At 43.3% G+C, this 71096-nt stretch overlaps 1 protein-coding gene across 1 annotated transcript; it reads right to left on the bottom strand.

Moving 5' to 3' along the window:
- Positions 1–14740: 14740 nt before the first annotated feature.
- LOC144488139 (neuronal migration protein doublecortin-like) lies at positions 14741–61895 on the bottom strand. Its single transcript, XM_078206166.1, has 6 exons — positions 61866–61895; positions 51252–51354; positions 39111–39149; positions 33717–33827; positions 18411–18517; positions 14741–14930 (listed from the first exon to the last, which is right to left on the bottom strand). Exons 1-6 carry the CDS (start codon positions 61893–61895, stop codon positions 14874–14876), a joined length of 447 nt encoding a protein of 148 aa, XP_078062292.1. The 3' UTR covers positions 14741–14873.
- Between the last annotated feature and the right edge of the window lie 9201 nt (positions 61896–71096).

Genomic DNA, 71096 nt, shown 5'->3' with positions numbered 1-71096 from the left:
GATGGATTGAATGGCCTCCTTCTGCAGTATAGAGAAGCGGTGATTCTATGAGCCCCCAAAGCTGCTCAGTGTTTCTCAGTGACAACTTGGCTGATGGACCATTCTTCCATGGTTGAATAGTTTGTCAGCACTCTGTCTAGATTCATGCATCATGAGGAGTAACTATTTTGAATGAAATCCATAGAACCATATCCTAGCATAAGTCAGTACTTTCAGAGAATATTTTTTTTAAAATAGGACAAGAATCCTTCCACATAAGTATTTTACAACAGCTAGAATCACAAAAAGCTCATTCAGTTCTCCCTATTGTATAGAACCTCAGAATATTACAGCATAAAATCAAGCCAATTGCCCTCTCAAATCTGCACTGTGTTGGTATGTCAGCAGTTATTAATATACTTAACTGCCCTCAGCTTTGGCTCATTCTGAGTCAGAAGATTGTTCAAGTCCCATTCCAGCAACTTGAGTACCAAAATCAAGGCTGACGCTCCAGCGCAGTACTGAAGGAGTTATTGTCAGAGGTGCTGCCTTTAGGATGTGATGTTAAGCTGAGGCTGCCCTCTCAGATGGATATAAAATATCCTGTGGCACTATTTTGAGAAAGAGAGGGATGGTATTGACTGTCCTGGCCGTCCCTTAATCAACCCACAGATTATCTGGTCATTCTCACATTGCTGAGTGTGAGAGCTTGTTTTGTGCAAATTGGCTGTCCCGTTTCATATACTAAAACGTCTAAAGTATCGTATCGGCTGTAAAGCACTTTGGGACATCCTAGGGTCATAAAAGAAGTTAAATAACTGCGACTCTTTCTTTATCAGGATTTGCCCAGACCATTATCATTTTATTCCTGCTGATATGGCAAGTGTGTAATTGTAATCTCACTTTTAAGAAGCTGCATTGTTCCTTCTGTCTCATGCTCAAATTCATAAATAAATGTAATAAAAGTGGTATACGCGCCATAATGCTTGGCTGTAACTTGTGTTTTACAAGTGCGTTTATGGAATAAATTTGTAGCTATTTCATGCTTCTTAAGCAAGAAGAGGAGATAGTGAATTATTGATTACAAACTAATTCCACGTGGAAAAGGGAGCATTTGCAGTTCAGATCTACTGCTAACAACGTCACACAAGGGTCATAAACTGTTGCCACCAATTTCAGCTGTAAAAACGTACCTTTGTTTCTTTATTACGTGTGAGGGTTTGGGTCGTACCTAAAGATAAATCAGCTTGAGATGGGGAGTCATGTCTTTCTAACCGCTTCATTCAGGCTTGCTCCTGACATTAGTCATGCTCTTTGCAAAAGGCCCCATCGACAACAAGCCTCATGAGGAATTGAACACTATACATGTGGTGGATGGAATGCAGTGCACCTCAGGGTTAACTATCGCCCTTTTTATCACTGGTTGATAATGGGTATAGGGCTCATTGCTTATTCCCTATCCCTACTGTCTCTTTGGGAGACAAACACAACACTGAGAGACACATAACTATTTCAACTGAGACTACAAATTGCTTATTATAAGAAAGAAATCTGTTGGAAAAGTAGAAATCTATTAAAACAAGAGATTAAAAATCTCAATGCAGGAATCCAGACTTGTTCTAAGTGGTTTTTTTCCCCATGGTGTCAGACTAGGTAAAAATATGAAGCTCTGGCTAGTAGAGTGTTTGGTTGTCATAGTGACTTGAATGTGTAGTTTTCAAGTGAACCAAAGGTCAAGGTATTCTTAACACCTTGCTGCCAAAACAAAGCTTTTATATAATGAGTGAATTTTAACACAATACCCGTTCCCTATTAACATAACCTGACGGGAGAGTCATTAAACAGAATGACTCTTGTTCCTTTCCTGATAAGGTAGACCTGCAATTCATTGTGTAAAATTAGTTAAATTCTCTGCATTGCCTGCAAAGGGGAGCTTGACCGGGGCATATATCTCATTGTTTAAGACCGTAAGACCATTAGATGTAGGAGCAGAATTAGGCCATTCTGCCCATTGAATTTGTTATGGTGAGAAGGCGGGTAAGTGGAGCTGAGTCCACGAAAAGATCAGCCATGATCTTATTGAATAGCGGAGCAGGCTCGAGGGGCCAGATGGCCAATTTCTGCTCCTAGTTCTTATGTTCTTATGTCTGCTCTGCCATTCAATCATGGCTGATAAGTTTGTCAACCCTATTCTGCCACCTTTTCTCTGTAACTTTTGATCCCCTTACCAATAAAGAACTTATCTATCTCTGTCTTAAAAACATTCAATGACCTGGCCTCCACAGCCTTCTGTGGCAATGAGTCCCATAGATTCACCACCCTCTGGCTGAAGAAATTCCTCCTCCACTCAGTTCTAAAGGGTCGTCCCTTTACTCTGAGGCTGTGCCCTCGGATCCTAGTTTCTCCCACTAATGGAAACATCTTCCCCAAGTCAGCTCTATCCAGGCCTTTCAGTATTCTGTACATTTCAGTGAAATCCCACCCTCATCCTTCTCAACTCCATCAAGTACAGACCCAGAGTCCTCAAATGCTCCTCATATATCTAGAAGGTAAGTCACTTAATAGGTAAGAAATACATGGTCCATGCAATCTCTTGAACATGATTTGAACAACTGATGGGGTCTGAGAAAAATTTCCAGAGTGTTTCTCCCGCTAATCCTGGTTTTCTCATCTCTCCTGAGAGGATACATAACTACAATGGGATGGGTCCAGCCATCATGAACATGGGGATGGACCAACTGGTCTTTTCCGTTATTTTCGTATGTTTGTTATTTTCAATTTTGCAATTAAGAGAAGCCTGTGTCTCACTGCACCATCAGTGTAACCCTATTGTAGACAAATATTCCGGGACATTTTTTAATTAACTGCCTTTTGTTTGCCAGTTTTCAGTATTTTACCAGGTTGCAGTGCATAACGTCATATCCACACAATTATCATGGATTTAGGGAAAATTGGTCCTTCTCATTTAAAAACAAAATGGAGGATGATGGGATGGTGGCAAGTGGCTAGCTCTGCTTCCTCACAGCACCAGGGACCTGGGTTTGATTCCAGCCCTAGGTGACTGTCTGTCTGGAGTTTTATGCATTATCCCTGTGTCTGTGTAGGTTTCCTCTGGGTCCTGATGTGATCATAATATGGTAGAATTCTTTGTCAAGGTGGATAATGATGCAGTTAATTCTGAGGTGGAGATGCCGGCGTTGGACTGGGGTAAACACAGTGAGAGTTTTAACAACACCAGGTTAAAGTCCAACAGGTTTATTTGGTGGCAAATGCCATTAGCTTTCGGAGCGCTGCTCCTTCATCAGATGGAGTGGATATCTGCTCTCAAACAGGGCATACAGAGACACAAAATCAAGTTACAGAATACTGATTAGAATGCGAATCTCTACAGCCAACCAGGTCTTAAAGATACAGACAATGTGAGTGGAGGGATCTTGGATTTATACCGGGATCTTGGATTTATGTCACACTATCAGCAACCCCCACAGCTTGCCTCCTGGACTTGCAGAATCTCACTGGCTGTCCTGTCTGGAGACAATACACATCTCTTTAACCTGTGCTTAATGCTCCCTCCACTCACATTGTCTGTATCTTTAAGACCTGGTTGGCTGTAGAGGTTCGCATTCTAATCAGTATTCTGTAACTTGATTTTGTGTCTCTGTATGCCCTATTTGAGAGCAGATATCCACTCCATCTGACGAAGGAGCAGCGCTCCGAAAGCTAATGGCATTTGCTACCAAATAAACCTGTTGGACTTTAACCTGGTGTTGTTAAAACTCTTACTGTGTTAATTCTGAGACCAGGATCCTGCATCTCAATAAAGGTAACTATGATGGTATGAGGCATGCATTGGCATTGATGGACTGGGAAACATTCCTGAAAGGAAAGACAGTGGACTGGCAATGGCAGGCATTTAAAGAATGAATAGGTGAACTCCAGAAATTGTTTATTCCTGTTTGGTGCAAGAGATAGTATCAGATTCAAGGAAGAAGCATACACATTGGCAAGAAAAAGCAATAGACCTGAGGATTGGGAGCAGTTTAAAATTCAACAAAGGAGGACCAAAAGGATTGATTAAGAAGGGAAAAATAGAGTATGAAAGTAAACTAGTGGCAAAAATAAAACTGACTGTAAAAGTTTCTTTAGATATGTAGAAAAAGATTGACAAAAACGAATGTAGGCCCCTTACAGTCATAAATGGGAGAATTCATAATGAGGAATAAATAAATAGCTGAGGAATTAAATTTGTACTTTGCTTCAGTCTTCACAAAGGAAGACATGAATAATGTACGAGAAGGGCCGAGAGAAACATGTTTTAGTGAGGAGTTGAAGGAAATCAGCATTAGTAGAGAAATGGTTTTGTGGAAATTGATGTGATTTAAAATGGATAAATCTCCAGGTCCTGATAATCTTCATCCAGAGTACATGAGGAAGTGGCCCTGGAATTAGCAGATCCATTGGTGGTTATTTTCCTAAATTCTTTGGACTCTGGAATAGTTCCTACAGATTGGAGGGTAGTTAATGTAAGCCCACTATTCAAAAAGGGAGGTAGAGAGAAAACAGGGAACTATATGGACCAGTGAGCCTAACTTCAGTACTGGGGAAGTTGCTGGAGTCTATTATCAAGGATTTCATAACTCAGTATTTGGAAGGCAGTGGTATAATTAAATAAAATCAGCATGGATTTACAAAAGGGAAATCATGCTTGATGAATCTATTGGAATTTTTTGAGGATGTAACTAGTAGAGTTGACCAGGGAGAACCAGTGGATGTGGCTTATTTAGACTTTCAGACGGCTTTCGACAAGGTCTCACATACCAGACTACTATGTAAAGTTAAAGCACATGGGATTGGAGGTAATGTCTTGAGATGGATAGAAAGCTGGTTAGCAGATAGAAAGCAAAGAGTTGGCATAAGAGTGTCTTTTTCTGATTGGCAGTCAGTGATTAGTGGGGTTCCACAGGGATCTGTACTAAGACCCCAACTGTTCACATTATATATTAATGATTTGGAAGAGGGAACTGAATGTATTATCTCCAAATTTGCAAATGATACAAAGTTGGGTGGGAGGGTGAGCTGTGAGGAGGATGCAGAGATGCTTCAGCATGATTTGGACAGGCTGAGTGTGTGGGTATCGGCAGGGCAGATGCAGTATAATGTGGATAAATGTGAGATTATCCACTTTGGTAACAATACTAGGAAGACAGATTATTTACTTGAATGGGTGTAAATCGAGAGAGATGGACACTCAATGAGACCTTAGAGACCTTGTGCATCAGTCGCTGAAAGTAAGCGTGCAGGTACAGCAGGCAGTAAAGAAGGCAAAATGGTATGATGGCCTTCATAGCGAGAGGATTTGAGTATAGGGATGTTTTGCTGCAATTGTATAGGGCATTGGTGAAGCCGCATCTGGTGTATTGTGTGCTGTTTTGGTGTCCTTTTCTGAGGAATGATGTCCTTGCTATAGAGGGAGTACAGCGAAGGTTTAGCAGGCTGATTCCTGGCATGGTAGGTGTGTCATATGAGGAGAGACTCAGTCGGTTAGGATTATATTCACTGGAGTTTAAAAGACTGAAAGGGGATCTCAGAAACTTATCAAATTCTACTCTAGATTCAGAAAGAATGTTCCCAATGGTGGAGGGGGGGAGTGGGGGTGCGGGGGGGGGGTCCAGAACTGGACATAGTTTGAGGATAAGAAGTAAACCTTTCAGAACTGAGGTGAGGAAAATTTTCTTCACCCAAAGAGAGTTAATGTGTGGAATTCACTACCACAGAATGTAGTTGAGGCCAAGACGTGTGATTTCAAGAAGAAATTAGATATTGCTCTTGAGGCTAAAGGGATCAAGGGTTGTGGAGGGAAGGGGGGGGGATCAGGATATTGAATTTGATGATCAGCCATGATCAAAATGATTGGTGGAGCAGGCTCGAAGGGCCGAATGGCCGACTCAGAAATATTGTGGTAGCTCATTAATCCGAAGAAATATCATAATTGATGGCAATATTCTTTTCTTTCTTCAGTTGAAGTGCTAAAATGTTTCTTTTATCATTTGTACAGCCATGATTTTGTTGAAACTAATTAACTGAATGATGAGCTGCGCTAAGTTGAGGCTTCACACACACTCACTGAGCAGGAAAAAGCTTTGTTTATGAAAGCTACTGTCATGATAGCATGCTGTAATTTATGGTACATGCTGAAATTTCTGTACAAGAAGGCCTCATTGTTGTCCCGGTTGTATTCTTCACCATCTGTGCTGGAGTTCCATCTTCGCATTTTCAATCCTGTCACATTTTAATTGTCAGTAATCTCATTCATTTACTCCAAATGTTGCCTAGGCTGTTTACGGATCATTACTATCTTCTTCAGGTTTAGGCAAAGCATTCAAATGTCATCCAGGTTTTACTAACAGCATCTTCACCAACTCGATGAAGTTCTTATGTTTATTTTATTTATTAGTGTCACAAGTAGGCTTATATTAACACTGCAATGAAGTTACTGAGCCATGGCATCATGATGGTGGGGGTTGAGGGGGGGTGGTGTGGTGGTGGTGGTGCATGCAGTACGGTGGCACAGTGGTCAGCACTGCTGCCTCACAGTGCCAGGGACTCGGGTTCGATTCCCGGCTTGGGTCACTGTCTGTGTGGAGTCTGCACGTTCTCCCCGTGTCTGCGTGGGTTTCCTCTGACTGCTCGTTTCCTCCCACAGTCCGAAAGACGTGCTGGTTAGGTGCACTGGCAATGCTAAATTCTCCCTCAGTGTACCCGAACAGTGCCAGAGTGTGGCAACTGGGGGATTTTCATAGTAACTTCATTGCAGTGTTAATGTAAGTCCACTTGTGACACTAATAAATAAACTTAAAGACCCTCCAGTCAGTTCTAACTTTTCTCATTTATATCTAGGGATGTTTGAAATTCCTATAAAACCTGGGCACAGGTCTCTCCCATTTAAAGCATGCCACACAAATAAAGGGGGAAAAGAATGGTTGTGTCATGCTCGAATATTATACTTTAGCCGTACTACATTAAAGAGTAAATAAGACACACACACAGCAAGAAGATTTCCATCAAATGTATTTTTTTTAAATTACACACATCTTGCAAATGTACATTGAAATGAATACAAATTCAAACTACAAGTGTTAGAAAGGAAGTTACGAAGCAAACTGATAGTTTCTCTTTCACAGTAATCTGACAGAAATGGAACGATCTGGCCTGGCGTTCAAGAATCCATAATCTCCAACGGCAAGATATCGATGCATTTTGTAATAAAAAAAACTGAACAACATTCTGGATGTGACTTCCAACAGCTGCAGCTTGCCATCCAGAAACAGTACTGAAGAAAACAAGAACAAATTCTCTCACACTAGCTCACAATACCAACTTTTAAGTTCTATTTTTGCGGGATGCGTAGAAGCAAATTCGAGGAACAGAGGCCAGTGAGGGAAAGTCAGATGTGCCACAAGAGAGAAACTGAAATCACTGCGCTGTAACCTCAAAGCCAAATGGAAATGGATCCTGCAATCCTCACCTAAACCTAACAAGCAAACACTTCTATCATTAAAACTTGACTGGTGTGCACTTTTGCAAAACTACATTACAGAGTTCCCACTACACCTACTCACTAGAAGTTTAAAAAGTCAATAATAATAAACATTTTATGTACATTTAGAATTTCACAAAAAAAGGCAGCAAAAATAGCAAACCCACTTTTCACCACAGACAGTAAAAATGGCTGAAAACATGCACATGGTTACAGCATGATAGCACGGATGTAATAGAAAATACAAGCAAGCAAACTATCCAGAAATTAATGTTTTAAAAAGAAACATCTCTTTCGCTTAGCTCCATTATATATTCAACTTGATGGCAGGCATTTTTTTTCCCCAAAAGCAAATTTTGGCGCCTTTAAGTTTTTGGAAATCCTATGGATTGCATTGACGTTCTGGTTAATTTTCTGACAATAGATGTGTGGAGAAGTGTATTACCGTGTTACGTGCCACTGCTCACTACCCTTTGAGTGGATTCCAGCACTATTGGGTCATTAACCGCCAAAAGGTACTTCACAGTCCTTAGAGCAGGAGTAATTTTATTGACAATGGGTGGAACTTTTAAACGATTGCATATAGAATACCGTGTACCTGGTAGTAATTAAACAGTACAGTAGGTACCTGGGAACTCCTTAGAATGATTCCATAGAGAAAGGTAAGTGTTCAAATAACTGCAAAGATAATGGCTGATAGTTGGGAATGATTATATAGAAACCAGACACATATTGGGTCTCAATGAGTTCAGAAAAACAACATAAACTGTTGCTGTTTGAATATCGTACTGTAGTTTTAACCTTTGTTTCTGATCCCTTTTTGTGCCATCAGTTCACTCCCTGCCATTCCCGAACAAGATAAACTGTTTCTGACGTTATGGCATATTTATTGGATAATTATCTACAGTTGAGTGCCAGAAAATTCCTGTTCGGAGCCCAAGATTTTCAGGCATGCTTGTAAATCCAACTATTTCCATTTATGGGATAAATGAGTGTTATTGAAGCATGAGGCAGCGAGACCCCTAATTAATAGGTGGATGGGCAAGCAATCTGCTGCCAAGTTTCCAACGTTGCCACTTTCGGACCTGCTTACCAGCAACAGCACCCAAATTGAGGAAACCTTCAGGATTTTCCTGGCTTCTCTTCGCCAGCTTCATCCGGGTTAAGATTAGGAAGCTTTATAAATGAGCCTACTCTTGACTGTGTAAGTGGTTCATTCTGAATAAAATCTCACCCTTAGTAGGGACAATTCCAAAAAGATAATCTTGCTCCAATGATCAAATTTTTAAAAAATTCATAGAATAATAGAATCCTTACAGGGCGGAAAGAGACCATTCGGCCCATCGAGCTGCCCCAACTACAATCCCACTCAGGCCATATCCCCGTAACCCCACTAATCTCCCTGACACTAAGGGACAATTTAGCATGGCCAGTCCACCTAACTCGCACATCTTTGGACTGTGGGAGGAAACTAGAGCACCAGAGGAACTCCACATAGACACAGGGAGAATGTGCAAACCCCACACAGGCAGTTACCCGAGGCTGGAATTGAACCTGGGTCCCTGGCGCTGTGAGGCAGCAATGCTAACCACTGTGCCACTCCTATTCTCAGGGGAAACAACATGCTCAAATTAATAGTGTTTCTGCCAACGTGCAGTGACGAAGGGCCAGTTTTTTTTAGAGGTTCCATATTGTCAAAAACTACTATGTAACATGTCTCTTAAAGGGACTTGCTGAGTTACTGTGTGTACTCACATATTACAGTCATTTTGTATGTGTGCTATCCAAGGTGAAGTTAGTGCTGAGAAACGGATTTTCACTTCGGGCATGCAGTGTCGGAATCAGCCAGGACAGATTCAGTGCTGTCAGATGCCAAGTAAAGCTCAATCCCATTGCCCGAACAAGCTGCATCAATGAAAACCCCTGAAGGACACCTATGGCTATACTAATGAGAATTTGGCACCGTGGCCAACCTTGTTGATCTTCTGAATAAAATTGACAATTTAGTATCAATTTGGGACAATTTCATCTTACCTAGAACTGGATTCAAAATCATTTTGTGTGAGATAATTTATAGTATGCACAGAGGAGAGAGGCTTTTGTCACATCAACTTGGGTTGGATTAGAATTCAGCAGTATACTCGGTACATCCAGAATGTTACATTTTTACTCATGGGGATGGAATATAAATACACTAACAGCAAAGCCAGAATTGCCATGTAGGCTGATAAGGTAATGACAGAGGACAGTGGTGTTGTTCAGCAATACATTTCTCTAGATTCAAAATTGTAATCCTATAATCAGTCTTAACCAGACTCAATGCTGATCCAATGTATGTTTGCAATTGTCAGCAGTCCTAACCAATTTCAGTCTTGCCAATTTATTTCCAGCCTCAAGTTCTGCTGATGACTCATATCCAGAACTAACTTTGCTTTCTGCTCCTTTACATTCACCTCAGCTGTCTCGTACACTAGCAGCCAATTATGGGAATAGTGCCACTTATTCCTGGCCGACTCCTGTTGCACGGCGACGAAAACAGTCCATCTGTTTCCATGGAAATGCTAACAGTCCCAGGTTGCACTGCCCATGACGTGCACGGATAAAAGAAAAATGAATGCAGCGCATAGCAGGCAGTGCGTCAGTCCATTATCATGGCCTTTTTAAACAATCCTTTGTGATATGGTCTCAATTTGTAACATTTTGAGCGTTTGTGCCAGTTTTCCTATTGGGCTGGCCTTTTACCAGATATGCAAATCTGAGGCTGGCTTCAGCATTTCTGTGAGCCTTTGTTGCATTTCAAAAGAAGCTCACAAATCAACTGCCACCATTGTTAAAATATTCAATGAAAAATAAAAGATACCAATGTAATACACTCACGGTCTTAGGTAATGGTATTTTTAGAGGGTTCGGTGTTAAATAAATACTGCTGATTAGCATTACTATCAATCTAGCCATTTACCAACGGTGCAGTTCATAGAGGCTGTGCACTGCCTCGTGAAGTTATTGAATTCGTTGCTCCAAGTAGAGAGGCATCACCTCATGAAGTGGTTTCACTCATCATCCCCCCTGGGGCAGAGAACACTGCCTCCTGATGAGCTCTCACTTTCTCCCTCTGAAGGACAAGGACCACCAGTGGCAGCCACTTATTGCTAGTGAAGCTTTCTGCAATGGCCTGCCAATACTGGCCAGCAATATGCCCTTCAGATTGCTGGCCTGTATCTTCAGGGGAAAGCCCCAATGCAGCAGAGACTTGTGAAGAACTGCTCGTGCTCAACTTCTCACACACTCATTTATTTCCAAGGTGCTCTCGGTTCACCCTGCAACGTGCACAGGATCAACCCAGAGAACCTGTGGTCCCACTTCCAGTGGAAGCAGCTCCACAAAATAATATTGTTAAAATACACAGGTTAATGTTAGATTTAGCTTTATGCAAGCACTCAGGCAGAGTTTGTTCAATTAAAGGCACATAGCCTCTTTATTATCAACATGTACCTTGAGCACTGAAATTAAATCAATTCCAAGTGGGCCATCTGCACCAAGTACCATTGTTATGCCTTACAGGTTGCCAGTGCATGAGAGACCATTGTTTGAATGACTTTAATCAAATCTTAATCTTGCAATATGTTTACTTTTTATGGAGTGGCTTTAGCTTGTCGGACTGAGAATTAATCCGATGTGACTTCAGCTCATCTTGACTAAACTTCTTTTTATTGTAATCCTACCACCTCTTTCTCTCCCTTCCCCCGCCCTCACCCCATCACTTCCTCACAACTTTATTTTGCAGGCATCCTTTGTCTTTATGCTTCCTTCCTGGTAGGAGAGTAGAATGATCTGAGTTCCAGGTTTCTCCGTCATTGATACAGATGCTATTCTGTACAGGTGTAGGAGGGTTCGGGAATAGCCTCCTTATTGACTTTTCTTCCCTTTATTAATGGAACAGATTGCCACATTTCAAACTGCAGTTACCCAACATAGAGTTCATATGATTACATGAGTAAGATGGCTATCGAGGGATATGGGCCAAGCACGGGCAATTGGGACTAGCTTAGTCGTTAAAAAAAAGGCAGCATGGACAAGTTGGGCTGAAGGGCCTGTTTCCATGCTGTAAACCTCTATGACTCTATGATACCAAAGGATTAGACAGACCGGTCCAAGGAGTAGAAACTGAGAACTTAACACCTCATTTGGAATAACACAGATTAGTTTGCACCATCTACTCTGTGACTGCATCTGTATCGATGTTTTAAAAAATTAACCCTTTGAGGATTGCAGAAAAGCTATCACCCTGTTCACAAAATTAAAACATGTGAACTTGCCATCTTCAGTTTATTGGAAAGAAAATCCACGGATAATGGAAGTCCAATTCTGGGAGATGTTGAAAGAAGGAACTTGTACCAGGAATGCCAGTCAGTTACTGAGCAAGAAAATGCATATGTTGATTGGATTTGCTGGGAAACTGAAAACTAAGGAGATTTAAATCAGAGATTTTCCTTTAAATAGGGGTGACATTTTTAAAACTCCTTTTTGTTTGGTTCTCTGGGTTCCCACTACTACGTTTCTGCAGAGTATGATAATCGGTAGTTCACCTGCCTCCCAAAACAATGCAAATTTAACACCAATAGGTCTACTGGTTTCTGCAAGCAGCAGGGGCCAGTTTAACTGGTTGGCTTTGTCCTCCTGGCTGCAAGACCATGCGACCACCAATCCAGTCCAAAAACCCGCAAGGAAAATCCTGTCCAATGTGTTGGCCTAGCATATTGTAGCATTGAGGCAAAAGCTCATCGAGCAGAACAGCCAAGGTTTGATCCTCAGACTCCACTGAATTTCTCCCTTTGGCTTCCCTGCTGGGGAAAGGTTAGTTGCCTTATACCTATTCCCACCCCTCAGGAAAGCAAATGCAGAGAAAGTTTAGATGGGGCATTGACAACTCTAGCTAACTGAAGAAAGCCATTGCTAAAATTCTGAAATTTTTGAGTCCATATGTCACTCTGCGGGACATTTGCAATTCAGAAAGAATCATGCTTGAGGGGGTGGAATGACTGCTTAGGGACAAAAAAAACCCTCAAAATCCTTTGTCCCTGTGGGGTTAACTAAAACTGCAACACAAGTCTTAAGGAATATAATTTTTTAATTATGTCGCAATGTAGACTTTTTCAGACACCATGTGAATGAGGAATTACTGTCTCAAAGCTTTTCTTTTATTAGTGTCACAAGTAGACTTACATTAACACTGCAATTAAGTTAATGTGAAAATCCTCTAGTTGCCACACTCCGGCACCTGTTCAGGTACACTGAGGGAGAATTTAGCATGGCCAATGTACCTAACCAGCACATCTTTCGGACTGTGGGAGGAAACCGGGGCACCCGGAGGAAACCCATGCAGACACAGGGAGAACGTGCAGACTCCGCACAGCCAGTGACCTGAGCCGGGAATCGAACCCAGGTCCCTGGTGCTGTGAGGCAGCAGTGCTAACCACTGTGTCTTCGTGCCACCCTGCTGCCCATGGCGATTGCCTCCATACTGTTCTCAAAATATCATTTAACATGAATGGAAACTTGCTGAATTACTACACAGGGTTTGGTGATTTAAACCGGCATTAAAACAGGACAAAGGATGTTGACTGATTAAGGAATGGTCCGAATATTAACCAAGTTCCAAGTGTTTAAGGTACATGGAGAGGGCAGAATTCACAATTATGAACCCAACTGCATTATACCAGTCCCTACCATCCCACCCCTCCACCCCATCCACCACCACCACCCATTAATCGAATTGACAATATTTTTTGTAATACTACTACTTTATTTTGGAGGGGTATTAAATGATAGATGCTTTGACATGCCAACTGGCAGTAGTTTTTGTATTGCGGCATGTGGATATCTCCGGTAAAAGATTGTCAGGCAAGTATGCTGACCTGCAACACCAGGGCTTCCATCGAGCAATCACTACCGCTTCTGGCCTGAAAGTGGGCCGGAGCCACAATATTCAAATAACTGCCAAGCACATGACTGCTTAACTGACGCTATAGGATCCAACCTGTAATGTTAACCGGGGTGGAATTCACAGCACTGGGAGTCAAAGGTAGCACAGATTATGTTGACTGGGAAGGAGTCACAATGTTCGATGGGCTGAATGGCTTCCTTCTGCACTGTACGGTTCTATGACTCTATGAACAATGCAGGTGGCATCCTAAGAGACCCAGCACCAGGACAAGAGTGTGGAAGAAATACTTGTTATGAAGCTTCTAAGCTTGGCTAGTGCAATCAAAGAAGTGACAGAGTTTTGAGAGTTGAATTCCATATCAGAATAACGTCAGGCTGCAAGCTAAATGCCACTCCAAATCAAACGAGGCTGCAATTATTCCCTTATAAATCAAGAGCAAACGATGGGTCTCATGCATGGCAAAGTTTATTCCATGCTAATCCTAGTCCAGTGGCAAATCAATGTTCCCTTTTCCCCATCAAATCTGTCTTCACTACCAGGTTTTACAAGTAATCTATTAATGCTACTCAGTACTTATAAACTGGTTTGGATAATTGCACAGTGAACACATTCACAAATAAAAAAGCGCAAGAACACCTTGTTCTTCTTAGTAAATTTGCTGTCTCACTCTAATCCTAAATAGTTCTATCCATTCAAAATGTCATATAAAGCAAGAATCGGAATCATTTTGTTACTAAAAAAAGTATTAAACAAGAATGATCAAATTTAGTTTTTAGAAAATTAATGTCTTTGTCTTATGAAGATGCTTTTTCCTTTTCTCAAATTATGTTCCCATTCTCAAATCAATGTCATTTTCATTTTCAAATAAACGGTTTGAGTCTTGTTTCGTGATTTTTTTTGGAGTTTTTTTTTTCTATCTCTCCTTTTTTAAACAAATCAGATGTTAAACATGTCTGCGCAGCAGAGGGTTTTCTTAAAAAAGAAAAAACTGGCAGAGGTCTTTAATAACTAAGAACAGATTTATAAATGAAGCATAGAATAACTGCACATCAAATATCAAAGTGAAACGGAAAAAAAATCACACAGCACCATTAAAAAGAAACAAAACCAGGGACCATAAGTTTCAAAGAACAAATGATGTACAAGAGACCTGCTTGTGTTATTATGAAATATTCTCACAGTGCTTTATATCTGATGTTTAGAAAAAGGCAGTGATATTCCAAGATACTAGGTTTCTCATGAGAAGGACAAACTGTTAAAAACAGGGCAATTTCTTTTTTATTTCCTCTTTTGGTGCCACTTTGGCAATTTGTGGACACCAAGATTAAAGAACCTCTGCACACTGGGCAGAATTTCTTTCCCAAGTCTCACTGGTTCAGGTGGAGAATCCCAGCCTTCCGTCACGCTGCCGGCTTACATCGAGTCACCGAGTGAGTCCGAGTCATCCAGGGAAAGTGGCAGATACAGGTCCTGCAGTGGGGAAGGAGGGTGAAGAAATATGGTTTATACAAAAACTATTTGTGCAAACCCCACCGGGGGTGACTTTGAATTTGTGTGATAAAGAGTTCAGTGCTGGATTTGCATCTCCCCTGATTTTTATTTCCGTGATCTGTGTCTTTCTCTCCACAGATGTTGCCTGACCTGCTGAGTACTTGCAAAATATATTTGCCCGCTCTTAATCTGGGTGCATTAAGTTAATTGCACATTGGCCCTATACTAATCCATAAATAGCTCCGTTGGATTTAATTCTTCAAATCTATTTGTAAAACGTGCAAGCAATTAATTACATCAGTTTGGCCCCTAATGGTATATGTATAAATCTCACTGGCAACTTCCTTCTTATATTTTCTTTGTTCCCAGTCCCTACTCATTTTCTTTCCAGCTCAGTGACTTTTACACATAGATTTCATGTTTTCAGCATTGAAACATTTCAAAGTACGCAGCATTTCTCTTCAAAGGAAATATTCAGTCTCCAGTATTCCACAAATAGTAAGAAAGCTAATCTCACAGTGGGAGCGGTGTACAGAGGTGTATACTTGAAATTATAATATATATGTGCCCTGCTGTGTTAATGGTTGTATTTCTGCTGATGTCAATCTAACACCCTCCAGCTGTTAGATTTCTACTGGAGAAAATACTGCTTCTCCACAGTTGATATGTCCTCAAAATCAAATTCCCCAATCTCATCAGTACTGATTTTTATTTAAAATTAATCCATACATTAGAAAGGGCGAAAAAGATTTTTAAGTTTATTTTAGTAGCATTATTCAGGGGCTGGATTATATGGTGGGGGTGGGATCTCGTATCCCTGCCATAGATGCACCATAGAAAGCATTCTTTCTGGTTGTATCACAGCTTGGTATGGCTCCTGCTCTGCCCAAGACCGCAAGAAACTGCAAACAGTTGTGAATGTAGCCCAATCCATCATGCAAACCAGCCTCCCATCCATTGACTCTGTCTGCACTTCCCGCTGCCTCAGAAAAGCAGCCAGCAAAATCAAGCACCCCATGCAACCCGGACGTACTTTCTTCCATCTTCTTCCATCGGGAAAAGGATACAAAAGTCTGAGGTCACCAACTCAAGAACAGCTTCTTCCCTGCTGCCATCAGACTTATGAATGGACCTACCATATATTAAGTTGATCTTTCTCTACACCCTAGCTATGACAATAACATTATATTCTACACCCTCTCCTTTCCTTCTCCCCATGTATTCTATGTACGGTATGCTTTGTCTGCATCATGTACAAGAAACAATATTTTTCACTGCTTCCCAATACATGTGACAATAATAAATCAAATCAAAATGTCAGAGACTAAGCCCACTGTAGTTGGCCAGCTCACTTTGCTTTAATTTTACAGCCAATGGGTCTTTCATTATTATGAGGTTAAGACTTCCACCATTATCCAGCTGGTCATCCTGCCTCATAGAACCACCAGCCAATTGGAGGCTATCAGTTCTGCAGTACTAGCAGTGCCACTCACAGCAGTGGCCAATGCTGGTACTGCAGGGGGCTCTGGGGGACGAGCAACCATGGATGCTGCGGAACCCAGAGAAGTCCGGGAGCACGCCAAGCCCAGGCTGACAAGGCCTGGGGAGGGGTTGGATGGGGTATGCTAGGCAGAGCAGGAGGGAAAGGATACTGTGGAAGGGGAATCTAATTGGTACTGAGGTCCTGGACAGAAGGTATCGGCCACCCCACTTCCCATTCACTGGCCACCAGTCTGCAGGTACAAACCTGTCAGGTACACGTTGGCTGCAGGATTCCCCAGCCCACATAAGGACTTCAATTGAGGCATGGGTGAGAGCCCACCCAACACCTTCTCTGCCACCCATAGAATCATAATGGCTGAATCATAGAATCCCTACAGTTCAGAAGACCATTCAGCCCCTTAAGTCTGCACCAACGCTCCGACAGAGCATCTTACACAGGCACACCCCACCTCGCCCGATCACTGTAACCCCACCCATTTACTCCGCTAATCTCCCTAACATCTTGAGACACTAAGGGACAAATTAGCATGGCCAATCCATCCAACCTGCACATCTTTGGACTGTCGGAAGAAACTGGAGCATCTGGAGGAAACCCACCCAGTCACAGGGAGAGCGTCTGTCCCCACAGACAGTCACCAAGGCTGGAATCTACCCCGGGTCCATGGCGCTGTGAGGCAGCAGTGCTAACCGCTATGGTCGATTGCCATTATGCCACCAATGGGATGGCATAATATTTTACAGGTCAACTCATCTGCAGTTACTTATAAATTCCTGCATCCTCTTTAACATCTGAAAAACCAGTGGCAAATAATAGCCTTCGAGAATTTTGAACAGCAACTTAGTCCCTAGATTCTGTGAACACCACTATGTAACCAGCCTTTGGACACTTGAGGGAGAATCGATTGTATTGGTTTGAACACCAAGTCCCCTTTCTTCCATTGGCAGGTAGATATCTAACTTCTCTGCGACGATACAACTTCCGCACACTGGCAATGGGCAGAATTTTTCTTTTCTTTTTTCATCAAACAGCACAAAAATTGATTAACCAGTTAGTTAGGTTATTATTATTTGTGGCATTTGCTACATTCAGAATGACTGCCAATGATTGCCTAGATAAGACCAATTGCTCTTCACAAACAAATGTATCATAGAAGCCCTACAAGTGCAGGGGAGGCCATTTGGCCCAATGCAGCTGCACCAACAACAATCCCACCCAGGCCCTATCCCTGTAACCCCATGTATTTACCCTGTGGTCTCCCTGACACTAAGGGGCAATTCAGTATGGCCAATCAACCCAACCCGCACATCTTTGGAGTGCGGGAGAAAACCGGAGCTCCAGGAGGAAACCCTCACAGACACGGGGCGAATGTACAAACTCCACACAGACAGTCATCCAAGGCCAGAATTGAACCTGGGTCCCTGGTACTGTGAGGCAGCAGTGCTAACCACTGTGCCACCGTGCCACCCACAGATGTTTGAGGAAGGGGTTATGGAGATGTATTTATGCCCAAGTTATTTTCTATTGATTGATTCTAATTAATTCACAGATTTTACTTTTAAACAATTCCATTTTTTAATCCATACATGGGGCTTTTGGTGCCCTTTGGAAACTAATCAGTTCCCTTTGAAAACTCCAGTAGTTTCTCTCTGGCATTATGGTAACTGAGCTGATTCAACTGTTTTGGGAGTGGGGTAAAGTATTTGAAAAATGGTTAACAGGGTACTAATAAGTTTTCTCTTCTCATCAAGTGCAATTTTCAGGCTGAACATTGGTAAGTGCTTGCTGTGATTAATAACCAAATCTACATTAAATTTCTATTTGCCAAAAGTCTCATATCTAAAGAATAAAATTGGAAACACCCTTACTCTAGAGGATCATAGTTTTGGATTCTTCAATGGAGTTAAATAATTCATTTCATTCTAGCAGAGTAAAAGAGGGCTATAATAATGGCTTACCTTGTGCTTGCGAAGGCAGCCTGGACTGGTTGGTGTAGATATGGGTGTTGAGACTGGAGACTTGTTGGACCTGGGAGTGGAGAGCTGGCTGCTGGAGGTTCCATTAGCTGAAAGCACATACAAAAGGCAACATGTAGAAGGTGGATAATATGATCTTAGAATAGGCCACACTAGCTCATTGAATGAGTTTTCTTAACAACAGAATGCAATGCCTTGATTTCTCCATTATTTAAACCTCTGCTGCTTTTGAGATTCTGAGGTGTCCTCTCGGAATGGAGGCTGGAGTGGTCGAGGTGATGCATTTTTCAACAGGACACATTGAGTTGAACTGTAATCCAAGAGGGGGAAAGCGGCAAATCTCCCAGAAAGGGCCTGCAAATGTGGGATTTTCATTCTGGGGAGTGGGAGCACGCTGCAGTGGGGCCCACCATTCCCGGAAAGAATTTGGAAGCAGACAAAAGAGCTACTGGGTGCTGAGGAGGGCTGTTTAAAAGGCCTTTGTTCCAGTTAAAATACCTCTATAAAACAAAAAAAAACAGACCTCTACCCCTTATACCTAACACTCCCTCAACCCCCACCCTCCCCCACACCTTCCCATGCTCCACCCAGGCTAACCCATGCCACCTCATTCCCCCCCAATTCCAATGGCCCCTCAAATTCTCCCAGCCAACTTATGTCCATCCACCCATCCCCATGGATCTCATAGCCTCGATGCTAATCTATGACCCTTCATCCACCTGACATGGCCCGTCATACTATCCAGGACAACTATGATACTTCCATGTCCATTCACCTAATATGCACTCTGTACAGAACTGCTGAATCTTGTAGAAAATAGTACTCTGAAAGGGATTTTAAAAAATAATCATTTGTTCATGACTTTCGACTTTCTTTTAAAAGATATTGCTTTTACTCCATTCCTATAAAATGTCAATCATCCAGACCCTTTAAAGTATCAATAGCTGAAATTAGGAGCATTTAACACTTCTTTACCTTGTGTAAATAATCATTGTGCAGACAGACAGAACAGATCTGAGAGAAAGAGCTGTCAATCAAGAAATGTTGTCCCTGGGATACAGCTGTTTCAACAGACTAATGGGTGACTGGGCTCTTAGCCAAAAAATCAGAATGAGAATTGGCTGAGACCCCAGATATCCATTACTCTATTGAAACAGCTGCATCCAGGGAAAAGCTTGCTTGATTGACAATTCTTCATCTGTAATCGATTGTTTTTTTAAAGAAAATTATGAAGAAATTACTGTTTTTTAAAATCTTCACACATGCTTTTGTTACTCTCAGATTCAGTGGATTTGTACAACACGTATATTGGTTGAATGGACTTAGAAGTGCCATAGGTTGGCATGGACGGTATGCAGAGCCATGGGGTGTTGATGGAGGGGCATAGGTTGAAATGAAGGGTAAGTGGGGCTGTGGAGGATGGGTCATGGCAGAAGAATTGGCATAGAGGATATGGGTGAAGGGGCACATGTTGGCAAGAAGGCATGGGCAAGACCTTTTCAACTTACCTTTCAAATGGTTCCCTTATCCACACTTTGGTTCACGATTCCTCTTGGATCTATGAATGACAAGTCATGGAGTAATTGGCCCGACTCCACAAAAATTGCAGAGGGCTAGGAGATGCCTATCCTTGCAATGGAACCGGCCAGGTTGGGAGTGCAGGATGTGAGGCTTGCAACCAGCACTATCTCACACCCTTATCCCATGTGGGTGAAAATTGGGGAAGTAGGAAATGGGGCCAGGAATCCCGCAATTGGGTCCCAGTTGTCATTTTTTAGAGCTCTACGGAATCTCTCCGACTCTGCGAAAATCCAACCCATATTTACCAGGTGGAATTTGTTTCCTTCCTAATGCTTTCCCACATCCAACATTTCCTTTTCCACAGCTTGTGGAATGCTTAGGCCATTGTTGGCTGAAGGTGATCGCATTGATGTAACGGTTATGAGAATACAGAACTGCTTCTCATCGTGTTCTCCAAATGCCAACTTTCAACATAATGCAAATATCAAAGTGCAATATAAAAGCCAATTTGTAGGAATAACCAACTGTTTAAGATTTCGGTTTTAAAATATTGTCTCATACATACGAAAGGTTTGCCATGAATATATAACTTGCTCATAACAGAATTTGAATTACTCTATATACTAGTAGTGGGGCTATCAGTAACTCCTGATAACAGTACATCAGTATAACTGACTCTCAGGCTGTATATGTTGTTTTGTATCATGACAGATTAACATTGTCTATCCTATCCAGTGACCCCACCTGGAAAGTTCATTTAGGTGAAATGTTTGATGAGGACACAGTCAGACCTGAGTGGGGTGCCCTCCACCGGCTATAAAGCCCAACACTCAATTCCCAGAGTAACACCTGAAGATTGAATGAGGTATGAAAGGCTTGCCAATGCCTTTAAAAGTGTGCCCCAGCGTGAAGTAGAGCTTACAAAGGAGAAGGGAAAACCAAACAATCCAGACATTTGAGAATGTCAGCAGCTTTCCTGCAAACTAATCAAGTTCAGAAATTCTTCATTTCCTCCACTGTGCATTAACAGCAAGAGATTTTCTACAAAACACCAACAAATTACACTTACAATGTCCATTGTAAAATTGTTAGCAGCGCATAATTAAGTTACATTTAATGGAAACCATGTTTGACTTTGCAAAATGATCAAAAACGTCATTGTGCTCTGGAAGGGGAACAATACTGGGGGTGAAATTATTCTCAGTGCACCGAGTTTATATATGATTGGAAGTGAATTTTTAAATTGGTAACAGCTCAAGGATTGACATCCAAGGAAAGGCAGGCACTGAGTTCACCCACCTACAACTGGAACTGCCCGAAGACACAGCTACCGTGCAATCCAGCCTTGAAGAGCTCTCGGGACATTCAGAGGGGGAGAAACAAGAGAACACTCATCTTTGGAAGTTACTCATCAACCCACTCAAAACTGAAGTTGAAGTCTCCTCTTTCTGTTGGCCATTAGCAATCTATGTAAAATGGCTTTGACTATCCCAACTGGACTCCACAGTCTATATCAGAAGACTGTCCATAATTCACCACTATTCCACACACTACTTTTTTTTATTTGTTCAGGGGACGTAGGCAAGGCTAGTGTGTCTTGTCCATCCCTAATTACACCCCCCTCCCCAAGAAGATTGTGGTGGACCATCTTCTTGAACTGCAGAAGTCCATGAGGTGCAGGCACAACCAAGGATTTTAACCCAGCAATAGTGAAGGAATGCCAATATTATTCCAAGTCAGGATGGTGTGTGGCTAGGGGCGGAACTTACAGGTGATGGTGTTCCTGTGCATTTGCTGTCCTTGTCCTTCTAGATGGTAGAGGTCGCGAGTTTGCAAGGTGCTATCAAAGGAGCCTTGATGAATTGTTGCAGTGCATCTTGTACATAGTACATACTGCTTCCACAATGCATTGGTGGTGGAGGGAACAAATGTTTTAGTTGGTGGATGGGGTGCCAATTAAGCAGGCTGGATGGTGCTGAATCCCTTAAGTCATCCAGGCAAGTGGAGAGTCTTCCATCACCTCCTAACCTGTCTTTGGAGATGGTGGACATGCTTTGGGGATTCAGGAGGTACAGTTACTCTCTCAGAATTCCCAGCCTCTACAGAGCTTTGAGCTGATCTATTGGTTGTGGGATTGCTTAGCTCTGTCTATTGCATGCTTCTTCTGCTCTTTGGCATGCAAGTAGTCCTCTGTTGTAACTTCATCATGTTGACACCTCATTATTATGTATGCCTGATGCATTCCTGACACACCCTCCTGCACTCTTCATTGAACCAGGGAGATCCTGTGGCTTGATGGTTATGGTAGATCAGTAGATTAAGGAATATGCTAGATCATGAGGTTACAGATTCTGATTGAACACAGTTCTGCCGCTGCTGATGGACCTCAGGGCCCCATGGATGCCCAGTTTTGAGCTGCTAGATCTATTCCGAATCTTTCCCATTTAGCATGGTGGTGGTGCCACACAACACAATGGAGCGTATGCTCAGTGTGCACATGAGACTTCATCTTCACAAAGGCTTTGGGGTGATCACTCCTATCAATACTTTTCTGGACAAATGGATCTGTGACAGGTAGACTAGTAGGGTTTTGCCTCTTTTTGGTTGCCTCACACCTGCCTCAGACCCAGGGTAGGACTTTCCAGCCGCGCTCGCCCCAAGACTGGAAAATCCCGCCCGAGGTCAACGGACCTTTGCATAATCCTGTCTCGCCCGCTACAATTCCTGTGGCAGGTGCGATGGGAAAATTCTGCCCCTAGTCTAGCAGCTATGTCCTTTAGGATATGGCCAGCTCCGGCTTTAGTGGTACTACCAAGCCACTCTTGGTGATATATATTGAAGTCCCCCACCCAGATTACATTCTATACCCTTTCCACCTCAGTATTTCCTCCAAAAAAAAAGGCAAATATTAGAGAAGTCGTAAGATGGGCTGCTGTGGTGAAGTGCCATGTTGTTGCAGTAGGAGAAGTGTTATTCTTAACTCCAGCAGCCTGGTTACATCATAGACAACCTCACTCTGCACCTCTGTATCTCACCTGATATGGAAGTACTTGACACCAACAATAAGACCATAAGACATACGAGCAGAATTAGGCCACTCGGCCCATCGAGTCTGCTCTGCCATTCAATCATGGTTGATATTTTTCTCATCCCCATAACTCCTGATCCCCTTATTAATCAAGAACCTATCTATCTCTGTCTTAAAGACACTCAATGACCTGGCCTCCACAGCGGCAAAGGGTTCCACAATAGGTGGAAAGGAATGCAGAACTGTCCAGTTTTCCTACATAACAGCATTGACTTCCATTCAAATTACTTGTATTGAAGTCCAGAATGAGAATAAGACATTATATACATGCAAACTTTTTTAAAAATAAACTGACCTGGGCACAATAATTGTAAACAAGAAGTTTCCCAATCCTCAAAAGCATGGCATCTATTGGAGAGGTGTGGCAAAAACGGAGACAATCTAAAGGGTGCCATTTTCTGCCATGGGAGCATACATGACCAAGTCTTTTAAAGCTGTAAACCCAATGCTAAGTACTGAGTGTAGACTGAGTGCAAAGCCGAAGGATATAGGATGAAAGTTAGCAAGCTACAACCAACGCTGAATATCAGATAAAATGTTACTTTTCTCAGAGCACTGGATCTGTGGAAAGTTCCCTGGAAAAAAGTGTTGACATTGTATCCATTCCTCCAAATAAATTGGATAAATGTCTGGTTAGGAATGGCATTGAATTCTATGCGAACAAGAATCCACTAGTTTAAATATACACCCCTTCTACCTATTGGCATACCATGGCTGCAGGGCTTACCATCTACAGGATACACTGCAGCAACTCACCAAGGTTGCTTTGGCAAGTTTTCCCAAACACAAGGGGCAGAATACTCTGGGCGCGCTTGTTTAAAAGCCAGAAACTCCTGCCCGACCGTCGATGGCCTTTCACATTCTCCACAACCCGCCGCTAAAATTCCAGTGGCGGGAGGGATGGGAACATTCCAGCCAAGATATCCAGCACTGAGAAGGACAAGGGAGGAAGAAGACGTGTGGGAACACCATTACCTCCAAGTAGCACAACACCCTCACTTGGACATATCTCAGTGTGCCTTCATCTTCACTGGCTCCAAATGCTGGAAGCCTCTCCCTAACTACACTTTGGGAGCATGCTCACCTTACAGGGTACGGCATGCAGAAGGCCAACCACCATTTTCTACAGGTTAATTGGGTAATGATTGTTGGCCTTGCCAGTGCGGCAATATTGAATAAAAGCCATAATTAAATATCCTATAGTCCACAACTGCTGGGACCATGTAAATATTTTTTTGTGGTAAGCAAATGGCTAGGCCTTAGTAATAAAGGTGCATGGGGGTAGATTTTAGCTCTTATTAATTTTGGGAGTCAGTAAGCATTTCCTGAGGGGTTCACAATAGAATTGATTGTACTTTGACTATTGAAGAAATTACCTTTTGTTAGTTTATGCTTCATGATGTTCTTATTGAGCTAAAATTTGTTGGAGTGGGATGCCATGTTAGGGCGGGATTTTCCGGCTCTTCCTGCTGGCAGGATCTTCCCGTCCCGCCAAAGGCAACTCCCCCCATGGCGGGATGGGCGAGCCATACAAAATGCCATAGACCTCGGCTGGACTGGAAGATCCCGTGGTGGCCAATGGCGATGTGCCTCCATTGCTGGAAAACACACCGAAGGACAACTGGAAAATCCCAACTTTTTGACTTTTTCCCTCATGCTTCAACTTGAAAAATCTTTGTGCTGCAAAATGCGAGAAGTTCAGACTGATTGCGTGAAAGTCAATCGTTTAAAAACAAGGGAAATGTTGACTGCAAAACCCAACGTCCAAATTATTTTTGGGGCATATTTTACATCTTTCCAAAACAGGAAAGCTGCATTTATGTTTTGTGGGTTTTGCCAAATGTTAACTATATAATTAAAGGACAAATTGTCTGCAAGTGATTCATCACTCAGATTATATGGCGATTTGTGTTTTACTGAATGGACAAGAGCTTTGCATGAAAAATTTCAACCATGAAGCTGTCAAGTTAGATACAGCATTCTAACCTATTATGTGCTGTGTAATCATATTAACACAAAAGTAATTGCAACTGTGACCTCAAGATCCGAATGCAAGGACACCTTCAGTTGTTTTGTCTGAAAAGGAAGAGGTGGGAGAGCAGGATCTCTGAATTTGCTTCCCTATGTTACCTACCTACCATACTGCCTTGGCAATATGAGGTGGTGCCCAAACATGGGCAAATAAGCCACAATAAAACTGAAGGCAATGGGAACCAGGGGCAAACTTTCTAATGGTTGGAGTCATACCTAGAACAAAGGAAGATGGTTGTTATGAATAGAAGTCTATCAATTTAGCTCCAGGGCATCGCTGCAGGAGTTCCTCAGGGTGGTACCCGAGGCCCAACCTTCTTCAGCTGCTTCATCAATGACCTTCATTCATAGAATAGTAACATTCATAGAATCCCTACACTGCAGGAGGTCGTCATTTGGCCCATCAAGTCTGCACTAACAACAATTCCACCCAGGCCCTAATCCCGTAACCCCACATATTTGCCCTGTTAATCTCTCTAACCTATGCATCCCGGGACACTAAGGGGCAATTTAGCATGGCCAATCAACCTAACCCGCACATCTTTGGACTGTGGGAGGAAACCAGAGCACCCAGAAAAAAACAAGCAGGCACATGAGAATGTGCAAACTCCGCAGACAGTGACCCAAGTCAGGAATCAAACCCAAGTCCCTGGAGCTGTGAGACAGCAGTGCTAACCACTGTGCCAACATACTGCCCCTCCATTCATGCCAAAGTGCCAGGCAAAGGTCATCTCCAATTAGACAGAATCTTAACTACCTGGTCTTGACATTCAATGGCATTAACATTGCTGAGCCACTTGCCATCAACATCCTGGGGATCACCACCGAACAGAAACTTAACTGGACCAGCTACATAAATACCATGCCTACAAGAACAGGTCAGAAGCTGTGTGTTCTGGGTGATTCACTTCCTGACTCCCCAAAGCCTTTCCACCATCTGTAGATCACAAGGCGGGAGTGTAATGGAATACTGTTCACTTGCCTGGGTGAGTGCAGCTTCTACAATGCTCAAGAAGCTCAACATCATCCAGGACAAAGCAGCTAGTTTGATTGGTACCCCTTCCACCAGTCTAAATATTCACTCCCTTCATCATGGGCACACTACCTGCGGTGTTGACCATATACAGGAGGCACAGCAGCGACTCACCAAGGCTTCTTTGACAGCACCTCACAAACCTGTTACCTACACCACTTAGAAGGACAAGAACAGTAGACACCTGGAACACCATCACCTCTTAGTTACACAGCATCCCAATTTGGAAATATGTGTCAAATTCCTGGAATTGCTCCGTAACAGCATGGTGGGAATAATTACACTACATGGACTGCACTGGTTCTCAAAGACAGCTCATCACCACCTCCTGAAGGACAAATAGAGATTGACAATAAATGCTGGCCTTGGTGATACCTGCACCCCATGAATTAACTTTAAAAATGTTCAGAACTGTGTAAAAATTATTTGCAGGTAGTTTGTGTTTAATATACCGTGTTCAGCTTGTGCTTTTTAAGCTTATTCGAGTCTCTTTAAGATGGAGGAGCAGTCATGCACTACAGTTAGGCTTGCGCTGATAAGTGGTGAGTAGCATTCATGCCACCAAAGTGCCAGGTAGAGACCATCTCCAATAATCTTAACCATTTAACCTTGACATTCAATAGCAGCTCCATAGTAGCAGTTACATAGCTACAAGTGACTACATTGCTGAGTCACTTGTCATCAACATCCTGGGGATCACCACCGAACAGAAACTTAACTGTACAATGCCTTTCTCCAACTAGCTAGAAACTTATAAAATTCTAACAGGGTTAGACAGGGTAGATTCAGAATGGTTCCCAATGGTGGGGGAGTCCAGAACCAGGCAGCATAGTTTGATGATGAGGTAAACCTTTTAGAACTGAGGTGAGGAGACATTTCTTCACCCAGAGGGTGGTGAATTTGTGGAATTCACTCCCACAGAATGTAATTAAGGCCATAAGGTTGTCTGATTTCAAGAAGAAATTAGACATAGCTCTTGGGGCTAAAGGGATCAAGGGATATGGAGAGAAGGGGGGATCAAGATATTGAATTTGATGATCAGCCATGATCAAAATGAATGGCGGAGCAGGCTCGAAGGGTCGAATGACCTACTCCTGCTTCTAGTTTCAATGTTTCTATGTTCTTGACCATCTCCGGATTCCTAATCTGCAGCTAAACTAAGTATTTTATATGGATGCTGTTCATGCCTATCAACAATTCTGCTACACTGAGATCAAAGGCATCACTGATTTACTTCCAGCTAAAACATACCCGATATGCACAGCTAAAAATATTGGGAAAATGCGATTAAAAATCAGTTACAGACCCCACTTTACAGCAAGAACATCTACAAGTTGGAAAATTCAATTGGCACGACTGAAGAACATCTGCTGGTATTGAACATTTCCGCGGCTAATGACTCAAGGGAACAGTGTCTGCTTCTGGGAGGAAACTGACAGGCCCTTATCAGTTCTGAAATTGCTACTGGTTCATACATCAACCAATTCCTTTGTCTTTGAAACTGCCATTGTCGGAGCACAAAATTACAGTGCAGTGGCTGTCATTCACCAATCCGAACCCTGGGCTGCTGAAGGTCAAATTCGATTACAAAATGGTTAGAGTAAGGCCATCTTCAACCACTGAATCCCAGGTTTGAGTGCAAAACCAGTGATCTGATTTAATAGGAGATGATGCTTGTTTACTCTGGGGCCAGCATTTAGGTTCCTGCACAAAATCAAATGCCAAATAATTAGGAAAGGCAACAACAGAGGAGCCAGAATGCACATGTCATTTCCAACCTTTGGAAACTCTCAATCCTTAATTACACAGTTCTACTGATTGTTAGTACCAGATGCACATTTATATTCAGAGAAACTTGGACGAGGATTACTAATGTTTAATTAAATCAACCCACGAAACTTGAAAATACTTTTCTGACGTTGCTCCAGCTAAACAGACTTTACCACGCTCAGCATGAACCTCTCAGAATAATTTAACTGCCTTTATCCAATCCAGTCTATAACAGTACATTCAGCCCGTTAAGTTACCCTCAGTCTACAGCAGCCACTGCTTGTTCTACTTGTGCATGTTTATAGCTGATTATACACGTTTTAACAGTTTAACCAGCAACCATTTTCTAAAAAGTCATCACTGTGCAAGAAAATCTGAAAGGTCCAATCAGTGAAGCTAAAATTCTAATTGGTCAGCCTGGATGGTAGGGGATGTTCCCTGAACAGTAATGCAAAGGGTGCAGGAATAGAGCTCTGTTCCTCTAAGTTTAATCTCAGGAATTTGGGTGCATTGACAAAAAGATTTAAGGACGGGAGACTTCAAGAGAAGTGAAAAAGAATTTGTGTAGAACAGAATGCCTTGAAGCCCAAATCATATGGTTGAGTTTTCGGGTCATTTTCAGCTGTTACAGGGCAGTGCTTCTCTCCTTTTCTCAATTAAATGAAGACTTAATTGCCATTTGCATCACTGGATATGTGATTTATTTGTGTATGCATTTCTCCTGTCTATTTTGCATGGTTAGGGCTAATGCGCATAGCTTGCACTTCTAATTATGATTTGCTGGCACTGCAGTGAAGGTAATATGTGTATGATTACAAGCCAGGGCAGTCAGGGTGGGAGTAAGCATGAAATTAAAGGAATAGGATTCCCTATGCATCCCCAACCTCTCAGTGATTTAGCAAAGGGGGTGGACAAGACCTTTGGAATGACGCACGTTTTCAGACTTTGTCAGGAACACCAAATATATTTATTAACAAGGAAAAGCCGGCAGCCCAGTGGCTGCCTCAGTCCCTATATGTCTTCTATGTGTCTTCAGGAGACTAACAGGTGTCAGGCCACAGGCAGTGTCATCAATAATCCATTGTATCCTCGTTGCCAATGTAATGAAGCGTGCTCACAGACTTCCTCAGGAACACCAAAGATATTTATTCACAAGAAAAAACTGTACAGAGACCAGCACGGTCCATTGGTTACCCTAGTCCCTACATGTCTCCAGACTGTCTTCCGCCCAAGAGAGAACTCCACCCCCTGGGGCGATTACCACGCTCAGTCGCAATTGTCCTCAAGCCAGGTGACCCTCTTCTACTGTGTTTGCCTGAAAGGAACAATCGTCACATCCATCCCCCTTTAACTCTTTTTCCAATAGCCAAGTTACTCAGTCCTAAATTCGAACTAAACATTATATACGAGTTGGACAATGATGGCACTGTGGTTAGCACCGCTGCCTCACAACGCCAAGGACCCAGGTTCGATTCCTAGCTTGGGACACTGTCTGGGTGGATTTTGCACATTTTCCCCGTGTCTGCATGGGTTTCCTCCGGGTGCTCCGGTTTCCTCCCACAGTCCGAAAGACGTGTTGGTTAGGTGCATCAACCATGCTAAATTCTCTCTCAGTGTACCCGAACAGGCGTCAGAGTGTGGCAACTAGGGGATTTTCATAGTAACTTCATTGCAGTGGGACCCCCACACTCCCAGATGCCCTGCCCCCATCAGGCCCTGCCCCTTGGCACTGCCCCATGCCTGACAGGTAGTGCCAAGGTCCCCCCTGGGCATTGGCACTTTGCTGCTAGGGCAGTGCCAGGGAGCCCAGACTGGCACGGTCAAGGTGCCAATTCCCAGGGGACATCCCCCCTGCCACCCGACTCTCTGGGGGGCCTCGATTGGCCCCTTCACTCCAGTGAGGTCCGGCTGTCAGATCCCGTTAGTGGGGAGATGTAGTAATCCCCTACTGATGTTTCATTTTATGGCACCATATCATATAATGTAATATGGGTTTAATATGGGTTTTAATATGGATTTATATTGTTGCTATGGTGATGGCTCATTGATGAGATCTTGAGACTTGCATGTCCAAACATAAATAGGGTGATTCTCCCAAAAACATTCTAAGTGTCAAATTCACGTGAAAACGAGTAAGTCACACTGATTTTTTCAACAGGAGTTTAAAAAAGAATTCCCCACCCTCTGTGCACTGCAGAGTGCCGCAGCGTAAATCCTGTTAAGAATCAGAGGGCGGGGCCTATTCCGGCAGCATGGTGCTGAGCATGCGCTGATCTGTCAGTGCCGAGATTGGCGCATACACATTGACCCCTGTCTGCCAGCCTCCCGATTGCTGGCTAGCTCAATCGCTGGCCAGCCCCGCAACCCCCGCTTCGCTGGCCCTCTCACCCCCCCATGGTCCAATTGCTGACCTCTCAAACATGCCCGAGCCCAGCCTCAAACCCCACCTCGCCCCTCACAACCAGCAGTGCTGACCCCCTCCCCCCACAGTGCTGACCCTCCCCTGCAGCCTCGAACCCCCAGCAGGCTGCCTCCTCCCCTCCAACTTGATGGCCAGTCCCGATCGCTGGCTTCCTTCCCTCCCCCACCGATCCCAACTGCAGAGTGCAACCCCCACCAATTGCCCGCCCAGATGCCACGTCCCCATCAGGCCCTGCCCCACATTGGCCCCCCCCCCGCTCCCTTGGCACTGCCCCATGCTTGACAGGCAGTGCCATGATCCTGCCTGGGCATTGGTACTTTGCCTCTTGGGCAGTGCCAGGGGGCCCAGGCTGGCACTGGCAAGGTGCCAATGCAGTAAGAGTTTTAACAACACCAGGTTAAAGTCCAACAGGTTTATTTGGTAGCAAATACCATAAGCTTTCGGAGTGCTGCTCCTTCGTCAGATGGAGTGGAAATGTGTTGTTAAAACTCTTACTGTGTTCACCCCAGTCCAACGCCGGCATCTCCACAAGGTGTCAATGCCCAGGGGACACCTCTGCCTGCCGCCCGACCCTCTGGTGGGCCTCGATTGCCCCCTTTCACTCCACTGGGGTCTGGCTGCCAAATCCTGCTAATGGGGAGTTAGGAGCTATAATAATCCCGACTGAAGTGTAATACTCCTGGGGGGGGGGTGGGGGGGGGGGACACACGCCTGTTTCAGCAATCATATTCTGACACATAATCTGAGTTTCTTTCCCTGTCTGAATTATTGATCCTGCTATCAATTTCAATTCTTTTACCCCTTCATTGTTTCTCATTGTCAAGCTTCCCTTCTTCAAGCTCTTATTCCCCTGATTCAATTGTTCATTGAGCTGGTTTTATTTTCTAGTTGCTTTTTCACGGAGTTCAGCTTATTCTATATTGTCTCATTAATGTTTCCTTCTTGACTTCATTTTGAAAATTTTTGTATCCTTTTTTTCAGGTTTGCTGTCAGTCATTTCATCTTGTTGTCTTTGTTGATTCCTCTTTATGCTCAATAGTTCCTAATTTAATGTAAAGTTTATTTATTAGTCACAAGTAGGGCTTACATTAACACTGCAATGAAGTTGCTGTGAAATTCCGTTAGTTGCCACACTCTGGCGCCTGTTTGGGTCAATGCACCTAACCAGCATGTGGGAGGAAACTGGAGCACCCGGAGGAAACCCGTGCAGACACAGGGAGAACATGCAAACTCCACACAGACAGCGACCCAAGCCAGGAATCGAACCCAGGTCCCTGGCGCTGTGAGGCAGCAGTGCTAACCACTGTGCCACCATGCCACCCATAATTTCTTTTGAAGTAATTAATTTCTGTATTTCTGAGGGCAATCCATCGTGTTCTTACTGGACATATTCATGTCACAAATGGAACCTTCATTTCTGCTTGTCTTAACTTTGGCTAAACTCTTTTTGCTTTCATGTTGGTTGAGTTTGTCTCTGAGGAAGTGTTGACTTTGTTTCCATTCTGCATTCTCTATTTGCTCTTCATTGGTCATTCAGTGTCTTTCATTGTCCTTTTTCTGGGGTCCTTTAGTGCCCTCCTTCTGGGGTCTTTCAGGGCACCCCTTTTGGGGTCTTTCATTGTCTCCTCGGAGGTCTTGCGTTGACTCTTCCTTGAGGTTTTTGTTGCTTATGAACATTTTTTGAGAGCTGCCTTCTGTTTCTTCTTGTGGTTGCCAGTTTAAGTGATCCCCACTAACTCTTTGGATGGTGGGAAGGGAAACCAGGCCTATGTGTTGAAACTAGACTATAGGACTGGACACCAACTGTTTTACCAATGTTTGTGATGAATTCATTTAGTTATTTAATAGACTTTGGGGGGAATGTGGGTTTTGCCCATCAGTATTACCCATTTTGCCTATTAAATAGGAAACTTCTATCATTTCAATTTGAAGAATAATTTGTTAGGAATCAGGAGGGCAGTCCTTGCTTTTGGTGTTAGCTGTGATTCACTCTCATTGCTGAGTTAGAATGTTGGATGTTCAAGTCCTGCTCCAGAGCCTTGAGCACAAAATCTAGTCAGGCACCTCGGTGTGTTCAGGAGGGAGAGATGTAATTTTGGCGCTGCCATCTTTCAGGTGAGACATTAAGTGGAGTCTGCCTTCCCACTTTTAATGTAAAAGGTTGGTGTAAGGTCCTGTTGTCTTGGCATCCTCTTCAATGTTTATTTCTTAACCAGCGTCACTAGAACAGATTACTTGATTACCATATTGCTGTTTGTGGGATCTTGCTGTGCGGAAATGGCTGCTGCATTTCCGACAACAGTAACTCCATTTCAAAAATATTCCATTGGCTGTAAAGCACTTTGGGACATACTTTTTCCTCACCTAACTTTTCTGTTGTACAAGAATACTGTGGATATAAACTGGTTTAACTTATGAAAAAAAACCTACAATTGCAAATGTAGGTCGTTAGTTTGACATGACTGAAATAATTTTGTCAATGCCGCGTAGATTATTAAGTGATAGAACCATAGAATCCCTATAGTGCAAAATGTGGCCATTCATCCCATTGGGTCCGCACTGACCATTACCCCAGCTTACCCCATAACCCTACTCACCTAAGGGGCAATTTAGCATGGCCAATCAATTTAATGTGCACATCTTTGGACTGTGGGAGGAAATCAGAGCACCCAGAGGAAACCTACTCCGCAAACACAGGGAGAATGTGCAGACTCCACATAGTCACCCAAGGCCAGAATTGAACCCAGGTCATGGCGCTATGAGGCAGCAGTGCCAGCCACTGTGCTGCCAATAGCTGTGACTCTGAAATCCCATAGAGTTTCTCCCAGATTCATGACCGATGTTACGGAGAGGCCCCATTTAATTTCAGGCCCTATATATTTTCTAAGATACTGCTACTCGGTCTGGTCATTCATTAAAACATTCAAGATTGCAATCAGTATTATCATTTTTAAATTTAGCATTGATGGATGCCAGTTAATAGAAGAAGCCAGCCCAGTCTGAAGAATACTGACATTATCATTACCCCATTTTCAAAGTTATGCTTTAAACACTGCCACTTAATGAAAGTTTGCCTATGCACTAGTCCAAGCCTCCCCACACACTTAAAGGTTTTACCAGAGAAACAATCAACAGGTGCATTACACAGAAACATTTTCAATTATGAATAATAATATTCATAAGGAATCTCCTTTTTGTAAGCTGCATCTGAACATAACTGTAACTGTGGAGTGACTTATCCACACACTTTATTTTGCCTGTGTTAGGAATTGAGGTGCATGTATCGGGAAGTAGAAGGGCATTCCTTCATGTTCTAATTCATGTTGGCTTGGGCAATCACTTATCAATTAAGATTAATTCATTTATTTTTTCTGTAATGTGACAAACTCTTTGGCCCTTGAAGCATTAGCAGGTTCCGCTTACCAGAGTCGGCAGGAGACTTACTACGACGAGACGCTCCAGAGCTTTTGCTTGTGGACCTTTGTGAGGCATTAGCTGATTTACCACCAGTGTTTGTTTTCACCACACGGCATTCTGTTTTAAAAGTAGAAAAAAGTCACATTTAATATTAGCCTCTCACAAGTAATAATGATTGACAATTAACCATTTCCAATCTGACTTACTTCCTGGCTAATTTGCTGGATTCCCTGGAAGACCTTAACCACTCATGTTGTGTATTTCTATATTTATAACTGCAATAAAAGTTTGTGCATTGAAGGTACTGTTTGAGAACGGAGGTGCATTTGCTCATTTTGCCGAGCCTCACTTATAGAAGAAGTTATAGTACCGGTTGAGAGTCAATTCGTAGAGCAATTAGTAACTGGATCTTTGGCATGAGGTTATCGGTACCATTTTTGTGTGTTAGATACATTGCAAAAGAAGGCCTAGCCACAGAAGACTGCAAGAAGGCTATTTGACTGACGTAGGTATGGCCAAGAGCTCATTATGACTTGGAAAAATTTAGTTCTGGGGTTTCAAATCTGCAGCCTTCCCATGGTGATTTTTAATTCTACACCTGAACTATTGGTTTCCAGGAGATGACACTAATTGAAAGAAAGATCTGGAGGCAGAATCAACTTGTGTGGGGAGCTCTATCATATACAGTGCTGTTGCCTGGAACTCTTTCTGACGTATGTAAAAGTTCACACATTGAAGTGAAAATTTTTGACCTAATTGATTGTGTGAACTGTTTGTTAATAAATTTCATGTTAAATCATATGTGGTCTCTTGTTTGGAGTCATTGTTTGAAGGCTAAAGGAATGTGTTTAGTAATTGGTGAGATGCCACCATTCTTTATCACATATTTAATTTTATATTTTTAAAAGATTGTTCGTAAAAACGTGAAGCAAAAAACCCCCTAATGTCAGGATAAAGAAAGTGGTGATTTGAGATATAGTTATTTTTTCCATTTCCAATATTTAACAGCGGCACTCATAACACAGCCCAGAGAACAACTGCAAGCCTTTTATCTTTGAGCCTTGGCACATTTGCTACTTCCTTGGGCTGCACTTGTATTCACTTGCCTGTGAGTAGGTGTTAAAGCCAAGAAAGAGTGCTATTCACTTTTTTGGCTCTACAGCACAAGGCAGGTCATACGGCACAATTGGTTCATGCCAACATTTATGCCCCACATGAATCTCCTCCCACTCCTTTTCACCTAACGCAATCAGCATATCCTATTCCTTTCTCCCTCCTGCTTACCTAGCTATTCTTCAACGCAACTATGCTGTACACCTCAACTGTCCCACATGGCAGTGAGCTCTACATTCTTACTACCCCTGGGGTAAAGAAGTTTGTCCTGAATTCTCCCTTGATGTATTAATCACCATCTTACATTCATGGGCACTGGGTTTGTTCTCCCCTACACCGCCCATCACTTATCCTTTGAAATCTGGTCACATTTCATCATTCCTCGGTGCACCAAGTTCACAGAATCATAGAATCCCTACAGTGCAGAAGGAGGCCATTTGGCCCATAAAGCCTGCACCGACAACAATCCCACCCAGGTCCTATCCCTATAACCCCATATATTTACCCTCCTAATCCCCCTGACACTAAGGGGTAATTTAGCATGACCAATCAACCTAACCCACACATCTTTGGAGTATGGGAGGAAACCCACGCAGACATGGGGATAATGTGCAAACTCCACACAGACAGTCACCCAAGGCTGGAATTGAACCTGGGTCCCTGGCGCTGTCAAGCAACAGTGCTAACCACTGTGCCACCATGCCGTTATGGAGAATGCCTTGAAAGCAAGCAACTTTGTTTGGGACTCTTCAAAATAAATTGAATCAATAGTCTTGTTTGAGTGAATCCGATAGTTCTTCCATTTTGTCGGGTATATTTTGAGGTTCCTCTCCTTTCTTGCTTTTCCCATTTAGTCTGTGTCCATGCCTACTTGTCATTTTCCATATCAAAGTGTAAGGTCAATTTGGAATACAACGCTGGTAACCAGGAGATTGTGGTTTGTGATTTTAAAGGGGGAATGTGCAGAACTACAGGGAGAAGGCAAGAGGAATGGCACTAGGTGCATTTCTCATTCAGAGAGCCAGCACATATACAATGGGCCAAATAGCCTCCTTCTATGCTGTAACAATTCCCTGATTCCATAATGTATCACCGATGGCCACCCAATGTTAACCTGCAGTGATTTGCCTGTTAAGGGAATAACACAGGATGTCCTACCAAAAACAAACCCATCTCCCACAGGCATGGAATGCTGTGGTGTTGCTGTAAATGGAGAAAGCTTCATGGCTTACCGGTGAGCCTTGTTTCTGATAAAGTGCATGGATGCAAATTGCACCGAAAGGGAATAGGGAGGTTTTTTTTCCCTCATAATTTATTTTAAATTCATCAACTAATATATTTAGTGAATGCCTGAGTGAAATAGACTAGGGAAGAGGGCGGCACTGTGGTTAGCACTGTTGCCTCACAGCGCCAGGGACCCAGGTTCAATTCCAGCCTTGGGTCACTCTCTGTGTGGAGTTTGTGTGTTCTCCCCATGTCTGTGTGGGTTTCGTCCGGGTGCTCCGGTTTTCTCCCACAGTCCAAAGATGTGCAGGTTTGGTTGATTGGTCATGCTAAATTGCCTCTTCGTGTCAGGGAGATTATCGGGGTATATATATATATGGAGTTATGGGGATAGGGCCTGGGTGGGATTGTTCTTGGTGCAGGTTCCATGGGCCGAATGGCCGCTTTCTGCACTGTAGGGATTCTATGAAGACCCCAGGTTTAATCTATGTTGATTGGGAATGCATCACTTAGAACCATAGGACCATAGAACCATAGAATGCTACAGTGCAGAAGGAGGTCATTTAGCCCATCGAGTCTGCATCGATCACAATCCCACCCAACCCTATCCCCATAACCCCATGTATTTACCTTAGCTAGTCCCCAACACCAAGGGGCAATTTAGCATGGCCAATCAACCTAACTCATATATCTTTGGACTGTGGGAGGAAACCGGAGCACCCAGAGGAAACCCACGCAGACACAGGGAGAACATGCACACTCCACGTAGACAGTGGCCCGAGTCCGGAATTGAACCTGGGTGTCTGGTACTGTGAGGCAATAGTGCTAAGCACTGTACTACTGTACCCTAAGCAACATGGCTCCTGGATTATGGGGGTTAAATCACCTCATGTTCCTGCTCAGGATCCCTAGTCAGCAGCATCTGCCAGAAGATTGCATATGTTAGCATCAGCCACATTGTCTGCCAAGGCTCATACATGACTAATGGGTGAAAATCTTGAAGCAACTACAACCTACAGAATGATAGTCCAGCGTGGAGCCAATTCCATCAGGAAAGAGGTGGAAGGCAAAGAAAATAAAGAATGTAATTTGATGAAATTCTCTTTAGCAAATGTGTGCAATTATTGTTAGTTCTTATTTGTCAAATGTTAATATGGAAGTGCTTTACCTGTTGGATCTCCCACTAAACCGTTATCCAATACAGACTTCATTTGGGAAAAAGTTGGCTCACCTGTTTCTTATTTGAAACACTGTAAACCAGATTCTCCCTGTGAGGGCATTTTTCACAGCATTAAAAAGAGAATTGCACTGGGGAACACGTTATAGGGAGGGTGTTTTATGTGGTTTCTCTATTAAAGAGGCAGCCATAAAGAATATATATTGCAGCAGAGATTGTGGTATAATCAGAGGCCGCTTTAATGAGGGGCTGCTGTTTACATCAGCGCGCTTTGCAAAATAGGCTACAGCGGAGGAACTAAATGACTGCTAGACTGAAATAAAACTGTCTGACCTCAACATGAACTACAGTTTGCAATCGGTGGAGTATTACTGGCAAATCATCAGAAAGCAGCATTTTGAAATGTTTAGTCACTCGTGCATGAAGTTCAGACAATCTGTTTGAGAGGTTGTGCCTGGGGCTGATAGGATTAGAAACAAGCTAAACTGCATTGGATTTTTTCCTTTAGATAAAATATATATAAGCAATCAAGAAAAGTCTTGAATCCAATTGTCCCTTTCAGGTTCATGACATGTTTGATGTATCTTAAAGGAAGGGATGGTAGAATCCAAGAGCTGGTTACTTACTATCTGTTGGTTTTTGAATGCTCAGCTCCTATAACAGGAAGGTAAACTGATGGCAGATCAAGAGAGTCAAGGGTTATGGAGGGGCTGCAGAAAAATGGAGTTAAGACCACAACCAGGTCAGCCATGATCCTATTGAATGGCGGAGCAGGCTCGAAGGGCTGAATGGCCTATTCCTGCTCCTAATTCTTATGATCTTAGATAGTAACGTGCCATTTGTAATTGTAACAAACATCTATCATATTTTATCTTCATTCTCTAGGGGCGGCATGGTGGCATAGTGGTTAGCACTGTTGCCTCAGCGCCAGGGACCGGGGTTTGATTCCCGGCTTGGGTCACCCTCTGTGCGGAGTCTGCATGTTCTCCCCAGTGTCTGTGTAGGTTTCCTCCGGATGCTCCGGTTTCTGCCCACAGTCCAAAAGACGTGCAGGTTAGGTGCATTGGCCATGCTAAATTCTCACTCAGTGTTACCCGAACAGGCACCGGAGTGTGGCGACTAGGGATTTTCACAGTAACTTCATTGCAATGTTAATGTAAGCCTACTTGTGACACTAATAAATAAACTTTATTCAATATCTGTCATCATCTCTTTCTAGTTTTGCAGCTAAAAATAATCCTGTCTCCTCTTTGCATTTCTAAATATGGCTAATCAAGATGCATTCAGAGTTCACAAGTCAGACCAAGGGTGTTAACTGAACAACTCGGTGACAGCTGTATCTGCACTTTGTTTATTATTAAGCAAGAGTGGAAGAAAGAGCAAAGGACACATTATTATTTCAATTCAAAAAGTAATAGAAATAGGAGGGGATAGCAAAAAGGAAAGCAAGGGAGAATAGCAGCCAAATTCAAACAAGAGGTGACAGCAGGGACTGAAGGAAAAAGATGGCAGCAAGGACTATTGAAAACAGAAAGATCAATGATTGAATTTTTAAAAGGCATCAGCAAGCGAGAGAGAGGCACTGGCTTCCTTTGAAGAGATACAGTAACAATTAATTAAAGAGACAGGAGAGCAACTAAATAGCACAAAAGAAAGAATAAACTCTCAAATGATCTAGTCAGCATTGTACAGTGCACTATGTTGCTGCTGTATATTCACATTTCTGAACAAGTTGGAAAAGGCACAGCTACGTCATTGTGTCTAATGATTTCTGCACTCAACGATATTTCAATGACTCTCTTTTGTAATCAGCTTTTCTGTTCATCCCACAACATTGCAAACATTTCTGCTGCTGAAAATCTGTCGCCAGTGAATCCTTTACTTACCAACATCAAAACCTCCCAGCGTCCGACTTCTGTGCACCTCTTGGAGAGTACAAAAGTTTTAATCAGACAATTAACAGATCATAACACCTGGCAAACTTCTGAGCCATTTCCTCTAGATTTTTTTAAAGTCTTCCTTTCCTCTCTGGGGGAATAACTCTCTCTCAACTCGGTTCTGGTAATCTCAGTTTCAATCGTACTGTTTTAACACACTAGAATTAAAACATTACTTTATGTTATATTTCATCACTTTAAATTTTTTTTATTTCTATCTAGTCCTTAATTAAAATTTCAGTCTCAGATAGTTCTCTGTACAAAACAATTACTTTTTTACTCAAATTTTGAATGCCTGAAATTTAGTATTTTGTTGATAAGTCCTAGAAATTAACATTTATCAAATGACAGTGTCTCCACAAAGGGAGCCTGTGCTATACGAGTTTCCAAAATTGTGGCTCCAAAACTAATTGAGACTCAGTTTACAGAACACCCCATGGTTATGTCCTGAGTAGCATACAACTCTGAGGTGGTACTGTATTTTTTATTACCAATGTAATTGTAAAGTAGCACACCAGGGTGTACGGCAATTTAGAAAGTTCATGTTCTGCTACTCATTCTGGAATTGAAATGTTAAATCCTTGAGAGCCGATCCTTACTTAAAATCAAGTGACAAAGATAGAGGTCTAGAATCATTTCTGGGTTAGAAATGGCTGAGCTCGTTTCCCAAGCAGTTTAAATTGCATCATGTTCATTTATTTTTTAAAAACTACACAATTAGAGAAAACATTCATTAGTATTCTTTAAAGAGTCGGTCACTCTATATAAAAATGAGTATTCAGCAAATAATAGTCTTTAATTTGCAGCAAGTGGGCCCCTCAGTTTCTTTGCTTCCCGCATTCTCATTTCCTTTTGGGCATATTGGCATTCTAAGTTAACAAGAAAATGTTGTTCTTGTGCTAAGTCCGATACATCATTTCCAGTGTATAATCATTTCCTCTGCTATGTGTAGTGGACAATAAATAAAAGTAATATTTATGATCACATATGCAAAGTGTGCGAGTGAGATTTCAAATGAAATCTAAGTTTTGAATGCTGGCCTTTGGGCTACTCCACTACACAAGATGGTACAGTAAAGATTTCATTATAGACTTTTATCTGGTTTGGTTATTCTTTCCATGAAAAGGATCAAATCTTAATTATGTAGCCTCTTACTACATTACTGGATTTAAATTGTCCCATTGGTAAGATGCAGCATGGGTTCATGAAGGGCAGGTCATGTTTGACTAATTTGGTGGAATTCTTTGAGAACATTACATGTGCAGTGGACAATGGGGAACCTGTGGATGTGGTGTATCTGGATTTCCAGAAAGTATTTGACAAGGTGCCGCACCAAAGACTGCTACATAAAATAAAGGTGCACAGTGTTACGGATAATGTATTAGCATGGATAGAGGATTGGTTAACTAACAGAAAGCAAAGAGTGGGGGTAAATGGGTGTTTTTCTGGTTGGCAATCAGTGACTAGTGGTGTGCCTCAAGGATAAGTGTTGGGACTGCAATTGTTTACGATTTACATAGATGATTTGGAGTTGGGGACCAAGTGTAGTGCGTCAAAATTCGCAGATGACACTAAGATGGGTGGAAGAGCAAAGTGTGCAGAGGACGCTGAAAGTCTGCAAAGGGATATAGATAATCTAAGTGAGTGGGCGAGGGTCTGGCAGATGGAGTACAATGTTGGTAAATGTGAGGTCATCCATTTTGGTAGGAATAACAGCAAAATGGACTATTATTTAAATGGTAAAAAATTGCAGCATGCTGCTGTGCAGAGGGACCTGGGTGTCCTTGCGCAGGAATCTCAAGGAGTTGGTTTGCAGGTGCAGCAGGTAATTAAGAAGGCAAATGGAATTTTGTCCTTCATTGCTAGAGGGATGGAGTTTAAAAACAGCGAGATTATGTTGCAGCTGTATAAGGTGCTGTTGAGGCCACACCTGGTGTACTGTGTACAGTTTTGTTCTCCTTACTTGAGAAAGGATATACTGGCACTGGAGGGGGTGCATAGGAGATTCACTAGGTTGATTCCGGAGTTGAGGGTTGGCTTAGGAGGAGAGACTGAGTAGACTGGGGCTATACTCCTTGGAATTCAGAAGAATGAGGGGAGATCTTATAGACACATATAAGATTATGAAGGGAATAGATAAGATAGAAGCAGGGAAGTTGTTTCCACTGGCGGGTGAAACTAGAACTAGGGGGCATAGCCTCAAAATAAGGGGAAACAGATTTAGGACTGAGTTGAGGAGGAACTTCTTCATACAAAGGGTTGTGAATCTGTGGAATACCCTGCCCAGTGAAGCAGTTGAGACTATCTCATTAAATGTTTTTAAGGCAAGGATAGATAAATTTTTGAACAGTAAAGGAATTAAGGGTTATGGTGAGCGGGCGGGTAAGTGGAGCTGAGTCCACAAAAAGATCAGCCATGATCTTATTGAATGGCGGAGCAGGCTCGAGGGGCCAGATGGCCTACTCCTGCTCCTAGTTCTTAGGCTCTTACATTTGATTATCATGGGTCTCTTATGACCTATTTCCTCATTTTGTAACCAGAGTAATCTATGTGTATTTAAATAGCCAAAGATGCCTTTACCTTACCCTTAGAATTATGGAACATAAAATCTATCATAGAATCCCTACAGTGCAGAAGGAGGCCATTCAGCCCATCGAGTCTGTACCGATGACAATCCCACCCAGGCCCTATTCCTGTAACACCACCTGTTTACCTTGCTAATCCCCCTGACACCAGGGTCAATTTAGCATGGCCAATCAACCTAACCCGCACATATTTGGACTGTGGGAGGAAACCGGAGCATCCAGAGAAAACCCACGCAGACACGGGGACAATGTGCAAACTCCACACAGACAGTGACCCGAGCCCAGAATTGAACCCAGGTCCCTGGTGCTGTGAGGCAGTAATGCTAACCACTGTGCCACCATGCCGCCCCAGCTTGATGCTTGACGTCACAACAGACTCTCACTTATGGTGCAAAGTCAGGTTGTTGCATTACTTTGTGGGGTGTGGTTCTATACAACATTGCATCAAATGTTGCATTACTTCTTTGTATTCTTAGCAAGAAAACTGCTGTGGCAATTATGTCCAATTTGCTTATAAAAGTGAGAATCAGTCACTGCAATTAAACATGAAGGGTTTGTAATTGAAGAATTATTCCACTTCAGATTTTATTTATCTTCAATGCTAATAGCTTGCACTTTTGGGGTTCTTAACAGGTACCAAAATGTGTGAAAAATGTTTGGACAGAAAATACAGCTTCGTACTCTGGGGAAAAATTGGCTATTACATTGTAATTTCGCTGGAAGAATTTTCCTTACTGGTTAGGTTTACGCTATTTTGATTCTAGCCCAAAAAAAATCTGGAGATTGTGAACTTCACAGTATTGCTGTAAAAAAAACACAGGTAAACTAACAATGTTAAATTACATATCCTACCGAGAATTTAAATAATAAAAGAAAAATAAGGCTATAGTTTTAATTCATGTTCATGTCAACTTTCCAGCACAGTGACACTTGCTCCATAGTTGTAAAAGAGTTGAAGATGCATCAGTTCTTAATGTCTAGAAACGTGACATGTGAAAATAATCCTTCAAATATTTTACAATAGCCATGGTGTTTGACTGGAGATTTCCTCAGAACTACTTTCATTCAGCTACTGTAACTTCATCAGAAGTGTCAGAAACCCCCTTTTACACAGGTCAGCGGGGTTTCCGTAGCTCCAATGAAATTCCAGGTCTTTGCTGATACAAAAGCTGCAGAAATCAAGCTTATAACAATCTCTGAAGAACAATGTTCCTTCTTGCACAGTTTAAATTCAGAAGGTTAGCAAAATCAGAGCATTCCATAATCTCTGAGAATAATCGTCCGTATTGTTCAATGGGCTAACAATTATGTGCTACATGATATTCTTCTTGTCAAATTGGCCTCCTGCTTTGGAGAAAATCGGTGAATTGGGGACAACAGAACCTGGGCAATGGAGCAACTGTGCCAAGAGTTCCAAAGTCAGCCACATCTTCCCCGCAAATGTTCTCTGCTGCCGACTCTCGGCTGGAGATGCCTTGTGCCTCGTTCAAAGTAGCTATTTAGTTAGTGTCAGCAGGCCATTTGACAATGGAGGGCATCATAGCTGAAATGATGTGGAGATGCCGGCATTGGATTGGGGTGGACATAGTAAGAAGTCTCACAACACCAGGTTAAAGTCCAACAGGTTTATTTGGAATCATGAGCTTTCGGAACGCTGCCCTTTCCTCAGGTGAGTCATAGCTGAAGGTTGCCCTCACTCACCATATAACTCGTGCACCTTCCTCCAAGAACAGCGAGGCAACAATAAGGTCTGAATCTAGGTTGATTCTAACCTCCAAAACCAACACATAACCCAGGATGCTCAGGCAAGCTACCATGCCGCTCTCCCAGAGCCTTCCCCTCACAAATTATTGGTGGGGGGAGGGGGGTTCCCAGGTCATTTCCAAATCCATTCAGATGAGTTTTGCAAATGAACCCTGGTTGACATTTTGATTTTTGATTTGAAATTTTTATATGTAGAGACTACCATTACTGATCTAAGGAGCTGATATTTCTAAATAACTGTTGATGCTATGGGTTAAATTGCTCAGATTTGCTCCATTGTCAGTTATTTATTGTCCCAGTACCAAAAAAGACATGACTAAAGTTGGCACAAGGTGATGACTGCACCAATAAGAGAATGATTGACAATTAGGCCTGGATTTTGACCCTGAGTTAAAAACTCACCCAAACAGCATTGGCATAAGGTTTGTATATCCCACCAGTTCAGTTAGATTCAAGCAGAGATGTAGAGCAAATAAATAACAGCAATATGAATTAAATTTAATGTAAAAGAGACTTTTTAAAAAAAATTGTGTTGACCATTGAAAATGTAATTAAATAACGTTCTGGGGCGGATTTCAGCAAAGCTGCATTTAAGAAATATTAGTTCAAGAAATTCCTCAGGTGATTAGAATTGCAGAGTCAGAAGCTTAAAACTCCTCAAAGCACCATTGGCTGGAATGAAGAGCCCTGGTTTTGCTTTGTTATATGGAGGTCGCTAAGCAAAGAACACACGGAAACATGTGACCAAAGAACATTTATTTGTAAGATGTTAAACAAAGCTATGAACAGGTAACAGAAAAGTTGAAAGCGCACAAAAAAAAGAGAGGTCCCTCCCCCTGCAGACTCCCAAACCAATGCAACAAAAATTGGAAAGGTGGCCAGCTGTGGGGTACAGGAGGCAGAAGATGGGCAGAAGGCTCACTTGTTCTGGGCCTGATCCCTTTGGTCCCTTGCCTTAATCATGGAATCCTGCTTGTGTGTGCAGCGGAGCGGCTTCCTCCCTAAATGAAACAGAAGGACGAGGATGTCAAGAAACACCAAGCTCTAGAGAGCTAGAGATCATAACCGTTTAAAAAAAAAACATATAGGTTGTGTGGTGAACAGCAGGCACTTTTAAAAGTAAAATCTACTGGACAACATATGAACATGAGGAGGTGGATAAACAATGGTACTTCAGTCAAGTCTTTGTGGAGGTTGGTTTGCTTATCCATGGATCAGCTTAACTGTTTTCCCACTTAACTAATTATCTCTCTGGGGCTTCTTAAGTAAAAAGAAAATGTAACCATATATCAGTGCCAATAGAGCTGGTTTCATCAATTCCCCTGTCCAATTTGTGGAAGTCAAGAGTTCGAATAGGTTCAAGCGTAGAAAATTTTAGTAAACAAAACACCCTCAATAGCATGAACATCAAAGTTGGAGATCAAAAGATGTTTGAAGGTTTTCATGGTGATAACAGTAATATTGGGGAAGATGAATTTATGGTTACACCATGTAAGATTTTGCTCTGAAAAGAGCAGTTGTTACCTTAAAAGATTTCCTTGGAAATTCTGTTATGCCTCAACATTATTATCAAACATGCTTAACTTAATTATCACCATATCCAACGGCCCAAATTTGATCCATTGCACCTTGGTATGCAATATATGCCAGGGAAGCTTTATGAGATCTACCAACTCTATACCATCCCCCAAGACAGAGGTCTTTCCCGTGTCAACTGGTTACCCTTACCCAAGAAACACACTACCATCCATTCTACACAGTCAACCAATTAGCAGCAAGAACGTTAACATGTTCTGACTTATTACGAAGACAACAGCTTGACCAATCAGCAGTAAGCTCCCACTCGTATTCCTGTCATCCACTATCTACCTCTTTCAGCCCAGTAACTTTTACTTTTAAAAGGGCAAACAGTTACTTTTAAAAGGGCAAACAGGTAGGGAGGTCATGGAACATTTACAGTTTAAAGGGGAGGAGGTGCTCGCTGTCTTGAGGCAAATCAGAGTGGATAAATCCCCAGGACCGGACAGGGTATTCCCACGGACCTTGAGGGAAGCTAGTGTTGAACTTGCAGGGGCCCTGACAGACATATTTAAAATGTCAGTATTCAAGGGATGATTGGAGGGTGGCTCATGTTGTTCCGTTGTTTAAAAAAGGTTCCAAAAGAAATCCGGGAAATTATAGGCCAGTAAGTTTGACGTCGGTGGTGGGCAAGTTATTGGAAGGTGTGATAAGGGATAGGATCTACAAATATTTGGATAGATAGGGACTTATTAGGGAGAGTCAACATGGCTTTGTGCGTGGTAGGTCATGTTTGACCAATCTATTAGAGTTTTTCGAGGAGGTTACCAGGAAAGTGGATGAAGGGAAGGCGGTGGATGTTGTCTACCTGGATTTCAGCAAAGTCTTTGACAAGGTCCCTCATGGGAGGTTAGTTAGGAAGGTTCAGTCACTAGGTATACATGGGGAGGTAGTAAATTGGATTGGACACTGGAGGATTGCTTCTCTGAGTGGAGGCATGTGACTAGTGGTGTGCCGCAGGGATCGGTGTTGGGTCCATTGTTGTTTGTAATCTATATCAATGATCTGGATGATAATGTGGTAAATTGGATCAGCAAGTTTGCTGATGATACAAAGATTGGAGGTGTAGTGGACAGTGAGGAAGGTTTTCAAAGCTTGCAGAGGGATTTGGACCAACTAGAAAAATGGGCTGAAAAATGGCAAATGGAATTTAACGCAGACAAGTGTGAGATATTGCACATTGGAAGGACAAACCAAAGTAGAACGTACAGGATAACTGGTAGGACTCTGAAGAGTGCAGTTGAACAGAGGGATCTGGGAATACAGGTACAGAATTCCCTAAAAGTGATGTCACAGGTGGATAGGGTCGTAAAGAGTGCCTTTGGTACATTGGCCTTTATAAATCGGAGTATCGAGTATAAAAGTTGGAGTGTTATGGTAAGGTTATATAAGGCATTGGTGAGGCCGAATTTAGAGTATTGTGTACAGTTTTGGTCACCTCGTTACAGGAAGGATGTAAATAAGGTTGAAAGAGTGCAGAGAAGGTTCACAAGGCTGTTGCCGGGACTTGAGAAGCTGAGTTACAGAGAGAGATTGAATAGGTTGGGACTTTATTCCCTGGAGCGTAGAAGATTGAGGGGAGATTTGATAGAGGTGTATAAGGTTTTGATGGGTATAGATAGAGTGAATGCAAGCAGGCTTTTTCCGCTGAGGCTAGGGGAGAAAAAAACCAGAAGGCATGGGTTAAGGGTGAAAGGAGAAAAGTTTAAAGGGAATATTAGGGGGAGCTTCTTCACGCAGAGAGTGGTGGGAGTGTGGAATGAGCTGCCGGATGAAGTGGTAAAACATTTAACATTTAAGAAAAACTCGGACGGGTTCATGGATGAGAGGGGTGTGGAGGGATATGGTCCAAGTGCAGGTCAGTGGGACTAGGCAAAAAATGGTTCGGCACAGACAAGAAGGGCCAAAAGTCCTGTTTCTGAGCTGTAATTTTCTATGGTTCTAACTGCTCCCTCCCTACCTTTAATCAAATTCTTTATCTGATCTGATCTGAAACAGGTCTTTCACAGAGAACTATAATTCAAAGTCCCTGCATACATTCTAATATAGTAAGGATAATCTTGAGCCTGGATTACCTTTTAATGAAGTAACTAATGCTGACACGCCATTATGAGAAAAATAGAACTCACACTCAAGTCATGTTATAATGACATACGCAAGGTAGGCATTTTATGCCCAAAACTTTGCACCATTTTCACCAAATCTATTCCTCTCCAAGGCCAATCTTCCAGGTTGAATCAGACTGTTCACAATCTTGGTGATTCATTTACTCAAATCGAGCTTCTGACCTAGTATTGTCTCTATCCCAAAGACTGTCTAACTTCCATTCCATATCATCCACTTTGGCCACCAGCTGAGTCTTCTGCTGCCAAACCCTCTTCCATTCCTCTGTCACCTCAATAAATCACTGAACTTTGCTAACAAGACAGACAAGGAAGTTCACAGGTTCAAACCCTAGCTGAGTTAAATGGTAGGAACACTAAACCCTTCCCAATTCCCCCGAGTTGGGTCAAAGAAAGCTTTCCAGTGGTTCCCTATGCTCATCGCTATCACTGGCTCCTATTGGGTTGGATATGTGTGAATGTTAGAATCGTGAACATTGCACAATTGGACAGTCTGCTAAGATTCAATGCCAAGACTCAAGTAAATAAAAGTCAGTTCAGCAAGGCAGTGGTACTTGTGCAGCCACAAATAAGCAAGTAATTAGTACTTTCAGTGAGTGAAAGGGGTTAAAGAGAAAAATAAATTGGCAAAAAAGTTAACATGATCATCCCCTAAGTGGGAGGAGGAACTCATTAGAAGCGTAACATATATGTTGCTTTTGGACAAGCCATCATCAGGTTTACATTAATCTCTTCCTGCTTGAATGCAAATATATTTTCAAGACTATTTATTGAGGTGAAATCTTACATAAAATGGTTAAAGGATGCGTCATGTGCAGAAAGCAGAAATGGTGTTTTAATTGGAAACCTTGCCATATCGTGGCAGAGGTACCTTTTGCACTTTGACGAACTATTGAAGAGGTAAATATACATTATTAAACTTACCTGAATCATTAGAAAGGAAAAATCTATCAATATGATGATTAAATAGCCTTCAGCTGATGCTGAAAATGCAATGACCATCTCCAACAAGAGAAAATTTAACCCTTGTATCTTGACATTCAATGGCATTACATCATTGAATCCCCCACCAGCAGCATCCTGGAGTTACCAGTGACCAGGAACTGAACTGGACTCGCCAGTGTGGCTAGAAGAGCAAGTCAGCAGCTGGGAATCTGGTGGTGAGTAACTCACCTCCTGACTTCCCAAAGCCTGGCCATCAGGCACAAATCGAAAGTGTAATGGAATGCCCTCCACTTGCTTGGATGAGTGCCGCTTCAACAACACTCAAGAAGCTTGACCCATCCAAGCTTGCTACCTCTTCCACTTTCAATCCCTGCACCATAGACAAACAGTGGCAGCAGTGTGTATCATCTGCAAGGTGCACTGCAGGATCTCATCAAGTTTCTTTAGGCAGCACCTTCCAAACCCATGACCACTGCCATTTAGAAGGACAAGAGTAGCAGATACCTGGAAACACCACTACCTGTAAGTTCCCCTCTGAGTCTCTCACCATCTTGACTTGGAAATATATCGTCATTTTTTCAGTGTCACTGGAACTCCATCCCTAACTGCACTATGTGTGTAACTACACCAAAGGGACTGCAGCGGTTCAAGAAGGCAGCTCACCACCACCTTCTCAAGGACAATAGGGGTGGTCAATAAATGCTGACCTAGCCAGTGACGCCCACATCCCATAAATGAATTATTTTCTTTTTTAATTCAGAAGTTGTGGGAAATTTACGTCACGAGATTAGTTTCTTAAAGGAGGTTGGACGGGTGGAGTTGGAGTGGGGTGGAAGGTAGAATAAAACCAAACCATATAATGAATTAAAGACCAGAGGCTGATTTTTTGTGCCCATGCAGGGCGTGTCTGCCATCTGGGGTGGGTACCCAACCCACTACCTTCCCTCCACCTCAAGTCCTCTCCTATAATATGAGGGGGGTGTGGGTTCCGGAATTGACAGCCGCTTATCATATTTAAATGAATAATTAAGGGTGAAACAGGCTTATTATCAAAGCAACTGATAATACGCTGCCCATGCCATAAAACATCTGATGTAGGCAGGCAGGATGGGAAGTCTGTTTTTTAAACTCAAATGTTTAAAGGGCAGGAAGGAAGTGGGGAAGTGTGGGTCACTCTTCGGGGGCTGCCTCTGGCCAATCGAGGTGAGGCCTCAACTTAGGTCAGACACCCTCCTTCCTTCTTACCCAATCTCTCCCTTAAAACCAATCACCCCATCCAACCCCCACCACTCCTCCGCCTATCCTAACCCTCCTGGCCCAAGATCCTGTACTTACCTACTCTGGAGGTCCATGGGCTTTGATCTTCCTCTTTTCCAGTGGTGCCAGCAGCTGCCGCTGACAGGTTCCCGGTGTTGCCAGGACAGCTCCTGAGGGCGGGATCTCCACCTCAGCGAGGGGTGGAAGTCTTGCTCAGCACTCGTTATTCTATCTGGCATGGTTTGTGGGGAAGTGGAGGGGGAGGAGAGGGGGGGATAGTGCAGAGCGTGCTGTCAGACTCCCCGTATTGCTCCATCCCAGATCCTTCAGTAACAGTGACCAACAAGTCTGGCGTTGGACTTGAACCAGGAGCTTCTTGGTCCAGAAGTAGGGATGCTACTACTGTACCACAAGGCGTCTGGAAAAACAATAGTGAGGGGGTTTGACAGTGAAACAGATGAGCATTTCCTTAGCCACATATGTGAATCCAGGCTGATATGTTGCCTCCCACTGAATGGTTGCAGGGCACCCCGAGGGGGGAATGAACAGCCAACAGTTGTGGTCCACATTGATATAAACAACATATAAAGAGGATGTGATACTTCAATCAAAGTTTAGGGAGCTAGGATGGGAACTAGCAATCAGGACTTCAAAGGTTGTAAAGATTACGATCTAAAGATTTGGACAGGTACATGGATAGGAAATGTTTAGAGGAATATGGACCAAACGTAGGAAAATGGGACTAGTTTAGTTTAGGAAATCTGGTCGGCTTGGACGAGTTGGGCCCAAGGACCTGTTTCCGTGCTGTATATCTCTATGACTCTATAACATACCTTAATTCATGATTAGATTATTGATTTGGACTTAAAATGTCAAAATCATGTGTGAAGAAAGTCCGCTGAAAATAATAAAATTATGGTAAGATGGAAGGATAATGCAAAACATGATGATGCTTCAAGAAGGCAGACGGCACAAAAGCTAGAGGGAGGAGATGACAGGGCCAATTGACCATGCTTGGAATTGGAAAACAGGGATGAATTTGGAACGAGAAAGTAATTGCAAAGACAGACATTAAGCACATAGAAGTTATCGGTTACTGAAGACGTAATACTTACTGGACCAGTTTCTCAGGATTTGCACTCGATTCTGAAGGCACAGTGTTGAAGCAGACATCCCTTTTCCTGTCTTCACGCAAGTTGGTCTGCACTGTCTGGGTCAGCAGCAACAGGACTTCCAATATTTTAAAGTGTGAATTAGAAAGGTGACTGCCAATGGAAGGCTCAGCAGCAAGGTGGAAAGGTGCAAGCGTGCACAGCTCGCTGACTTCACACCAGAGGAGAGGACAATGTGAATGTTTAAGCTTCTGATTCACTTATTCTAGTTACTTGGTGAATTTTCATAAAATGAGAGTAAAGTTTTCTTGGGAGGGATCATATTCTGGAGACTCTATAAAGGACATTTATTGGTGAGGGACACTACTTTCTAACTCATTTGTGATACTTTTGTTTAATTCATGACCATCTGAATTTGCTTAAGAGGTTGCACCCAAATAACTGAAGTATGCTTCTAAGTGACAAAACAACCAATTTTCTGCCATGTGTGCACGTATGTGTGTGCGTGTGTGCATGTGTGCGTGTGTGCATGTGTAAGTAAAACATTGTTCCACAGAGGACAACTTCCCACATCGGCTGAAATTCAGTTCACTTCAGGTAGTTGTCAGAAAGCAAGACATTTCACGGCAACTATCTGGGGCTGCTTCCAAACACAAAGGCAAAACGCTAAAGGTATTGATATTGCTTCATGCAATAGCCGTTGTCTTAATCCATTCAGATACTTACCATTCTCATCCAGTGAAAAGTCATCTTGGGCATATCGGAACTTTTCTGGGCCACAAGCAATGAACACATCATCGTCACCAAAGAAATCCTGTAGACACGACACCTGCAGAAAAACAAACAAGAGTTTATTGGTATATTAAAACAAAAAGAGGAAAAAAATTATTGAATCCAAGCGTACTCCACCCACAGACCATTTACATGGTACTCGATCATTGATCCCGGCTCTGCAATTCAAATTTCTTGGAGAAAGAGTTGCATAAATATTCCTCAACCTCAAAAGAAAACTGAACAAACCTCAAAATATTTCCTGGACCTGCGGTCCTCCCACAAGGAGAGGCCACCTGTACACATTTGACCTGTTTCTGTACTATAACATTCTAACAGAGATGCAGAAAGCACTGGGGTTTTTTAGTTCTGTGCAGTGAGAACTGAGGGCCAGATTCTTCCCTTCTGGGGTCCAAGTTTGATGATGGGAGAGGAAGTCAAAGTTGGGGGGGTGGGGCAGCTGACCATGTGCCATCTTGCACTGATCAGTTCATTATCTATGTGGCAAGGGTGGGCAGGAAGTCGCCATCACCTCATGGGATCGAAGGTCCGGGCACCACAGATAAAGGGCGCCTATACAGCCTGCACCATCCTTTCCACCTTTGCCTCACTGCTCCACCCTTCCCCTTGAATCCTCCCTCCCTTCCTTGCTCATCCCCCATGCAAGTTACACTGCTGCCATCCAGTCTCAAGCATCGGCTGCCATTTACAGACGCCCCCTAAAGAGGACAATGCAGCAGCAACTCACTGTTAATTATGGACAGGGTCGACATCGTCAGGTCCACACCACTAACATGCAATCGTAAAAGTGAACATTCTAGTTCCTCGTGAAGGGGAACTTAATTTGGAGGGAGAGCTTAATTCCGGTGATTGGTCTTCTAATGAGCATGCATTACTTGATAATGCATTTTCAAAGAGCTTCCCAACATTGTTCTTTGGGATGCTCAGCCTGCCCTTAAAGTCCTGAGAATATAATTGCTCAAGTTCATCTCATCATCAGGAAACTGATTTTTGATCTCATACCAAGTTAAGTTTTCCCACTTGCCAAACTCCCGGCTGCTGACAGTACAGGAAGGTTTCACCCAGGGGGTCAGCATTTGTTGAGCAAGAAGAGAATACCTTTGATATGCAGAAGATAGAAAGTTGGGTGGAAGGGTGAGCTGTGAGGAGGATGCAGAGATGCTTCAGCATGATTTGGACAAGATATGCGTGTGGGCATCTGCATGGCAGATGCAGTATAATGTGGATTAATCTGAGCTTATCCACTTTGGTAGCAATAATAGGAAGGCAGATTATTACTTGAATGGGTGTAAATTGAGAGAGGTGGATACTCAACAAGACCTTGGAATCCTCATGCATCAGTCGCTGAAAGTGGAATTCACTACCACAGAAAGTAGTTGAGGCCAAAACATTGTCTGATTTCAAGAAGAAATTAGATATAGCTCTTGCGGCTAAAGGGATCGAGGGATGTGGGGGGTGGGAAAATCAGGATATTGAATTCAATGATCAGCCATGATCAAGATGAATGGTGGAGCAAGCTCGAAGGGCTAAATGGCCTCCTCCTGCTTGAAGTTTCTATGTAAGAGAAACAGGTCAGGATATCCACACAAGGGATGGGGATTTAATGCCCTCCCCATAGTGAGTTCAGCAACAGTGGCGGTCCTGCTGCCCTCACACTATTGCCCCAATTAAGTCCTTGACAAGTCGGTGATGTCTTTCCCATTCTGCTGCCAATCGAGACTCTTAAATGGGCAATTAATGATCACTTAAGGAGCGGCCAATTAATGGTCATTAAAGGGCCGCATCCTGCTGGCCACCCAGCAGCCATGTGTTCAATCCGGAAAGTAAATTTTGTCGGGATTGCTCGAGGGCTCTAAGGGGGCTGGGGGGGGGGGGGGGGTGTGTGTGTGTGTGGGCGGGGGGGGGGGGGGGGGGGGGACTCTCATTCAAAGATATTCAATGTCTGATTGAGGGCCACATTGGGAAGGGGCAGGTGCAGAAACCTGATGAGAGCCACTCCTATCTGCCCTTGGTGCTGAGCCCCCTCTTTATTCCTACCACATGACACCCTCACGCTACGGATTCCTCCTGCCACCACTCCCCTGTGCCTGGGTCCATTATAATCCTGAAGCTCGAGTGGGTGTAACACCAGCAGCAGCACCTGGTATTTAGCAGGCAGGCTTTCCGCCCCAAGAGCCCTTGATCCCAGGGAGGTCCCGCCACTGCCCAGTTAAATGCCTGATTAGCTCTCACAGGTCACCCACTGGGCACGTGTGGTGGGCCAGGGGTAGCAAGAATGTTTCCCAGCCATTCTCCTTCTCCCTGCTTCCCCTTAAATATAAAAGCTGGGTGACCAACTCTCCATTTTCCAATACCTGTAGTCTGGTTGTGGACCAAAATAATATTAGTTTTCAAAAAAATATTTTCAGTAACCACAGAGGAATGTTAGGAAATGTATTTAAAACAAAATGCAAATGAACAAAGAGTCATACAGACTGGTTGTACCCTCAGGTGAAAAGTGCTCAATATATGTAAATGAATTACAAGCTGCTCTTCAAATTACACTGAGCCTGCATTAATTTTTATGCAAATCAGAATAAAAGAATCAGGCACAAGGAGGGAGCCAAATTAATGCGGTTCAGTTCTACAGTGCAGTACCACATAAAATGAAAACCTGTGACAGGGAATTAATTTGCATTTTAAAGTATTAAAATAACAGATGAGGAAATTGTTAGAGTGTGAACTGGTGAAAGCTTCCACTCCAAAAATGTCAACATGTGAAAGTGGAAATTCAAGGTCACTCCAGGGTCAGAGTGGCTGTACAAGTGACAGCTGTAAGCTGGAAGTAAATGACTTAAAAGATCTAAAGTACGGAAGAAGAAACACTTTTAAAGCTCTTTCCGCAGCGTTAAATTCATCATTAACTCTATTCAAAGAACTTTGAAAATTCAGAACTGTCATAAACATTTCTTGAATTCCAAAAGATTCAGCGCGAGTTCATGAAGCAATCACCCACAATTTTCTATGTGCCAAGATTGTCCAGCGCTCAATGGGTTAAACAGGAGCTGCAATCCCTCCGTCTTTCACACACTGCATGACAGCACCATGAACTGCTAGATATATAGCTATACACTTTGACCCATATAACTGATCCTCCAGCTGAGTAATACTTCAATGGCCTGTTCAGTTTCAAAATGGAGTTTAGTCATCAGGGCCTCTTAAAATTAAACTGTTGTCTTTTTCTTTATTGCTTCCCCATGAAAGAAGGGGAAAGCTTTTATTTACGTAGCACTTTTCATTAATTCTGGACTGTAGTCTAAGGGTCTGGCATCAACCTATAGAATCCCTAGAGTACAGAAGGAGGCCTTTCGGCCCATTGAGCCGCACTGACAACAATCCCAGCCAAGCCCTTATCCCCATAACCCCACATCTTTGCCCTGCTAATCCCCTTGACACTAAGGGGCAATTTATCATGGCCAATCAACCTAACGTGCGCATCTTTGGAATGTGGGAAGAAACCGGAGCACCCATGTGCAAACTCCACACAATCACCCAAGGCCAGAATTGAATCTGGATCTCTGGCACTGTGAGGCAACAGCGCTAACCACTGTGCCACTGTGCCACCCACAATAAGGACATCCCACAATCACCACCAGTGAAGTAGCCATTTCTGTAAATATTGAGAATTGGTTCAAATAATGTACCAATGATGTCTTGCAATTAAAATTCAAAGTGAAACTTTTAAAGCTCTTTCCGCAACTTATGAAGAGCATCAGATCACACAAAGTAAATTAATTTCGGAGTCAAGGCTTCCTCTGAGTTACTACATGCAATATCAGCAATGCGCTTGTGAAAAATTATTCCATTTAGTATTTGTAGTAAAATGATAAACATGCCTAACATAACATGCAACGGCAATCTTCACAAGTACGGTGGCACAGTGGTTATCACTGCTGCCTCACAGCACCAGGGACCTGTGTTCGATTCCTGGCTTGGGTCACTGTCTGTGCGGAGTCTGCACGTTCTCCCCATGTCTGTGTGGGTTTCCTCCGGATGCTCCGGTTTCCTCCCACAGTCTAAAGATGTCCAGGTTAGGTGGATTGGCCAGGCTGAATTGCCCCATAGTGTCCAAGGGTGTGTAGGTTAGATGGATTAACCATGGTAGATGTGTGGGTTTACAGGGATAGGGTGGGGGAGAGGTCTTGGGTGGGATGCTCTGTTGGAGAATTGATGGGCTGAATGGCCTCTTCTGCACTGTAGGGATTCTATGATTCTATGATATCATCCCCACGGCAAATGAGGTGCAGAATAGAAGTGGCTTGTTAGTTGATTAAAAGATCAATTGAGGCCATTGATCAGAGGCTGACAAGGAGTTTCCAGTGGTCCTGCTGTGGTATTGGGAGCACGGCAGATTCTTGGTGGCAGACTAAGGGCAGCTAGGGCTCCAATATGACTTTGAGGCCCCCTGTTAACTGGCTGGCCACAGCTGTGGTTGTAGACTGCCTGTTGGAAGGGTTACCCCTCCACAATGGTGGCCCCGAAACTGTGGCCATTTTTTAACTTCAAATATTTTGGAAGTGCTGAGAAGGCACGGGAAGACGGACGCACCCTCTCTCTCCCTTACCTGCGAGAGCAGGCTCCAGCTCCCTCAGTTCTGGAAAGCTTCCAATTTGGCCCCACAGATCAGAGAACCTGCCCACCCTCCTTAATTGAATGGTAAGCCTGCCTTGCCCACTGACCACTAATTAACAATTCAGACAAAGCCAATGATGGGTTGCTGCTCATGTCACAATTGGAAAGTCCCTCACCAGAGCGGAGAAGTTAATCAACATTCCATCGACCTAACTCAGTCTTGTTCTTTACAGCTCAGTCTTGAGCACTGCATTAAACAAAAATCTGAGAGTAATGAAAAGCAGATGCCATAAAAAATACGTGCCAATATTTTGTTATCCAAAATTTGGATTGGGGAACAGAAAAGCAGAGAGTGAGAGACACAGACAGCGTGAATGAGTCAATCAGGAAGCTCAATTCTTTCCCGCCTGTGAGAATCTATCTATCGTTATCTTTTTCTCTCTTAAACTTGAAGAGTGCGAGGAATTTTAAAACAAGATATAGACTTAGTGCGGGAATTTCCAGCCATCCTCACCCCAAAACCGGAAAATCCCACCCGAGGTCAACGGACCTTTGCATGATCCGCCCCCCCTACTCACTGTGATTCCCGTGGCGGGCGGAATGAGAAAATTTCCCCCCTTAATTTCTAACCTCCTCCTTTAGAAAATGGGGAACAGCTGGCTAAGATCACAACTTGGGACAGCAGCATTAAAAGCTGAACTATTAGTGGAGAAAAGAAAATTATCTCCCTGCACATAAGAGGGAGTCAGACCAGATGGCCATGATCTTGAATGTGGTCGGTGATAAAAAGCTAAATCATATTCCATACCAGAAGAAATGATCAGAAATTGCTAACCCTTTTTGAGAATGCAGGCCTAAAATCTCACATAGAAATGTAAGGTGGCGTCATGGTGGCCAAGATTCAATGCAACACTTTTCATCAAAGCATCTAAAGTAGCTTGCAATGAATCGAGCAAAGTGTCTGTGGTACTGTTCACCTATAATTGGCGTGTATTTTTCTGCAATATAACAGTTTTTCATGCTCTGCAAGACCCGAGATCATTTAGTGGGTGGTGCATTGTCACACCTTGGAAAGCCATCGCTGCCAGAAACTCAATTCTTTCTCTGCAGTCCCATCTGCTATCACATCACAGCATATCTGGCAGATATCAGTTTAACTACAAAAACTAGGATAACATTCAAGAACTGTCAACGTTGCTGTGCAGTTCTTTTAGGCCTTCCAAGTGCAAATGAACTGAACAGATTGCCCGGCAGTATATAAGCATGGCCTCTTCAAGGATCATGTATCCATAGAATCCTTACATGCGGAAGGAGACCACTCAACCCATCGAGTCTGCCCTGACCACAATCCCACCCAGGCCCTAACCCTACTTATTTACCGTACTAACCCCCGGACACTAAGGGGCAACTTAACATGGCCAATCAATCTAACCCACACGTCTTTGGACTGTGGGAGGAAACCGGAGCACCCGGAGGAAACCCACGCAGACACGGGGAGAAGGTGCAAACTCTGCACAGTCAGTGACCCAAGCGTGAATCGAACCTGGGTCCCTGACGTTGTGAGGCAGTAATGCTAACCACTGTGCACCCCCCCCCCCCCCACCTCCTCCCTGGATGTCAGTCAGTCAGTCAGTCTCCAGATACTCATTATTCAATGTGCCGCTGGGGCACTATATTGACCTCAGCCCACTCAGGCTGGGGAGGAGAGAAGAAAACTTAGCTAGTCAAGTGACCCTGCTGTCCATATATATACATAATTGATTATTGGTTGAGCACCAAGTCTGCTCAGCTGTGCTGCCTTTTCTTGCCAACTAGCCTGCTGACATTCTTATAAGCAATAAAACAATAGCTCTTGGGCAAGATACCAAAAGCCAACAACATTTCAGGAAGGTGTAAAATACTTTTATAGGAGGAAAGGAGTGAAATTGTGTGCCTGTGGCTTGTGACATGCGCCCCAACTCCAAGAAGATTATTGCCTTGGCAATCATTCTCAAGCAATCACTATTTTCCCTACTACTTTCATCTGTATTTATTATAAAAAGCATCAGGAGAATTGCTGTCCAAGGCAGTAATTCCATCTAAAAGGTCAACTCGAAACCACTTCAACCCTGAGCCCAACTCCACCCAGAGTATGCTGCTATTTGACATCTCCAGCATCCAGCCTGGCGGTGGAAATGGCAAACGGATATTCCTGATGAACTACTCTGCAGCATTCTGGTTCCTGTCACTGCTGATTCCGTTATAATCACCAAACATCTGTTTCCCATTCTCTCTGTCCCTCTCTCTCTTTTTATATTTGAGGCACAAGCACACACATGAACCCGCACACGCCTCACGCGCACGCACACAACTGGTCACTTAATTCAGAACCTTCCTGCATGTATTCAATGGCACCTGTGAAACAATTGCTCAGATTTTCTTTTTAAGGACACATACTGAGGTCTTTGTTATGTCACCATGTCATGCAAAACTGTAACTCTTATTTTTATCGTGGTCCTGCCCTGCAGCCCTTTTTTCTTTCCCTTATCCCTCTTTTGTTGTATTAATGCAAAAGAGGCGAATGTTGCGAAATCCCTTTCCTGTGTTTTGGGAACATAGGAACAAGGTGCAAAAGTTGGCAAATTCAGCCCTTCAAGCCTGCTCCGCCATTCAGTCAGATCATACCTTTTTGCTTCCAGCCTTTAGTGAAAGAAGAAATCAGGGCTGTTTAAATGAAACCTCCTCCCAGTCTGGAACAGAGGGCTCAGACACAGACTGCAGTTTCCAGCATTCATGCAGCAGTCTGGGCCCAGCTGACTGAATGGCACCATTGGGTAGTGGTTCCCAAAATGTGCTGCGAAAAAAGATTCAAAATGATTCAAAATTCATTTAATTCAACTAAAACTAGCCTTTGTCTTCAGCTCTTGTGGTCGGCATCTCCAAGACCTGATGAATCTTCAGCTCCTGCGCAAGTGATGGCCGGGTGAGAGGCGCACATGCGTGGCTTAGATTTTTGATATTGGTCAGGCCCATGAGTGCGATCCACAAGACTTAGAACTGAAGACGGAGGTCCCATGTCCCACACAAAAAGCAAAGCTCAAAAAGATGCAAAGATCCTGGGGAGAATGAGAGTCATGATGTGAAGATGCCGGCGTTGGACTGGGGTAAGCACAGTAAGAAGTCTCACGACACCAGGTTAAAGTCCAACAGGTTTATTTGGTAGCACAAGCCACAAGCTTTTGGAATGCTGCCCCTTCATCAGGTGAGTGGGAATTCTGTTCACAAACAGGGCATATAAAGACACAAACTCAATTTACAAAATAATGGTTATCTTGTCTGCTTTCTTGCATCTTTGTAGAAACTTGATGTCTTTGTCGATAGGCGCAATCTTCTTGGAGATCCTCTCCACTTGGAGCCGGCAGTTTGCAGTGTCGATGGTGTCGATGATGTGGAGATGCCGGCGTTGGACTGGGATAAGCACTGTAAGAAGTCTCACAACACCAGGTTGAAGTCCAACAGGTTTATTTGGTAGCACAAGCCACTAGCTTTCAGAGCATTGTAATAAACCATTATTTTGTAAATTGAGTTTGTGTCTTTATATGCCCTGTTTGTGAACAGAACTCTCACTCACCTGATGAAGGGGCATCACTCCGAAAGCTAGTGGCTTGTGCTACCAAATAAACCTGTTGGACTTTAACCTGATGTTGTGAGACTTCTTACTATGAGAACGAGAGTCACAGAGAGAGGTTACAAAAAACAGGCGAGAGGGCAAGGACAAGTTAAAAATGGTGTTCCCAGCCAGGAAAGAAGACAGAGGAAATAGGAGATGTGCCTCCATTTTTTTTAAGAGTATAGAGGTGTGCCAGGACATAGAAAAGGTTGGACAGCACTGCCATTGGGCATGGGTGGAATGCATTGTTGCCCTGACAACAGCAAATGCCTCCCCCATGGAGCCCTGGTCACGCTCCTGAGGCAGTGTATTGGAGCTCCTAAGTTTGTTCCACATAACAGAATGCAGGAGTGATTTTATTCCCTGGAAGCAGTTTTCAACAGTGGGCCAGGAATCCAGGAGCTCCCACACCAACAGTGTGAGTTGTCATGGTAACACTTCAAGCTTCCATAGCAGCATGGAAGTGCCTTGTGCTTAAAGGATGCAGGTATCTGTAACAGTGTGATCTGAGGAAAACATTAGCATAACCCTCCTTATTTTAGGTCTTTAATTGGATGTGAGCATCGTTGGCAAAGGCCAGCATTTGCTGCCCATTCCTAATTGCCCTCGGGAAGATGATGGTGAGCCATCTTCTTGATCTGCTGCAGTCTATCAGTGCCAATGCACACAAGTTAAACAGTCTCATTGAAAATGTTTTGGCCAACTAAAAGGGCAGATTTTAATGTTGGCAATGGCTGCCAGCTGATGAGTCAGCGAGCGCCCCATGCTCCCGGCTCTTGGGAAGGCATGCCCGATTCGTGCATTGCTTGGCAGCACCACCAGTGAGGTGGTGGCTGCTGCAGGTAATCCAGTGACCCGAGGCCCAGCATCATCGTGGGACCCAGGCCACAGGTGAGTGATGGCAGGAGGGGGGGTCTCTGAGGGTTGAGTGGTCGCCAGACAGCAGAAGCCCTCCAAGAGCTGCTCCTACACCTGCTTTTGCAATGGACAGCCAAGTGTACTCCTAGCCAAGCTCTCTGACGAACATTTCCCTTTTCCTGTTGTCTAGTCAACTGAGGACTCAGATCCTGCTTTGTAAAATGAAATACCACCCTTCCCTCCAACTCAGCTTTGGACCTGAATGGCCCAGTGGTTAACACTGCTGCCTCTCAGCGCCTGGGACATGTGTTCAATTCTGGCCTTGGGTGACTGTCTGTGTGGAGTTTACACATTCTCCCTGGGTCTCAGTGAGTTTTCTCCGGGTGCTCCGGTTTCCTCCCACAATCCAAAGATGTGCAGGTTAGGTTGATACTAAATTGACCGTAATTCAGGGGATTAGCAAGATAAATATGTGGGGTAACGGGAATAGAGCCTGGGTGGGATTGGGGTCAGTGCAGACTCAATGGGCTGAATAGCCTCCTTCTGTGCTGTTATGATTCGCTGATTATTTTTGCTGGATTACAAAACACTCCACATTAAACCTCGAGCACTCGATTGTTGACGTAGTGGAGCAGAATGATTTTTGAAAAACCCAGAAAAAGTATGATTTTGAAAAGGAATTTAAAAATGTTCAGCCAGTACACAAAGAACGGAGGCAGACGTTCTTGCTTTTGCACCTATCTGCATTGCTTATTCTGCCTTAGTGATAGTTCCCAATGCAGGGACAATGATGGACGAATGAAATTATCAGCTAACGCTGTAAAGGCTTCCACACCATGCAAATAAGTGAAATACCTGTCACAGAGACAATTAAGCGTTACACTTGGCTGTAAATTAAATTCTCAATAGAACTAAAATGATAAATTGAACGCAAGTGAAAAATTATGTGAGCAGAAGTAGGTCACCTTCATTGGTAGTAAATGAATGTCGGTAATATGCTAATAAATGAACCTATTGTAATGTCTGCTCACACTCTTTTTTGCTTTGGGAGTTAAGGAAGGAAGAGCTGAGATCATCCTATAAATTGAGTGCTAAACCAATCCAGTTAAGAATTTTGGCCACAGCAGCTGTCGCAACTGGCCCAGAGCTTAAAAAAAGCAAAGGCCCTGCTGGCAAAAAACTGTCCGCTTTATTTAAATCTGCAGCTGTGAACGGCCCAGCCGAGTCAGACTCTCTCAATCCTTCAACTTCAGCCCTTTAATTTGTCATGATAAGAATCTACCAGCAATTCCAAAGACTGGCTCTTCATGCTGCTGATTCAAAAATGTCACCCCTATTTTAAAACTAAGCACTTTTCCATTTATGATCTGGAAAATGGTGAAAGTCAACGGTTTCATTGGAAGTTCATTTTCCTAACCCGATTTGCTTACCTGACAGTGAAGAATGCTGGAGCCCCTCATGTCGGATACTTAATCTGCGCATGAACAGTAGGGCCTGAGGGGCCCCAGGTATTGGGCCTCACGCCTCAATCCCTTATGTGGGAGAAGGCAGGACCATTAACGTGGTGGAGGTTCAGGTTGATGTCACAGTGGCATACGGCTAAGTGTTGGCCTCAAAGGGTGAGGGAGGAACGCTAATAGTTAGCAGCCTACCTATTGGATTTTGCACCTTGGGTGAAGGATCTCAGGGCCAGGTTGAGGGACCTCGGGGAACCTGGGTGTTCGCTTTGGAAGAAGGAAGGTTGGGAGTCAGTGCACCCTGAGGATAGATGTGTCGAATGCGTAATAGCAGGAGCGAGTCAGTTGGTGGCCAGAGGTTCTACGATGAAAGCTCCAGAAACAGATCCAAAATTGGCAACACCAATAAGCCTAAAGGACTGGGAGCAGCAGAGAAGAGGAGTGGGATTTAATGTGGAACTGAGTAAAGCAGTAATGCTCTTTCCACACCACATTCAGGTAGGTCATTTACCTTCACTGTAACAGTCGCTCTGTGAGGATGGTCTCCCTGAGTGTAGCCAGTTACACTGTTCACTGGAATAAAAATGGGAAATACTTAGCAGCTGGTCAGGCAGCATCTGGGGACTTTCTCTTTCGATGTGTACTGCCTGACCTGCTCAGCAATTTCAATTTTTATTTCAGATTTCATTATCCATAGTATTTTGATTTTGGAATGGTGCTCACCACCTCAGGCAAAATCGACTTTGCTTGGAATGACATTAAATCCTGCTTCAGGCAAAGGTAAAGGACACCTCAATGGTTCTTATCCAATATGGCAGATGGCACGATTCCAACCAGAAATGGGCGCACTTTTCCAGGCCAACCTTTTGAACACTTAGGAGGCCATCCATCACTTTAAAAACTGGCTCTCTGCAGCCTAATTTCAAGGCCTAAAACCCTGAAGGCTACCGATTAAACTCATGGTATATTATTCCTATTCCTGGGTTTGGTCTGTAAATGTGGTTAAAAGTTCATCTGGGCATGCCTATGCCATGTGACCTGTGCAAGCTTCCAAGTCAATGGGCAGGATTCTCCGGCCATTCACATCAGTGGGATTCTTCCATCCCATTCGTGAACAGAGACTTGGCTGAGCGCCAAATTCTCTGTCCTCTCTGGCGGTGGTGGTGGCAGGGTGTGAATGGCCAGAGAATTCCGGCCAATGCTTTCAATTTGCTGAAAAATTGCTTTTATAGCAATTCTGCACACGAGCCATTTTAACACTCTCCACTTGATAGAAACTGAACGTGCAGACAATTAAAATCTTTAGGCCATTTGCATGGACTAGAGCCACAGAGAGCTGACCGGTTATTACTTAATCCTTCCACAGTGGTCAAGCAGCAAGGATTTATCCAAAGTCAGGAAGGTCCTTTTAAACTTATGTATTTTATGTATTGTATTCAGGTGAGGTGATCAACAAAGCAGATTGAGCCAAAAGATTTAGATTTGATTTATTATTGTCACGTGTATTAATATACAGTGAAAAGTATTGTTTCTTGCGCGCTTTACAAAGAAACTCATTCATAGAGAAGGAAAGGAGAGAGTGCAGAATATAGTGTTACAGTCAGAGCTAGGGTGCAGAGAAAGATCAACTTAATGCAAGGTAGGTCCATAAAAGTCTGACAGCAGCAGGGAAGAAGCTGTTCTTGAGTCGGTTGGTACGTGACCTCAGACTTTTGTATTTTTTTCCCGACGGAAGCAGGTGGAAGACAGTATGTCTAGGGTGCATGGGGTCCTTGATTATGCTGGCTGCTTTGCCGAAGCAGCAGGAAGTGTAGACAGAGTCAATGGATGGGAGGCTGATTTGCGTGATTAAGATTTTTATACTTTCCTTGCAGAGCCAGGAGGATTGGGAGTTTTCCTCTGGGTTATTCAAGAAAATCTTAGGACTGCCCTGCCGTGATTGCATCGCTCAATCACAGGAGCTCTAACAGACAGCCTGACAGCCAATCCCAACATTTATCTCATTTCGGTAGGTGAACTTTTGTGTGGTATAGATTTTCTGTGTTTTCCTCTGACGCCTCGCTCTGACAGGCGATGTCAGCGAGCAGGGTTAAAATGAGGCTCAGGGATTAGAAAGCCCTGAGTCTCTGACACCAAACCTTATCAGGGGTAATTCTGGCTTTGTGCAAGTGTAAATGTGCGCCGGTAAACTGGAGGTCGGCGGTGGATGAAGGCCTAAGCCATTTATCTTGACCTTGCAGCCAATCCATTGGCTTAATTAACCATAATGAATGCACACAACTCAAAAACAATCTTGCCATATCTCCAAACACATTTGCCCTTTTGCAGCGGAGACGAGTTGTCTTAAAAATGAAACTGTCGGGCTGAGAGCTCCGAAAGCGGCTGTTTTGCTTTGTTCAGTTGAGTGTTATCCAATTATTACCACATCATCCACAAACCTCATTATAAAGCTAAAATAAAAACCTGGATTGTATTGGTGCAGCGTCCTGCACGGTTTGATTCTTTTATCACTTTAATGCAACTCGAGCCTAATTGTAAATCTGTCATTAAAACCAGAAATTTATTCGCTATTCCCTGCGCATCTTAACCGATTTTCCCCTATTATATAATTTAATTTGGTCTGTAAGTCTAACCGTGTAACTAGAACTGGCTTGAGAAACAAAAGGTAAAGCTGTTTCTTCTGTGCTCACCAATCTCCACATATGTCAAGAACTGGGATTGGCCATGATTAATTTATGGGCTGACAATGCCAAACGCACTCGTCCTGCACTTAGTATCTGTCGTTACAAAAGAAATCACATTTAATCATTACTAATTGTAAAGATCAGTATTTTGTGCCTAGATTCTAAAGACTTAACTCAAAACAAATAGTCTGGCATCCCTCAGGAGCTAGGTATGACGTTGCACAGCATACATTTAAGATTATTTAGACAAAGCAAAGTTGAAGTGTGCTTATAGTAGGAATGTTTTCATTCACACTAAAACACTTTTTTGCCTCCTACCTTCAAATTCCAATTGGGAGTTTAACTTTTCCAGCCAAATTTGAAGACGTTATTTTTATCCACTCTATCCTCCCTCTTCACATTATACATACCAATTTATCCCGAGATCTGAAACTGTAAACTCGTCCACAAGCATAAATTCTCCCTTGCATCAGCCATTAAAATCATAATAGATAACACCCCAAAGCACTTCACAAGAGGGGAAGGGAAAAGTTAACAAGCAGGAAAGAAAAGTCCACGTTGTACATATTTCCAAAGAAACAGATTCATTAATTGATTTGAATATTTGGCTAGTTGCTGATACATCACTGGGATCAAAGTGAAGGGGATCTCTATGAAAAAAACGACTAAGCAGAGGACAACAGGGTTTCAGCAGAGGCAGATACTCTCTGACTATTCTCCTTTACTTTTCTAAGGAAGTGATATGACAGGAGGGTATTGAAATGTCCCATGACATACAACAGTGCCAACCCAGTAAACTAACTGCTTAGTCATGGCACAAATCAATTCCTGCCTCCCAGACTGTCTGGATCTACTTGGGTTCACCTATCACCGCAACAGGTCCACAGCAAACACCATCTCCCTGGCCCTAAACTCAACCCTGGAACACCTAGATAACAAGGACACCTATGTCAGACTCCTATTCATATACTACAGCTCAGCCTTTAACACCATTATTCCTACAAGACTCATCTCCAAACTCTGTGGCCGGGGGCTCAGCTCCTCCCTCTGCGACTGGATCCTGAACTTCCTAACTCACAGACCACAATCAGTAAGGATAGGCAACAACACCTCCTCCACAATCATCCTCAGCACTGATGCTCCGCAAGGCTGTGTCCTCAGCCCCTTTACTATACTCCTTACACACCTATGACTGTGTAGCAAATTCCCCTCCAATTCGATTCCCAAGTTTGCTGACGACACCACTATTGTGGGTTGTATCTCAGACAATGACGAGACAGAGTACAGGAATGAGATAGAGAATCTGGTGTGGCAACAATAATCTCTCCCTCAATGTCAACAAAAGGAAGGAGATAGTCATTGACTTCAGGAAGCATTGTGGAGGGTTTCCCCTCACATCAATGGGGATGAAGCAGAAATGGTTGCGAGCTTCATGTTTTTAGGTGTCCAGATCACCAAACCGTCCTGGTCCCTCCACGCCAACGCTATAGTTAAGAAAGTCCACGAACACCTCTATTTTCTCAGGAGACAAAGGAAATTTGGCATGTCAGCTACGACTCTCACCAACCTCTACAGATGCACCATAGAAAGCATTCTTTCTAGTTTTATCACAGCTTGGTGTGGCTCCTGCTCTCTCCCAGACCATATAAACTAATCGTGAACGAAGCCCAGCCCATCACTCAAACCAGCCTCCCATCCATTGACTCTGTCTACACTTCCCTCTACCTTGGAAAAGCAGCCAGCATAATAAAGGACTCCACGCACCCCAGTCATTCTCTCTTCCACCTTCTTCCTTCGGGAAAAAGATACAAAAGTCTGAGGTCGCGTACCAACCAACCCAAAAAAAGCTTCTTCCCTGCTGCCATCAGACTTTTGAATGGGCCTACCTCACATTAAGTAGATCTTCCTCTGCACACTCGCTATGACTGTAACACTATATTCTGCACTCTCTCCTTTCCTTCTCTATGAACGGTATGTTTTGTCTATTTAGCGCGCAAGAAACAATACTTTTCACTGTATGTTAATACATGTGACAATAATAAATCAAATCAAACAACTTCAAAAAGAGCTTACACAGCCCAAAGAATCTGAAACCAATCCAAAAACCGGATAATTGAAGAATGGCCTGAATGTGAAAACTAGTAGGTACAAGGGCCTTGTGCCTTAACTATAGCTCCACACATTTCCTTCCTAGTATTAGTGAAAAAAGCAACCACACAAAGAGCAGTAGGACAAATCTAAATGTTGCCAGTGCAAAATTGGTGGTGGTTGTAGATGCATAGAATCCCTACAGAGCAGAAGGAGGCCATTTGGCTCATCGAGTCTGCAATGACAGAGCATCTCAACCATACCCACTGCCCCATCCCCATAACCCCACTAATTCCCTTAACCTACACATCTTGGGACAGTCAAGGGCAATTTAGCATGCCAGTCCACCTAAGTTGCACATCTTTGGACTGTGGGAAAAAATCGGAGTACATGGAGGAAACCCATGCACTCACGGGGAGAACATGCAAACTCCACACAGTTACCAAAGGCTGGAATCGAACCCGGGTCTCTGGCACTGTGAGGCAGTGATGCTAACCACTGTTTTTATGCACCATCTGAAAATGTTTTAATTTTCATATTTAAAATCTGTGGATTGCTTTTAGTTTAAAAACTTTTTTGTAAATTAAAATCCATTTATGGTGAGGGTTAAGAATAAATTGACAATTGCATTTTCAAATGAGTAACCAGGCCATCACTCAAATCCTTCTCCCTCATTCAATTCACCCTGCAACTCTTGTTCATAGAGGCACTGCCCCTCCTGCGATTCCCCCAGCCTTTCACAGAGATCTGGAATTTCCCCATCCCGCCTGCCACGGGAATTGTAGTGGGCGGTACAGGACCATGCAAAGTTCTGTTGACCTCGGGCAGGATTTTCAGGTCTTGTGGCAAGTACAGTCGGTCTTTTCCAACCCTCCCAATTTTTACTGGCATCATTTTCCCCTCCAAGCAGTTAATTTGGTTATTTTCTTCCCGTTCCCTTTTTGAAGATGACGTAATTCCTGTTGCTCACCAAATTTCCCCTGCATCCCTTGGATTCATGTTGGCATTTTCTCCCTTCACACTCAATAAATATATAACTTCCTTTTCTATCCCATATCAAGCATCATCCCAATTAATCCTCTCTTCCACTCATTTCTAGCTATTTCCACTCAAAGCATTATTCCTAGGTTTTGCCTCTTTCACCATTGATTGCCTTCTTGTACTGCGAAGAACAAAGGACAGTACAGCACACGAACAGACCCTTCGGCCCACCAAGTCTGTGCCAATGCAGATGCCTCTCTAATCTAATATTTTCTTGCCTCTACGTGGTCCATATCCCTCTATTTCCTGCCTATTCATGTATCTATCCAGATGCCTCTTGAACGTTGTTATAGAATCTGCTTCCACCACCTCCTCCAGCAGCGCGTTCCAGGCATTCACCACCCTCTGTGTGAAAAACCTGCCTCTCACATCTCTCTTAAACTTTTCCCCTCTCACTTTCAACCTATGCCCCCGAGTAATTGACCCTTCGACCCTGGGAAAAAGACTCTGACTATCTACTCTATCCAAGCTTGTCATAATCTTGTAAACCTCTATCAGGTCCCCCCTCATCCTCTGATGCTCCAATGAAAACAATCCAAGTTTGTTCAACCTTTCTTCATAGTCCATATCCTCCAAACCAGGCAACATCCTGGTAAATCTCTTCTGCACCCTTTCCAATGCATCAACATCCTTCCGGTAGTGTGGTGACCAGAATTGTACACAATACTTCAAATGCGGCCTAACAATGTCTTATACAGTTGCAACATGATTTTCCAATTCCTGTACTCAATACTCCGATCGACGAAGGCCAGCATGCCATACGCTTTCTTGACCACCTTGTCCACCTGAGTTGTCAACTTCAGGGAACTGTGGATCTGCACACGTAGACCCCTCTGTATGCTAATATTTCTAAGGGTTCTACCATTTACTGGATGCTTTCTATCTGCTTCACCTCACGTTTGTCCGGGTTAAATTCCATCTGCCATCTTTGAGCCCAGGTCTCCAGCTGATTTATCCTCTGTATCCTCGGACAATCCTCCTACCATCTGCGACTCCCCCAATTTTTGTATCATCTGCAAATTTACGAATGAGAACACCTACATTTTGATCCAAATCATTTATATATGTATTACAAACAACAGAGGCCCCAGCACTGTTCCTTGTGGATCACGGCTTGTCACAGACCTCCAGTTAGAAAAGTACCCTTTCACTGCTACTCTCTGCTTTCTATGCTCAAGCCAGTTTTGAATCCATCTTACCAGCTCAACTCGGATCCCACATGACTTTGCCTTCTGTATCAGCCTGTCATGAGGAACCTCATCGAAGGCTTTACTAAATTCCAAGTATTCCCAGATTTTTTTTTCCCCATATTGGCCCTGGGGTTTTTCACTCTGGGTTTTCGCCTCGCCCTGGAGATCACATGGTCTGGAATGGGGGGGTGGGGGTGAGTTAATAGGTTGTAATGAACAAAGCATCGTAGCTGTGAGGGACAGCTCGGTGGATAGGATATTGGTATGTAGATAGGCTGGAAAATTGGGCGGGGATCCTGGATTCAGGATTCAATCCTGGACCGGGGAGCGGCGCGGGCTTGGAGGGCCGAAGGGCCTGTTCCTGTGCTGTATTGTTCTTTGTTCTTTGTTGTTATACAACATCCACTGCCCTGCCCTGGTCAATTTTTCTTGTCACTTCCTCAAAGAACTCAATTAAGTTTGTGAGACACGACCTCCCCTTCACAAAACCATGTTGCCTATCATCTTTTCCAGATGCGAGTACATCCTGTCCCTAAGAATCTTCTCCAATAATTTCCCCACCACTGATATAAGGCTCACAGGCCTGTAATTTTATAATGCCTTTGTGAAACACTGCAGAATTTTATGATTTCAAAGGTCCGACATAAATACAAGTTGTTGTTGCAGTGGCATCACTGGACTCTGAGCAAACTTTCAATTAATCTCAAAACTACACAGTAACGTAGGTACAAAGAGATTGATGGCTAACAATAGGCTAAAATTGAGGAAACAATGAGTGGTGTCAAGCATGAGAAATGTCCTGCGTGGAATTCCTAAGGAATTGATGTTGGATATGATTACATAGAAATATCGAAACATAGAAGATAGGAGCAGGAGGAGGCTATTTGTCCCTTCAAACCTGCTCCGCAATTCATTACAACCAACGAGACCAGATTTGGATGTTTATTGCATGTGGTCAACCATGTGTGGGTGGAGAGCATAATTTGTGTTGTTTAAAGTTTATTTATTAGTGTCAAAAGTAGGTTTACATTAACACTGCAATGAAGTTACTGTGAAAATCCCCTAGTCGCCACACTCCTGCACCTGTTTGGATACACTGAGGGCAAATTTAGCATAGCCACTGCATCTAACCAGCACGTCTGGACTTGCGGATAGCGAAGAGCATTGTCGGGCAATACAGCAGGATATAGATAGGCTGGAAAATTGGGCGGAGAGGTGGCAGATGGAGTTTAATCCGGATAAATGCGAAGTGATGCATTTTGGAAGAAATAATGTAGGGAGGAGTTATACAATAAATGGCAGAGTCATCAGGAGTATAGAAACACAGAGGGACCTAGGTGTGCAAGTCCACAAATCCTTGAAGGTGGCAACACAGGTGGAGAAGGTGGTGAAGAAGGCATATGGTATGCTTGCCTTTATAGGACAGGGTATAGAGTATAAAAGCTGGAGTCTGATGATGCAGCTGTATAGAACGCTGGTTAGGCCACATTTGGAGTACTGCGTCCAGTTCTGGTCGCCGCACTACCAGAAGGACGTGGAGGCGTTAGAGAGAGTGCAGAGAAGGTTTACCAGGATGTTGCCTGGTATGGAGGGTCTTAGCTATGAGGAGAGATTGGGTAAACTGGGGTTGTTCTCCTTGGAAAGACGGAGATTGACTTTGGTTTTCATCCTTCACCAACTAGCTATTAGGAGTTGAACAGTAGAGACTGAATATCAATTAGTTAAATTTATAGATAATCCTAATCTGGGAGAAGGGGCATTCCGATCGCTAAGATTTCTTCATTTCTCATTCGCCCAAGACCTTGATGAGATTTGCTCTCATCCATTCCCTCTGCACAATGCTTTAATTTTTTTTCCTGTTTAATTATTAAGTTTAAGCCACGAGTAAGTAATTTCTCTAAGAATTCTCATTCCTCAGTATAGAGACTGACGAGGGACATTGTTGTCACTAAAAAACATTTGATAAACTCAAGCTGAGAACCTTTATAGCAGCAAGTGAAATGAGGTCGTATTTAATACATCACTGCAGAAAAAGCTATTTTTATACATTTTGTAAGTATCACAAAATTCACGCCGTGCTTCTAATCACAGTTGCTGAAGGGTGAATATTCCAGGCTGGTAATGTGACAGCTCCAAAATCTTTTCACAGTGGGTGGCTCTGCAATTCCGCAATCTCCAGCAGGGAAGCCAAAAAACTTCTT

The sequence above is a fragment of the Mustelus asterias genome, unplaced genomic scaffold (genome assembly GCF_964213995.1).
Source record: "Mustelus asterias unplaced genomic scaffold, sMusAst1.hap1.1 HAP1_SCAFFOLD_1324, whole genome shotgun sequence".
In the NCBI taxonomy this organism is placed as follows: domain Eukaryota; kingdom Metazoa; phylum Chordata; class Chondrichthyes; order Carcharhiniformes; family Triakidae; genus Mustelus; species Mustelus asterias.
The sequence above is the reverse complement of the archived record's forward strand: the minus strand, read 5'-3'. Positions and strand labels throughout refer to the sequence as shown.

What these genes read in the sequence shown, in the direction of transcription:
- LOC144488139 (XM_078206166.1), bottom strand. Translation starts at nt 61,895, where the DNA reads ATGAGGGGCTCCAGCATTCTTCACTGTCAG. An exon ending in CTTTTCACTGGATGAGAATG is followed by an intron (nt 39,150 to 51,251) that starts GTAAGTATCTGA and finishes GTACTCTCCAAG; the next exon opens with AGGTGCACAGAAGTCGGACG. An exon ending in TAAGTCTCCTGCCGACTCTG is followed by an intron (nt 18,518 to 33,716) that starts GTAAGCGGAACC and finishes ATGTGCTTTCAG; the next exon opens with CTAATGGAACCTCCAGCAGC.